Below are 72,089 nucleotides of genomic sequence, written 5' to 3' on the forward strand. Positions count from 1 at the left end.
TTATTTTTACCAGTGAAACCAATGTAACATCTCAACATTCACAAATATACATTTCTGACATTCAAAAACAAAACAAAAACAAATCAGTGACCAATATAGCCACCTTTCTTTGCAAGGACACTCAAAAGCCTGCCATCCATGGATTCTGTCAGTGTTTTGATCTGTTCACCATCAACATTGCGTGCAGCAGCAACCACAGCCTCCCAGACACTGTTCAGAGAGGTGTACTGTTTTCCCTCCTTGTAAATCTCACATTTGATGATGGACCACAGGTTCTCAATGGGGTTCAGATCAGGTGAACAAGGAGGCCATGTCATTAGATTTTCTTCTTTTATACCCTTTCTTGCCAGCCACGCTGTGGAGTACTTGGACGCGTGTGATGGAGCATTGTCCTGCATGAAAATCATGTTTTTCTTGAAGGATGCAGACTTCTTCCTGTACCACTGCTTGAAGAAGGTGTCTTCCAGAAACTGTCAGTAGGACTGGGAGTTGAGCTTGACTCCATCCTCAACCCGAAAAGGCCCCACAAGCTCATCTTTGATGATACCAGCCCAAACCAGTACTCCACCTCCACCTTGCTGGCGTCTGAGTCGGACTGGAGCTCTCTGCCCTTTACCAATCCAGCCACGGGCCCATCCATCTGGCCCATCAAGACTCACTCTCATTTCATCAGTCCATAAAACCTTAGAAAAATCAGTCTTGAGATATTTCTTGGCCCAGTCTTGACGTTTCAGCTTGTGTGTCTTGTTCAGTGGTGGTCGTCTTTCAGCCTTTCTTACCTTGGCCATGTCTCTGAGTATTGCACACCTTGTGCTTTTGGGCACTCCAGTGATGTTGCAGCTCTGAAATATGGCCAAACTGGTGGCAAGTGGCATCTTGGCAGCTGCACGCTTGACTTTTCTCAGTTCATGGGCAGTTATTTTGCGCCTTGGTTTTTCCACACGCTTCTTGCGACCCTGTTGACTATTTTGAATGAAACGCTTGATTGTTCGATGATCACGCTTCAGAAGCTTTGCAATTTTAAGAGTGCTGCATCCCTCTGCAAGATATCTCACTATTTTTGAGTTTTCTGAGCCTGTCAAGTCCTTCTTTGACCCATTTTGCCAAAGGAAATGAAGTTGCCTAATAATTATGCACACCTGATATAGGGTGTTGATGTCATTAGACCACACCCCTTCTCATTACAGAGATGCACATCACCTAATATGCTTAATTGGTAGTAGGCTTTCGAGCCTATACAGCTTGGAGTAAGACAACATGCATAAAGAGGATGATGTGGTCAAAATACTCATTTGCCTAATAATTCTGCACGCAGTGTATATGTGATGGAAAAATGAATCCAGCCAGCAAAGGAGGCAATGTGGACAATCACAATACATTAGTAGGTGCCTTGTATTAACTTTCTCTACATGACAAATACCACTTACTTAAGTAAGACAACCCCTTTAAGGGGGGCATTTATTAAGAATGGCATTTTGTGTCCCGCTCCTCCCACGTTTTGAAAAAGTGGTGAGCAGGGCACAAAACCCCAAAAAGTTGCAACTTTTTGTAAAATCATGACGTGTTGATAAATATCCTTTATGTATTTCCTTGTACTGGATCTGGCCATGTAGGTCATACAAATATATCAGAATATAAAATATTTTTGCATAAATTATATTTATGCTTATTTGAAAAAAATATACATTTTGTGAACTTACTTTAAAACTTTAATTACTATAAAGAAAGTCCAATTTACCCCCCCACACACACACCCGCACACGCGCACACGTGCGCACGCACGCGCACACCCTTTTTTCGCTCTTACAGGCTTATGAGCACAGCCTCAGCAATCGACCACCAAGTAGATGTCTATTACCAGAGCTCTTTATTGATCCAGATCCAAAACTGTCACAGAAATACAGCAATGATCTCATTTTCTGTCGTACAATATATTTTTTTTGTAAACAAAGTTTATCCAAATCTTTTGCCCCCACCCAAAAAACAAAAACACACCCCATGAAAATGTGATATCGTACAATTACAATGTCTTATTTTAGTGTTTTTTTTATATATATTCTATTACTATTCAATATATTCTAATACTATTTGCTAATGTAGGAAAAGTCTGAATATGACTTTACACAAACAGGAACCCAGGAAATTTTGAGGATCTACAAAAAAATAAATTAGAGAATCTGACTCAATTCATTCGCAAACTGTTAAAAAATAGATATTAGGGACAGATTTGCAACTATTTTTATTATTTATTTGGGAGTCAATAAAAATTCTGTATATTTCACACCAAGTGCCCTTGTCCCCCATACGGTGTCTCGTAAGTTGCAGACAATGGCAAGTCTGGTTCATCGTATACCCTGCCTACTGCTGCCTGGTATCCATCCCACGGCTGCTCTCCTCTGTCCTGCTAAGAAATAAAAATATAATTTCCAAGGAATTACCAAGAAGAGAATAACAAAAGAATAATCAAATATATAAATCATGTAACTAACCGTGGCTCCTTGCTGCCATTTTGTTTTGTGGGTGGTTGGGTATACCCCTCGAACTTCCTCATATTCATGGTGATCAGAAGACCCATACCAGTCTTCATATCCTCCTTCTGGAAAAAAGGGTTATCACTTTTAGACACATTCAGACGATGCCATAATAAGATTATTACCACTATAATACTGCTCCTATGTACAAAAATATAACTACTATAATACTGCCTCCTATGTACAAGAATATGACTACTATAATACTGCCCCTATGTACAAAAATATAATTGCTATATTACTGCCTCCAATAAATAAGAATATAACTACTATAATACTGCTCCTATGTACAAGAATATAACTACTATAATACTGCCCCCTATGTACAAGGATAAAACTACTATAATACTGCCCCTATGTACAAGAATATAACTACTATAATACTGCCTCCTATGTACAAAAATATAACTACTATAATACTGCTCCTATGTACAAGAATATAACTACTATAATACTTCTGTGTACAAGAATATAACTACTATAATACTGCCTCCTATGTACAAGAATATAACTACTATAATACTGCTCCTATGTACAAGAATATAACTACTATAATACTGCTCCTATGTACAAGAATATAACTACTATAATACTGCCTCCTATGTACAAGAATATAACTACTATAATACTGCTCCTATGTACAAGAATATAACTACTATAATACTGATCCTATGTACAAGAATATAACTGCTATAATACTGATCCTATGTACAAGAATATAACTACCATAATACTGCCTCCTATGTACAAGAATATGACTACTATAATACTGCCCCTATGTACAAAAATATAATTGCTATATTACTGATCCTATGTACAAGAATTTAACTACTATAATACTGTCCCTATGTACAACAATATAATTGCTATATTACTGCCTCCTATAAATAAGAATATAACTACTATAATACTGCTCCTATGTACAAGAATATAACTACTATAATACTACTCCTATGTACAAGAATATAAGTACTATAATACTGCTCCTATGTACAAGAATATAAGTACTATAATACTGCCTCCTATGTACAAGAATATAACTACCATAATACTGCTCCTATGTACAAGAAAATAACTACCATAATACTGCCTCCTATGTACAAGAATATAACTACCATAATACTGCCTCCTATGTACAAGAATATAACTACTATAATGCTACTCCTATGTACAAGAATATAACTACTATAATACTGCTCCTATGTACAAGAATATAACTACTATAATACTGTCCCTATGTACAACAATATAATTGCTATATTACTGCCTTCTATAAATAAGAATATAACTACTATAATACTGCTCCTATGTACAAGAATATAACTACTATAATACTACTCCTATGTACAAGAATATAACTACTATAATACTGCTCCTATGTACAAGAATATAAGTACTATAATACTGCCTCCTATGTACAAGAATATAACTACCATAATACTGCTCCTATGTACAAGAATATAACTACCATAATACTGCCTCCTATGTACAAGAATATAACTACCATAATACCGCCTCCTATGTACAAGAATATAACTACTATAATACTACTCCTATGTACAGGAATATAACTACTATAATACTGCTCCTATGTATAAGAATATGACTACTATAATACTGCCTCCTATATACAAGAATATAACTACTATAATACTGCTCCTATGTACAAGAATATAGCTACTATAATACTGCCTCCTATGTACAAGAATATAACTACTATAATACTGCTCCTATGTATAAGAATATAACTACTATAATAATGCTCCTATGTACAAGAATATAACTACTATAATACTGCTCCTATGTACAAGAATATAACTACTATAATACTGCCCCCTATGTACAGGAATATAACTACTATAATACTGCTCCTATGTACAAGAATATAACTACTATAATACTACCTCCTATGTACAAGAATATAACTACTATAATACTGCCTCCTATGTACAAGAATATAACTACTATAATACTGCTCCTATGTACAAGAATATAACTACTATAATACTGCTCCTATGTACAAGAATATAACTACTATAATACTGCTCCTATGTACAAGAATATAACTACTATAATACTGCCTCCTATGTACAAGAATATAACTACTATAATACTGCTCCTATGTACAAGAATATAACTACTATAATACTGCTCCTATGTACAAGAATATAACTACTATAATACTACCTCCTATGTACAAGAATATAACTACTATAATACTACCTCCTATGTACAAGAATATAACTACTATAATACTGCTCCTATGTACAAGAATATAACTACTATAATACTGCCTCCTATGTACAAGAATATAACTACTATAATACTGCTCCTATGTACAAGAATATAACTACTATAATACTGCCTCCTATGTACAAGAATATAACTACTATAATACTGCCTCCTATGTACAAGAATATAACTACTATAATACTGCCTCCTATGTACAAGAATATAACTACTATAATACTGCCTCCTATGTACAAGAATATAACTACTATAATACTGCTCCTATGTACAAGAATATAACTACTATAATACTGCTCCTATGTACAAGAATATAACTACTATAATACTGCCCATATGTACAAGAATATAACTACTATAATACTGCCCCCTATGTACAGGAATATAACTACTATAATACTGCTCCTATGTACAAGAATATAACTACTATAATACTACCTCCTATGTACAAGAATATAACTACTATAATACTGCCTCCTATGTACAAGAATATAACTACTATAATACTGCTCCTATGTACAAGAATATAACTACTATAATACAGGTCTCCTATGTACAAGAATATAACTACTATAATACTGCTCCTATGTACAAGAATATAACTACTATAATACTGCTCCTATGTACAAGAATATAACTACTATAATACTGCCTCCTATGTACAAGAATATAACTACTATAATACTGCCTCCTATGTACAAGAATATAACTACTATAATACTGCTCCTATGTACAAGAATATAACTACTATAATACTGCTCCTATGTACAAGAATATAACTACTATAATACTGCTCCTATGTACAAGAATATAACTTCTATAATACTGCCTACTTAATAGATTCAGTGCACACGCAAATGTAATCAATTATTTATCTTTTTCATCTTCCAAAATGTATTTATACATGATTTTCCATCGTCTCAGCAAAAAATGAAAATAAAGATACATCATAATTTCAAGAATTGTTTCTCAGATGGATGATGATGACGATGTTTCGGTCATGGTGACCTTTTTCAAGTCTCATCTGTGCATTCCGTCATAATAGAAGTCTATGGGAACATAGCGGATCCGTTATGCTGCCCATAGACTTCTATTATTACGGAATGCAAAAGGGAATGCCTCTAATGGTGTCCCTTTTGCATTCCGTCTTAAAGGGAACCTGTCACCGTAAAAATGTAGTGTAATCTGCAGGCAGCCTGTTATCGAGCAGGAGGAGCTGAGCAGATTGATATATAATTTTATGGGATGAGATTCAGTAAAACTTGTGTTTTATTCATTTATATTCCTGCTCATTCTGGGCTTTAAAGTCCAGGAGGCGGTCCTATCATTGATTGACAGCTCTCTGTATACACAGTCATAGAGGGGCAGCCTGTCAGTCACTGATAGGACCGCCCGCTGGACTTCAAAGCTCAGAATGAGCAGGAATATAAATGAATAAAACACAAGTTTTACTGAATCTCATCCCATAAAATTATATATCAATCTGCTCAGCTCCTCCTGCTCTATAACGTGCTGCCTTCCGCTCAGACACCATGTTCCATGTGACAGGTTCCCTTTAAGTATTATGTTATGTTCCGAATATAACCATGTTATAACGGAAAATAATAAAGTTAAGTTCGGCTCCCCATTGACTTAAATGGCGTTTGGGTTCAGGTTCGGGTCCCGAACTTTGACCTGAAGTTCAGTCGAACCCGAACTTCCAAGGGTTCGCTCATCACTACTTAGGAGAAGTTGCCATCTATTGCTGCAGGGGAAATGCAGCATTGCATGGTGGCTATTCATATAAATGGCAGTCCGTCATATGAGATCAGCCCTCCGGCGTTGCTCACAGCTGGGGGGCGCCTAGAGGATGACCGCCCTGTATGATATCCATATGCTCTAATAGGGCATATCAGACAAACCCTTTAATAATGAAATGGTACTTACCTTCCCAGCTCTGAAATTCCGGATCCCCCCTCTCCACACTCTCATAGTGGGGGGATAGTGACGGCTGATAATCTCGGGTTGGGTAGTAATATATTCCTGACTCTGATCCGCTGTCCTATGAAACATAATACGGTACACAGTTTAAACGTGCTGCTATACTCCTCCATCCCCCGCCATATCCCACCACCCATCCACCTGGTAGACGCTGCTGCCGGTCTCCGAGCCGCTGTCAATCAGTAACGTCTTCTTCGCTTGTGTGTTGATTAGTTCTCCATCCCCGTACTCATTGAGGGTCCCACGGGATGCACTGCAAGGGTTAAATAAGAAAAAGAGGATTTAAAGGGGCTCTATAGGCTTAGAGAAATGTTTTGTTTTTTTCCCAGAAACTGACCAACTATTGTGTGTCTATGTCTGTATTGCAAGTGTTTATTTTTAAAATCTTTATTTATTTTATTCATAAGCATTCTGTAAAAATAAATAAATAAATGGTAAAACATCGATCGCTTCCATTTTCTCTCTTACCTCTCATCCTTTTTCACTGCATCCCCTGTGGGACAGAAGAAAAATGTAAAATTCTGTAAATACAAAACCCTTTTTTTTTTCCCAGTTATGTGGAAACTGTCAACAAGCTGCTGTTGACGGATCTGTTATTTTGATTAGGCATTATTATAAAGATATCTGAGTGCATAGGGGTAGGTTACTACGGGGTTGTGGCTCATAAAGGGTTTCTGTCACCCCAATTGTCGCTATTAAACAGCCTTACGTTATAGATGTGAAAATGTCACCTGAATTTAACTCTGCATTTCTTTTATTTAAGTATGCCCCCGTTTTCGTGTAATTTTAACTTTTATTATATGCAAAGGCTTAACTTGTTAATATCTGATGCAGGTGTTGGGCATTTATATGTTAATCAGACTCATTTACATAGCCGTGCCCTGGACCTTGCTGAGCGTGTATATTTTATGAAGAGGTCCGGGAAGAAAGCGGTCAGACAAGCTAGTCTATTGTACACACAGTCATCATGTCGCTAAATCCTACTAACATCAGTCAACAATTGATCGGCCTGCTTGCTGATGGTTTCCAAGCAGCCACTGTGGATAAACAAACACACATTGATTTTTTTTTCTTCTTTACCTTCTTTTGCTTTCTTTCTGTACCTCCTCACCAGGCAGAAAACCAGTCCTGCATTAGATAAGAGGAGTAGCGCCCCTCCTGCACCGATGGCACCAAACATGTATGGGGTCCATGGAAAAAGATCTGATTGGGAAAAACCAAATATAGACAGTTTACACGGTTTTCTTCCTTTGTGCCCCCTGTGCTTGCTGTTACAGTACAGTTTCTACATTGTAGCAGCTTGTGGCTCCTTGACGGATATCTTCCCATGCACCAAACAGGTGTCAGGCTCCACCCACTTTGTGTTATTTACATTTCCTGTGACAACCAAGCTCCGCCCCCGGCATGGAGAAGAATTACAAAATGTGGCATCAAACGGTAGTGGGTGGGTTTCTTTAATACAGACCTTTAAAGGGGTGTTCTGGGATTCCTACAGACATGCTCATGTAGTCACTTACCTAATGTACATCTTCTCGAAGCTTTTTCTTTCTCCATTTGGACTTTCATGACCCGTTTTCACCATGTAGACCAATCCCTCTGGTTTGTCTCCATCCTGTATCTAGCATTTTCTGTGCACTTCTCCTTCCTCTGCCACAGCTCCAGCACCGCCTCTAATAACACCTAGCTACTTACATAGACACTCCCCTGTCACTATTTCTAATGACACCCAGTGTGTTTATAGCTCCTCCCACCCAGCTAATTACATAGGCACTCCCCTTTCAGTGCCCCTTACAATGCCCAGCTAGTTTATAGCTCCTCCCACCCAACTAGTTACATAGATACCCCCTTTCAGTGCCCCTAACAATGCCCAGCTAGTTTATAGCTCCTCCCACCCAGATAGTTACATAGACACTCCCCTTTCAGTGTCCCTAACAATGCCCAGCTAGTTTATAGCTCCTCCCACCCAGAAAGTTACATAGACACTCCCCTTTCAGTGCCCCTAACAATGCCCAGCTAGTTTATAGCTCCTCCCACCCAGTTACATAGACACACCCATATCACTACTTCTAACGACACCCAGCTAGTTTATAGCTCCTCCCACCCAGTTACATAGACACTCCCCTTTCAGTGCCCCTAACAATGCCCAGCTAGTTTATAGCTCCTCCCACCCAGATAGTTACATAGACACTCTCCTTTCAGTGCCCCTAACAATGCCCCACCAAGCTAGTTACATAGACACACCCATATCACTACTTCTAACGACACCCAGCTAGTTTATAGCTCCTCCCACCAAGCTAGTTATATATGGTTAGGAACGGTCAGCACTTTCAACCTCGCAAGACGCCCGCACGGGAAGGGAAGATCCACAATGTAGCAAAGAAATCCCAGCGGGCGCTGATTCTTCATTTCATGTATCCTTTATTTCATCTTGGTAACAATGTAACAATGGACGCGTTTCGGCCGGTCCAGCCTTCGTCAGCTCAAGTTTATACAATGGTTCACCATCTTAAATAGCAGTAGAATCAATCACCTGTGGTGACGTCAGACGCCCACAAAAGTGGTCGGCACCCAAATCAATGCTTTCCAGTTCTCTTATACAATAGAACTATAAACAAATAATTAAAACAATAGAACAGTGAGATAATGCTGATGTAGGTAAACCTGCAGCGTCTCATCTCCGATTTGCTGTCTGTTAAGAAAAGCAATTATCATTAAAGATTGGATATAGCGGCAGCATAGTTCCCATCTGCATAATCTGGTGTTCCCTATTCCATCCTCTGGGCTGTAATGTGCCCGGGGTAGGGATCCAACAGGCTTCTCTCCGTAATAGTTGTGTCCTAATGTCACCCCTGTGTCTCCTGTGTCGCTTCACTTGCTCCAGCACCTGGAATCTCCACTGGGCGATTCTATGTCGGTGCTTCTGAAAATGAAAAGGTAGAGGGAGCAACAAATTCCCTGTGCGAATATCCGATTTATGCTTGCTAATGCGATCTTTTACCGCTTGTATGTTTCCCCTATGTATACCAAACCGCAGGGAGACTTCACCAAATAAACAACATTTGCAGAATCGCAAGTAAAAAAAACTTTAATTATAAAGGTTTTTCCTGTATGAGGGGGGTGGAAGGAATCACCTTTAATTATATGGGACACTGTACACAGCGCACACAAGGGTAAGTGCCATTCTTGCCACTACCAATGGTTGTAGTTCTCATAGTGCCAATATCTGCGCCTACCAGTTGGTCTCGGTAAGTGGCACTTCGCTTGTTGCAAATCAAGGGTGCATTATTAAAGGGGTTGTCCGGGTTCAGAGCTGAACCCGGACATACCTCCATTTTCACCCCGGCAGCCCCCCTGACATGAGAATCGGAGCGGTTCATGCTAAATCGCGCAGGGCAAAGGCATTTTTTGGAGATCCGGTAACGTACTGGGGCTCTCCATGGGGCTTACATCACCGGCACTGATGTCATTTACATACAGATCTCTATAAGAAGGAGACAGACAAGAACAGGGTGTTGCATTACACAAGTGCACATCCACTTTGTTTATAGAAAGCCATTCCCAAATCGCAGGTGCAAAGGGTGAAAAGACTTGTTTCTGATCCCCACCTGCAGGGACAGAGGGTAGATGAGATGCTGCAGAGATTTAAGATGAGGGGTTACCCACCGCAGATACTGCCAGAGGCTACCACCTCAGTACGAGCAGAGAAAAATATGGGAGATCTACGTATTTACCCACAAATACCATCCATATAATGGAAAATGTTACGGTATTATACGTAAGCATTGGCCACTGTTAGGTGAGGCGTACCCACAGATTGCCGAATTTAATAATGCACCCTTCATTTGCAACAAGCGAAGTGCCACTTACCGAGACCAGCTGGTAGGCGCAGATATTGGCACTATGAGAACTACAACCGTTGGTAGTGGCAAGAATGGCACTTACCCTTGTGTGCACTGTGTACAGTGTTCCCATATAATACAGGTGATTCCTTCCACCCCCCTCATACAGGAAAAACCTTTATAATTAAAGTTTTTTTTACTTGCGATTCTGCAAATGTTTGGTGAAGTCTCCCTGCGGTTTGGTATACATAGGGGAAACATACAAGCGGTAAAAGATCGCATTAGCAAGCATAAATCGGATATTCGCACAGGGAATTTGTTGCTCCCTCTACCTTTTCTTTTTCATAAGCACCGACATAGAATCGCCCAGTGGAGATTCCAGGTGCTGGAGCAAGTGAAGCGACACAGGAGAGGGGGTGACATTAGGACACAACTATTACGGAGAGAAGCCTGATGGATCCCTACCCCGGGCACATTACAACCCAGAGGATGGAATAGGGAACACCAGATTATGCGGATGGGAACTATGCTGCCGCTATATCCAATCTTTAATGATAATTGCTTTTCTTAACAGACAGCAAATCAGAGATGAGACGCTGCAGGTTTACCTACATCAGCATTATCTCACTGTTCTATTGTTTTAATTATTTGTTTATAGTTATATTGTATAAGAGAACTGGAAAGCATTGATTTGGGTGCCGACCACTTTTGTGGGCGTCTGACGTCACCACAGGTGATTGATTCTACTGCTATTTAAGATGGTGAACCATTGTATAAACTTGAGCTGACGAAGGCTGGACCGGCCGCAATGCCTCCATTGTTACATTGTTACCAAGATGAAATAAAGGATACATGAAATGAAGAATCAGCGCCCGCTGGGATTTCTTTGCTGAGCTAGTTATATAGACCTGCCCCTATCACTGCCCCTAATAATGCCCAGCTAGTTTATGGCTCCTCCCACCCAGCTAGTTACATAGACACACCCCTATCACTGCCCCTACCAACGCCCAGCTAGTCTGTAGCTCCTCCCACCCAGCTAGTTACATAGACACTCCCCTATTACTGCCCCTAACAACACCCAGCTAGTTTATAGCTCCTCTCCCCCAGCTAGTTACATAGACACTCCCCTATTACTGCCCCTAACAACACCCAGCTAGTTTATAGCTCCTCTCCCCCAGCTAGTTACAAAGACACTCCCCTATCACTGCCCCTAATAATGCCCAGCTAGTTTATGGCTCCTCCCACCCAGCTATTTACATAGACACACCCCCATCACTGCCCCTAGCAATGCCAAGCTAGTCTGTAGCTCCTCCCACCCAGCTAGTTACATAGACACTGCCCTATCACTGCCCCTAACAACAGCCAGCTAGTTATTGGCTCCTCCCACTCTGCTAGTTACATAGACACACCCCTATCATTGCCCCTAACAACACCCAGCTATTTTATAGCTCCTCCCACCCAGCTAATTACAAAGACACTCCCCTATCACTGCCCCGCCCATAGACATAACATCACAGGAAATAAGAAGGAGCTGCTTGGACATGGTCATGTGACAACAGCCCAGAACGGGAGATCGGATAGGAACATCACAAAATTACAGCGAACTTCATAAATAATTATGTTAAAGGATTCTGATGCAAATCGGAAAACCCCTTTAAATACCTCCGACTACACTCAGCAACTCACCAGGCTTTGGAACAGGAAGACCCGGTTGAGTGGGTGCGGGGATCTTCACATCAGTGTCCTCTGGAAAATCAATACAAGTTTGTACATATGTCACTTGACATCTCAATGAAATTCAGGACCTGAGGGGGTGGGGCATGACACAGGGATGGGATCTTAGAGTCATGCTCTGCCCCTTCAGGTCCTGCAGTGAGCATCATACAGTGGCCTGGATTTACTATTGGTTTGGGACTGGGAATAGTGGAGCAAAATGTGGTGGAATTTTGCACAAAATTTAGCATCTACCGCGAATCTTAGAAAGGGTGTGTCTTATTTAAAGGGGTGGGACTTAGCAGGAAAGGCGTGGCCTAATTTATAACTTTTTTGTGGCAAAAAGTGCACAAACAATTTGCATAAAAATCTGAAAAAAAGTAGGATGAGATTTGATTGAGCCATTGGACAGGGACTACCTTGTGTGGTGACGGTGAGTACAGCTCCACCATCTGCGTAGTTGCTGTCTCCCAGATGGTTGACGGCATTCACCGAGAAGTTGTACACCGTGCTGCCTTTCAGTCCAACAATGGTGAAAACAGTGGACCGCGGTGGGAAGACGTCAACGTACATGTAACTCTCAACGCCGCTCATCCGGTATCTGCAAAAAAAGAGATGTAGTTTTATCATGTGACCACTAGGCGGAGTCTTACCAGTGACAATTATAACGCTGCAGTGTTGCATAGGTCTATCACAAATGCAATTGTCTTCTCATAGTGATGTCGTCCCCAATTTGTTAAAGGGGATGTCCCATTAAAAATATTCTACAGTTTTTAAACCAGCACCTGGATCTGAATACTTTTGTAATTGCATGTCATTAAACATTTAGCATAGCCACTGAGTTATTCAATAAAATGTATCTGTATAGCGCCACCTGCTGTTTGTTATTTTTTTTCTTATTTCTTTGTCCTGCTCACTGAGATGGCCGCACATGCTCAGTTTCATCCTGCAACTGTCTTCTAAGCTGTGATAGGCAGAGCATGGACACGCCTCCTGAGCTGTGATAGGCAGAGCATGGACACGCCTCCTGAGCTGCAGCAGAAAGGACACTCCTCTTGAGCTGTCAGCTTGATCTAGTAGAGCAATGAATGGGGAGATCTCTGGATCCATGTGAGGTACAGGGCTGGTTCTAGCTTTGTTAGAAAGAGATTATCATGTGATGTCTGATTTTCATTTTTTTACATGGGATAACCCCTTTAGCCCTGAGCCTCCCGGTTCATGAATAGAATGCTAGTATTACAGTGAGGACTGACGCTTATAGGCAGAACAGTAGGTGAGATGAGATATGGCAGGAGGAAGTGTCAATCTATATGAAATGCAGCTAAATAATTCATTCAGGGTCTGCGGAAAGCTGAGTAGTATCTTCTGTGGTCACTAAAACAGCAGCCATTAGTTGTTGTCACCCAATATCTGTAAAAGCTGTACAGTAGAAAAATGAAAGCAAGGCAGTAAAAGGGCTTATATTTTTGGATTTTTTTATATATATATAAAATGCCTATGATAAAACTTTTTGGAGAAAAAAAAAAATCACCTGACTCGAAACTGTTGTTCCACTCCTCCATCAAATCCTTCCTTCCATCCTAGGGTTACTGAATTGTGAGTGACGCTCAGGATCTTCAGATCACTTGGAGGATCAGGGCGACCTTGGGTGTAACAAAGAGAAGATTTAAGAGGCGCCACCTGCTGGTCACAATAGGAATAACAACTGTGCAAAAGTGCCCGTCCATCTGTCGTGTCTATGGACGGCTTTGGCGACACGTAAGTCATAGTAAATTGAAAATAACACATGTGGCTGTTGTAAAATTTCCGCCATGGTTGGATTTTTTGCGAACCGCTCACTTTATGGCGCCATGCCACCTTAGCGTTACACTGGGTGTTATATGTGATGGCAGCTGTATATCGCCTTACTGGTGCTGACAAGCTGGATAGAGAAGCTGTCCACTCCCAGAGCGTTGGTGGCCGTGCAGGTAAAGATGGCGTAATCGTGCACCGCGCTCACGTTGGCGATGATTAGAGTGCTTTTGTGAATCCACAACTCATGAGAGGTCTTCACAGAATACCTAAGAGAGTAATATAATGTAGACAGAGGCGAACCGTTAAGTAGCCGTGGCATAACGCCCTACCCTTCCCCCGCCAGTCTTTCATTATTGTACATTGGTTTAATCTTTTTTATATACAGCTCCCATTGAGTTCAATGGTAATCCATAGCATAGTGTTTCCCCTTAGTGACCACCAATACGCCATTTTACGGCCATCAGCTCTGCATGGGCCTCCCATGCAGGGACAAGCCTGAGCTCAGCTGATCCTGGCCATTTAACCCCTTAGATGCCATGGTCAATACAGCCTGCAGCATCTTAGTGGTTTCAGGGGGTGCGGTCTCAAATGACATTGGTGCCGATGTCGTATGGTGAAGGCCCCAGGTCTGCCCTCTGTGGGCATACACAGCCAGAGGCCGTAGCTATCTTCAATCTGCGCAGGCGCACTGAGAGGCGGCCGCTCACTCGGCCGCTCGCTCCTCAATGCGCCTGCGCCGATGACGTCACATCTACACCCGGCGCAGGCGCATTGAGGATGGAGCGGCCGAGTGAGCGGCCGCCTCTCAGTGCGCCTGCGCAGATTGAAAATAGCTACGGCTGCTGCGCAGGCGCCAGATATTGAATGAAAACAGGCAGGGCCAGCAGAGAAAGATCCCGTCCGCTGGCCCTGTCAATCAACAACGGAGGGGGCGTCATTACCATCGGAGGATGCGGCTGCTACCAGCAAGTAGCCGCCCTACTTGCTGGTAGCAAGGTAATTTACATATTATAAAAATCGATTTTTAGCAAATTCTACTGAACGAAAATCATTAATTAGCTTATGTATGATGAGATCGCAGTGTAGGGATTATTAGTAAAGAAAAAAAAAACGGTTTAATGGGGTGACAGAAGCCCTTTAAATAAAGTTATTTAAAAAATCCAACTGAAAAACACGCACACTTTTTTAAGTGAGAAAAGTTAATACATTTTATTTAATATTTATTTGGGGGTGCAGATATCATGATGCCAGTACGATTATAGTGATACCAAATATATATTTTTTAAAGTTTTACCACTGTTCCACAATAAAAAAAACTTAAAAAAAAAAAGTGTTTGCATTGCCGCATCCCAAGACCCATAACCTTTTTATTTTTATTTTATTTCTACGGAGCTGTGTGAGGGCTTGATTTTAGCGAGACAACTTGTAGTTTTCATTGTTATTATTTTAGGGTACACACAACATTTTGTTCACTTTTTATTCCATTTTTTTTGTGGTGAATAAGCAAAAAACAGCAATTCTGGTTTGTTTGTTTTTTGCAGCTTTTATCATGCAGGACAAATTACAGCATAAGGCCTCTTTCACACTACCGTTTTTTTTTTTCGTTTTGCGGTCTGTTTTTTGCGTTCCGTATACGGAACCATTCATTTCAATGGTTCCGCAAAAAAAATGGAATGTGTTCCGTATGCATTCCGTTTTCGTATTTCCGTTTTTCCGTTCCGTTGAAAGATAGAACATGTCCTATATTTGGCCGCAAATCACGTTCCGTGGCTCCATTAAAGTCAATGAGTCCGCAAAAAAAACGGAACACATATAGAAATGCATCCATATGTCTTCCGTATCCGTTCCGTTTTTTCTGACCCATCTATTGAAAATGTTATGCCCAGCCCAATTTTTTCTATGTAATTACTGTATACTGTATATGCCATACGGAAAAACGGAACGGAAAAAACGGAACCAAAACGGAAACACAACGGAAACAAAAAAACGGAAAAACGGATCAGTGAAAAACGGAACGCAAAACACTGAAATCGACATACTGTAGTGTGAAAGAGGCCTAATTGTATAGTTTGGATCATTAGGTTGTTACTTATGTGGTGTGAGGATTCGCCTTTCTTTCAGGGGGTCGCAACCACATACTACTTCAGGACACCAGGATTAAGGTCCAAACAACGCTTTTATTTGGCACCAGCACAAACATAAATGATACAAAATAAGCACCTGCCCGACTAGGCACTTGCTAATAAAAAAATAACGTATCCCTGACTCACCTAAAGAGCCCTGTTCACACGGAAATCAAATGCGGCTTTCCTCAGCCAAACAGTCCAGCAGTCTCCAGACTGTGACAACTCCAGTACCTTTTGGGGGATTATAGCCCAGTAGTCCTCCTGACTCTGGCTGTGCGACCCTCGCTCCACAGGCGTCGCTGGGTCCCCCAAACTTCGGGCTATCACGTAGCCTCGTGATCCCTCGACCACTCAGAGCCTCTGCAGGTCTCTGTTCCAAATCACTCTCTGTCCTAACTGACTCCCTGGGAGATGCTTTATGCCACTCTGACTATCACAGACCTCACCTGCGATCCTCTCTGGAGCAAGGGAACACCCATCCTGGAAGTGTGTGGATTGGCAGACCCCACTTCCAGTCCTATTTGCCAATCCAACTAAAATCCAGCCCAGAATATACAAAAACAACCTTGTCTCAGCGACCTACATGCTGCTGAGACTATTGCATCCCTGATTTTAGTTATCCCACCCAGCTGAGGTATCTGAGTGGGATATACACACTTTCCCGCACTGTCCACCTTATCACAGTGGTGATACCAAATATGTGATGGGGATAAAAAAGAAAAATAAAAAAGTTATGGGTCTTGGGATGCGACAATGCAAAAACTTTTTTTTAAAAAGTGTTTTAATGTGCAAAAGTAGTAAAAATTTGATATTTGGCATCACTATAATCTTACTGACCCAGTGAGTAAAGTTATCATGATATCTACGCCTCCAGGTGAATATTGCAAAATTTTCTAACGTAAAAAGACAATGGCGTTATTCCTGTTTTTTCCGACCCCCCAAAAAAGAGTTCATAAAAGTTAAGCAATATGTCTTGTGTATCCCAAAATGGTACCAGTAAAAATTACTTCTCTCACAAAAAAAACAAGCCCTCATATGGCGTTAAAAAAACTAAAAACGTATAGCTCTTGGAATCAGAAAATATAAAGCTTGGTCACTAAGGCCCAAAACAGGCCGGTCACTCAGGGGTTATACAAAAAAGTTTTTTCATGCATGGATGTTCAATGCAAATCTGTGGCAGAAATCTGATGGTCAGCCTCAGATTTCGGCCCTCGATGTGTGCACTTATTCTTAGATATCTGAATACCTGGGGTTTTTGAAGTCCAGGGTGATGCCATTCTTCGCCCAGCTGAAGGCCACGTTTGGGATCCCCTCAGCTTTACATTCGAGACCCGTGGAGGACTTGCCATCTCCAGGAACGGCCACTTTGCTTAGGTGAACCCCTTTCTCTATTTCCGGCTTAACTGAATTGAAAAAGAATCAGGAAAAAATGAACATTGTGGGGTCGAGAGGGTAATGTAGGCCTGCCCTTGGGGACCTCAGCTTTCATGGTTGGTCATGGTTGGCCTAGGGCACTCCTTTTGACCAGGAAATCCTACTTACAACGTACAACCAGACGGGCGTCAGCCTTGACAGGTGGGGGAATTCCATTATCCACTGTGCACTCATAGCGCCCGGCATCCGTCCTCATGGCGTCTTTGATAATGAGTCGTCCGGTGAGACCATCAACTTGTCGTTCCAAGGCGGACAAGTCTCTCTCCTCATCTCCCTGTTGGTAGAAAGGACATCCTCAGATTTGATCACTTGTAGTTACAAGGCCCTAAACCTGAGGCTGCACTACTGAGAGATTCTGTGGACATGGAGACCTTGTGTGGTGCCAGATCATCATCTGCATCAATGTTCACACATTAAGGCACAGAGGATGTAGATGTTGATGAGGATGATGATTTGGATCCATGTGTCTCCATGACAGCACCAAACTGTTCAGGAATCCTCTACTACTCGTGAAGAAGTTGCTCCATACATGAGATACATTCCTGAGAAACAAGGCCGTAGAGGAGCTCCTTACCAGCCAGCGCCACTGAAACATCTCAACGCTGACAGGATTTGCATCTGCAATGCACACTAGCTCTGCTCTCCCTCCCAAATCCACTTCTGTGGGGTCAACAAGGCTGCGAATGGACGGAGAATCTTTGTGGGTGAAAAAAAAAAGTGCGGTTGATGCATCTTTTTTTAAGATGGTGTTCATTTCATGCAGCATAGCATAAAAAGTGCATAGAAACCGTTAACAGGCTGCTGTTGACAGATCTTTAGTCTAATTAACTTTGAAGAAACAACTACCTGAAGTAAGGAGATGGGCTGCATAGACTGATAAGGTATTACTGAGACATTCAGACCCACAGCATGACACCACAGTTCACTGTACAATATAAGAGAATACCAGATCTGTCAACAGCAGCTTGCTGGTGGTTTCCAAACAGAGCCAGGACTTTTTTTTTTTCTTTCTACACAGCAATGACTAAGAAACTAACTTAAAAAATATGTGAAAACAGCATAAACAGTAACAGCTATATATTGAATTAGCCGATGATGAACTTAAATTGATTAAGGCGGAGTGTCACTTTAAAGTTCCGTAAAGGACTCTAAATAGATAAGAGTCATTAAGGGTTTTGGCAAATGGGCCGGTAAGAAGACCTTGGCTACCTGCTGAGCCGTCATACAATGTCACAGCCCATAAGGTGAGTCACAAGGAGACCAAAAAGCAGTTGCTACAAGACACTGACAGATGCTGGCTGATGGCAGAAAGCAATTGTGTTTGACACCACAAGCATTATTGCAATGTGAAACCCTAACATATTTGCATCTGGGGTCTTACAGTGGACATCCAGTTGCACCGCAGTGATGTTCTTCCCCTCTTTGTTCTCACAGGTTACGCTATATACCCCAGAGTCAGCTCGACTAACGTTCCAAATCTCCAGAGATCCAGCCCCTTTAAGGTGGTGCCGGTAAGCTCCTTCTGCAAAAAAAAAAAAAGGATACAAAACCAGGTCAGAGTCATCAGACAGAGTTATCTGTTTATTGCATATTAGAGCAATGCATTACAGTGTAATTATGTGTTTTTGTGCAGTCAGGTGTAATACTGCTATCTGGCCTCTAGATGCCACTGTTGTACCTTCCATTGCAAAGCGCAGCCCCTGTATGGATAATTGGCTTTCTCTGTAAGGTGCAGGCAGTGCACTAACACCTCCAGGCTCTGAAGTGTGAGAGTATGTTTTATTAAAAGGGTTTGAGGATTTTTTTGAATTATGCATCACACAGCTGTAGTAACCTAATGCCGCAGCATATGGACATTCATGGAAAGCTGACATAGCCTTTACAACACCGATAAACATGATTGCGTATTGTGTCCCGACTTTCATTGTTTGCAGTAACTTTATAGATGGGGTTTCATAGCGCTGTAGCCTCAGTCACTGATGAAAGGTGAGGATCTAAGTACCTCGTGCCTCTGACTGTAATGGATTTATGCCTTATAAATAGTAGCCAAGGGCTCCCTGGACAAAACATATGGAGAGATAGGATTTTTGTGTCCACAGCCTCCTCCAGTGACCACAGATAGTGCCTCCCTTGCACCTCTTTCAAACAGTCCTGAAAATATTGCATCAAAGGACTCCCAGGCTATATGAACCTATGTGGTCATGAAGGAGTTAAATAGTTCTTCACAATAACCAATGGTGTTTGGCTTAAAATTCTGAGTTACTAGTGAAGATCCTTGCTTTTCAGGCCAGCGTGGAGAGTGGCTTCTCACTGGAGGACCCAACACATCACAAAGACAGGCCATTGATTTTAATAAGAGGTGTGTAATGCTTCATTTCCCCTGTGGGGGTGCTGTATGCTGACACTTGTTGCTGAATTCCCTCATAAATTACAGTTGATTGCTGAAGGTCCACGTAAGACATGATCTCCACCCTTCATAACTGCTCACCTCTGTTCAGTACTTGCCCCCGTAGACTCCATGTATAGTTGACCTCAGCAGGGTTGGCCCGGATGTATAATGGGATGAGGGCTGCCCCATGCTCCACAGCCTGGACAATCTTTGGCTGCTCATCTGTAAATTCTGGTGGGACTGAAAGACAAGTCAATGTTCAGAATGTTCTTGCTGTGTATTTAGCCCATGTCCGGTCATGGCCATTTAAAAAAACTCATGCTTATAGTTAGCCAACAGGGTTGTTTTTCCAACAACATGTCGACATGTAGCACCATAATCATGGGAATGACTTGTTTCTTGACCTCCATTGTCATATACATGTGTGTAGTTATCGAAAAACCTAGAATATTAAGTCTTAACTTTACAGGCCATACTCAAGAAGATATTGCACCATTATCTACAGTTTTGTAAGATCTCTCCTTCTTCTCAGATCTTCCCATATTTGGTTCTGTTCTTGGGCCGGTTAGACAGGACCATACAAATTGTTTCATGCATGGCCAGTTTCAGCAAGACCCAATGCCATGGGTCCTGTTAGAATTGAGATGATTAATCCTTATATAAATTAATCCATCTCATGAGAAATGTAGACATGAACGGTGGTACTCACATAGAACATTGAGTTTGTAGAAGGTGTTGACAGTCTCACTCAAGGCACTGCTGTATGCCTCACAGGAGACACGTTTTCCATTGTCTGCTGAGGAGACTGTTAATGCAACGCTGCCAGTGGTCGACTTTCCACCATATTCTACATTCTTTGTCCCCAGATCTCTTCCTTGCAAGCTGATGAAGAGAGAGGCCATGTTAAGAAGTGATCAGTTGGGCAGTCAGTTGGCTGGTTGATCAGGTGGGTGGCTGGATAGTTGGTTGGTTAGTAGAATGAATGGGTGGTTGCTTGGGTGGTCAGTCAAGTGCCTAGTTGGTCAGGTGTGGGTTTGCTTGGGGCATTGGTTTGTAGGTTTGTTAGGTGATCAGTCAAGTGTTTGCTTGGTTGCTTGCTTGGGTTGTCAGTTGTTTAGTGGTATATTGGTTGGTTAGGTGGTTGGTTGGTTGGTTTGTTGGGTGGTCAGTCAAGTGTTTGGTTGGTTGGGTGGCAGGTGGGTTGTATTCTTGGTTGCTTGGGTTGTTAGTTGTTTGGTGGCTTGGGTGGTCGAATGGTTGCTTAGGTAGATTACTTGGGTGGTTGGTAGGTTGGGTGATTGGTTAGTTGGGTAGTTGGTTGGTCAGTTGACTCAGACATATGTAATACCAAGCAATACTACTCACATGACTCCATCCTTGATCCAGGATATTGTTGCTTCTGGATTACTGCTGCCCGTCCTGCACTCTAGAGTAACGGTGCTTCCACGTTTATAGTCTTTGGGTGGGTTGATAATTTTAACATCAATAGGAGGAACTAAAAAATAAATGAAAGACACTAAGACCAATCCAACCAACTATTCAGGAATCCATTGTTGTTGCCATTCCTATCTCATGGCATTCTGCTCTCCCATGTTATCTAGTTTTAATTACCATCATATGTGGTTCCCATCCCTTATGGTTTCCCTGGCATGACCCATTCCTAGTAACAGAAATGACTGCTAGATTGTCCCCATATAGAGAACTAGGAGACTCACACTGGACATGAAACTTTGTGGTGGCCGTCAATGTGTTCTTCCCTCCATCATTGGTGGCATTGCAGCGGTAAGTTGCCTGATTGTCACTCGGCGCGGTTTCAATTATGACCTCCCTGGAGACTATCTTCCCTGCAGTTATCGTCTTTCCATCGGACACAGTTCTCTTATCCTGAATTTTCCAAAAATATAATTGTTTTTGAAAACTTTCTGTCAAAAAAGCTTACGTTTGCCTCTCACTAAATCAGATGTTTCAAAGACTACTCTCACATGGCCTGAACAGATCATTCTTAAAAAAAAAACTTCCCCATGACTGAGGCAGAATATCTTTAGCTTTATTTTGCTTTTATCAGAATTTTTTCTAAATGTACTTACCTTAATCCAGATGAGTCGAGGTGCTGGGTGACCACCACTCGAGAGACAGGTTATCTTGACACGCGTTCCAGCCCGAAAACGAGAGTCTGAGGGAGGAGCCTCAATCCAGATCTTTTGGGGAGGATCTGAAAAAACAAGCTGTGATGAACTGGGCCAATAATTACCTCTTCATAACAAAAAAAAAGAGAAATAGCTTTGTGTAACAAACGCCTACCCCAACACCAACTCCACCACTCCTGCTCTCAGATGAAGGTCTTAGTCATTAGTCTGGTGGCTATGGAAATGCTGCCTGATAGTCATATAAGGTTGTCAGGTAGCATATTCTTAGCAACCAGAGTCGGATTTCTCAGCTGAGGCCCAAACTGGCAGAGAGGGGGTGATGAAACGTGGCTGAGCTTACAGTATAACTTTTCATTTGTTTTCGGCCATTTTATTAAGACTTTTGTGATTATCTATTAAGATGGAAAACGTCCTTTAAATCGGCTATGGCCGGAGGTGACAGACTTTACCACACTTCTGATTTCATGACATCATACAGAGAATATATGACTTACAGTTTACACTGAGCTGGACGCTGTTCGCCTTGGTGTAGAGAAGAGCCTCATTAAAAGCCTCACAAGTCAGCGGCATGCCGTTATGTTCCCTCTGAACCACTGTGGTGATATTTGACATTGTGATCTTCCCCCCATGATCTGACTGCAGAGAAAATAGTAGGGGGATAGATAGTTTTGATAGATAGATAGATAGATAGATAGATAGATAGATAGATAGATAGATAGATAGATAGATAGATAGATAATATTACATTGGTTACAATTATTACTCACGTCAGTTACAGTGACTACAGTGTTCTCCAGCTCCACGGCCCCCAGCCACCAGCGGATGTGCACGGGGGGATTACTTGATGCAGTAAAGCAGGAGAACGATAGAGACGTGTTCTCAGGACCACTGGATGAGCCAAGAATTGTGACTTTGATGGGAAGAACTAAGCAAACAACAGATGAGATAAAGACAAAAAGTGCAGAATAATCCACTGATTTATCGTGTTTCACATGTCATAGTCTGGGGCTAGATAATGGATCTCGCTGGAGCTCGTGCTTCCACTTCCCTCCAGATCGCTGTTGCTTTAGTTGCTTTGGGACAGCTGTGTTTTATTTTAATAATCAAACAAGTTCTTAGTATACTGTATTACTGTAGATTATATGACTTTATAATATTATTTCACATCATATTACACTGTATCGTAGTATTATGGTAGATATCTGTAACAGGGAGCCGGCGGTGCGCTCCCTCCTTGCAGCGCCGCCGGCGTCCCGCTGATAGAGAGGGAGGAGGAGCCGGCATCCTCATCTCCCTGGTAACAAGGGCGTGGGCAGGATCCGGCGGCGCACGCTTCCTCAGCGCGGCTGGCGTCCTCCAGCCCCTAGGCAACGAGCAGGGGCAGGGACAAGCGCTGACGGATATGAGTCAGCGCTCAGAGTTTTGTCTGGGGCTTATGTCATAGATTTTATTATATCAACTTTATTTTATATCATGTTAAATCATAGTGAGTCATATTATATTACTTTATATGATATCATATTACATAATAGTGGATTATATTATTTTATATCACACTATACTTCTTATATATTATATCATGTATTATATCAATGCAGATTATATAACTTTATATGATATTACATAATAGTATTGTATTACCAGTATATCACGTTATAGTATAAGTCATATTAATATATAATATATATATGACATTATTATATAATATATCACATTTTATATTCAAAAAGGTTACAAAATAGTAAATGATGTTATATTACTTGATATTATATTACGGTATATCATAGTAGATCATATTATGTTACTTTATATTATATCATAGTAGATGACATCACATTACATTATATATTGGATTTTGTATACAGGGCAGAAGGTTATACATAATCCAATTAATCATTATTTAGTAGATTTTATACTATATTACGTACTACATATATAAGAACGTTGCGCCACAGAAGACACTCACAGAGAACATTGAGAGTGATGCTGGCTCGGAGGACCATCGGTGTGACGTGATTGACGGCCTCGCAGCTTATAACGGCCTGATTATGTTCTGGCTTGACATTTATAGTCAGAAAACTTCTAGACAGTCTTTTGTTATTGTCGGTCTCCCAGCGGTTGTACACCACCTCGTCATTCTGGACAGAAAAAAAACACAAGAGGAGAAGTGAGGAGGGATCGCAATTTTTCATAAATTACATCATAAAACTGGAGCCAGGTCCTTATGTGGGTGGGACGTCTTCATACCCTCTACGGTAAACAAAGGGGAGTTAATTAACTTGAAGGGGTTGTCTAGGAAACCCATCATCTATATATATCTATAGGGATTGCAGTGGTCACAGTCATGACTGGGACCTGAAGCCAGGAGGGCCCACATCGTATGATTTACCATATGTATTTGTCATAAGGTGGTGGGGACAGGTCGGTGGCTGAGCTGAACTTTGACACCAGAGCCCATGAGCCTTTACTTATGCCTCTGCACATTAGGGAATACTGAATTAAAGAGGTGGCTGCAAGGGTTAAAAAAAAAAAGACATACCAGTGACCATCACTCAGGTTCCAGCACTAGGCCTTTTGGTCCTTGCTGGACTGGAAGTGTGATATGATGTCTACACATACGTCACCACTGCCGGCAATCAGTGGCCTCAGCAGTGGCAGAGGTTGCGTACCGTGTCTGCACACATCACTGCTGAGGCCACCGATTCTCTGGCAGCACATCATACTTCTGGTTCAGCGGGGACCAGAAGTGGAGGAGAAGGAAGCACAGTGTTAGAACTGGAGCACCAGTGACAGATGAGTCTTTTTTAAGCTTTGAATTCAGCTTACACATATCAAAAGGGGTTTCTAGTCTCGGAGAACCTCTTTAAAATTGAGGGGAGGAGGACGCAATTCAGGATCCTTATCTACCAGCCAGAGCAGAGAGCAGCTCCTGTATATAGAATGTCTCTGGAGGACCCAGCAAATCATGTACTACATAGGCAACCTATTGAATTCAGTGGACACCATGTAATACAGCATTTCTCCTGTGGTGGCATTGCAGAAGATTTGAACACTTGCTGCTAGGTTCACCCACAGACTGTATTTGTTCAGTGAAGATCACAGCAACAGGACCTCAGCTTATCGTAATGAAAACCTTCTAGGAAAAAAGGGGTTGTCCAATGCAGAGGACTTTAATGACTAATATGGCCACTGTAACCCACCTTTAACCACTGCAAGGTTGCCAAAGGATTCCCACTATGGGACGTACAGCTCATCTTCAGGGTTTCCTCAGATTTGACAGATGGTCCTTCGTAACCATGAATGATTGGGACGTTAGGGGGGACTATTGAAAGGAATGAGAAAAACAGAGGGTAAAGATCTCAAAGTATGAACACCATTGAAGCAGCCATCTTGTCAATACCTCCAACTAAATTGGTATTCTTGTATGACTTGATTATTCTAACCCAGTTTTTATTGGTTGAGTCCAGCCAAATATACAGCTGAAGTTTATTGCGCTATGAATATGAAGACTACCCCCCTTCTTGAGGACCTGAGCTGCCTATAGACATTACAGTTTTGTAGGTTGATCTCATCAACACATATGTGGGTCTAACACATATGGGAACTAGCAGAATCTACCTTGAGGTTTACATTTGGACTTACTTGGATGGGACAGATTGGATTTTACCAGTCCAATCTAAAAGTATCCTCCAAGACAAGTGGTGACAGAGGTGCATGGGTAAAGCTCATCACTCCCAACCTCTGTAGTCCTAGCAGGCACAGTTGGCTTGCCATCTTGTTTGCCTCCAATGGCCAGCTTACAGCCTAGCTAGCTGTAAATGTGATCTTATGGATACGACATTGTGGTAAATGAGATGAGTATGGTGGGTACGGTATAGCATTGTCTCACACAGCACATTCATGGTGAAGCTCACGGTCAGTGGTGTCTGAAGAGCCGGGTTCAGCGCAGAGCACACAAGTAGGTTTCCATTATCTGTACTTTGTGGGATGACCCTGTGATTGGGGAAAATCATAGATGTTTTTTAGACATGGACTTGGTCATGCAACACAATGGTCAGTTCTTGGCCTAATCTTTGTTCTTCTATATCAGGTATGCCAAACAGACCGATCTGCATAGCTTCATCACAATGAAAATATACCAAAATTTGTCTTACAATGTGTGATACAGAAATTTTGGTAGATATCCGTGGGGTTACTAACATGCCCATTGCTGTCCCCTATTTTCTGTCCATGTAGGCTACAGGCAGCCCTTGCAGGTGTTATAGGGGCCCTTTCTCCTATTCATATAGGTGAGGTAAACCAGTGCAGGGTTCCCCTCTAAACAGGCACCACAACAACAACAGCACAATAACAACCAAGACCCAAGTATCAAACCTCCCTTCTTATTTGCATTGGAAATGAAGGAGAGCGAACAAGCTGTGGTGTCTGTGACCAGCTGCAGAAGGAGACACATTGTGACTTTAGTACAAAGAGGTTAACTGTCTCACAAAGAACTGTAACCCCTTTATTCTGAGTACTGATGAGGTTCCAACTCGTGGAACCTGACAAATGTTTATTTAACACAGAATGATTTTTGTTCTAAATCCCCATTAAGAGTGTAGGTGTGGTTGACACTCACATCGCTGTTGTCTCGGTATCCTCCAACTTGTTGATGGATCCAGGTTGACTACTGGATGAGCCTGAAACTTCCACTCCACCTACATGTAACCAGAACATCACATTTGTTATTGGTCTGTATTGTCCAAGTCCACCCATCTCTATGATCTTTTACGTACTTTTAGTGATGGTCAGTGTTGCTGATGGTTTGGCATTGACAACACTACAAGTGACTGGATACTCTACTCCATAGACCCATGTTACTGAACTTCCAGCGACATGTTCCTTAAACACAGGAGGTTCTGGGGGAACTGTGGGAGATATGTCAAGTGGTCATGAAAACAGATATAAATGAAAATAACTGAATGCAAGAGATTAGAGATACAATGTAACTGGTAGAGGTAGATATGTGATATGGAACATACAATGTAACCTAGAAGGTTGGATATATGACATGTTGCATTTAATGTAACTGAGTAGGGCAGATATATAACGTGGAATATACAATGTAGCCAGGAGAGGTGGATATATGATATGAAACATACAATGGAACCAGGAGGGGCAGATATATGATGCGGAATATACATCGTAACCAGGAAAGGTGGATATATGTAAAAAAAATACAGTGTAACCAGGAGAGGTAGATACATTACAAGATACAATGCAACCAGGAGGAACAGATATACCATGCATTAAGAAAGTCTTCAGACCCTGTAACTTTTGTTTACATTTCACATTTTCCTAAAAAGAAATTTAGTTTGCCCCCATCATTCTGCCATCAATACCCCATAATGAGAAAATGAGAACAGAATGTTAGAAATCTTTGCTAATTTCTTGAAGAGGAAAAAATAAAATCTTACATTGACATCAGTATTCAGACCCTTTATCCAAGACTTAGTTGGATAAATAGTTGTAATCACTGCCCTACAGCCTCCAGTCTTCTTGGGGATGATGCCACAAGATTTGGACACCTGGATTTGGGGATTTTGTGCCATTCTTCTCTGCAGATCATCTCACGCTGTCAGGTTGGATTGGGAGCGTCGGTGGACAGCCATTTCTAAATCTCTCCAGAGAAGTTCAATTGGGTTCATGTCAGGGCTCTGGCCGGGCCACTCAAGGACATTAACAGAGTTGTCACTAAGCCTCTCCTGTGTTGTCTTGGCTGTGTGCTTAGAGTCATTGTCTCGTTGGAAGGTGAACCTTCAGCCCAGTCTGAGGTCCAGAGCTCTGGATCATATTTTCATTATGAATATCTCTGTACTTTGATTTATTTAGCTTTTCCTCAACACTGATCAGTCTCCCTGTTCCCCCAGAGCATGATGCGGCCACCACCATGCTTCACTGAAGGGATGGTATTGGGCAGGTGATAAGCAGGACTTGGTTTCCTCCAGACATGAAACTTAGAATTGAGGCCAAAAGGCCAAAAGGTTTAATCTTGGTTTCATCAGACCAGAGAATCTTGTTTCTCACAGTCTGAGAGTCCTTTAGATGCTTCTCTGCATACTCCAGATGGCTTTTATGTATCTTTTACTGAGAAGAGGCTTCTTTCTGGCCACTCTGCCATTAAGCCTAGATTGGTGGGTGCTGCAGTGATGGTTGACCTTCTGGAACTTTCTCCCATCTGCACACATCTTTGAAGCTCAGTCAGAGTGATTATTGGGTTCTTGGTCACCTCTCTTACCAATACCCTTCTTCCCCGATTACTTAGTTTGGTGGGGTGGACAGCTCTAGGAATACTCCTGGTTGTTCCAAACATTTTACCATGTAAGAATTATGGAGACCACTGTACTCTTGAGAACTTTCAATGCAACAGATTTTCTATTTGTCTTTGCTTACTTGTGTCTTTCCAAATCATGTCCAATCCACTGAATTTACCACAGGTGGACTCCAGTCAAGCTGTAGAAACATCTCAAAGATGATCAAGGGACATGGGAGGCCCCAGAGCTAAATGTCAAGTGTCACAGCAAAGGGTCTGAAGACTTATGTTGATTAGTGTTGGGCGAGCATGCTCGGCTGAACACTTTTTTACTCGAGCATTGCGATGCTCGGCACATCGCGGCGTTCGGCCAAACACTGCGTGTGCTTAAGCACGATGCTCGAGTCTCCTCCCCGCACGTTTGTTGGCTGCTACGCAGCCAATAAAAGTGCACAGAGGTATTGGCACTCACTGTAATGCCATAGCCACGTTGGCTACTGGCATTACAGTGAATGGCTGGCCGGAACGCATCATCGGGTGCTATACAGCACCCGATGACACGTGGTTCGGCTCAGTCTTAGTCAGGGAGAGCTGCAGCAGAAGGGACAGACAGTGTAGGGACAGGCATTGGTTTGTTTGTTTGACAGGTTTTACTGGTAAAAGGTGTTAGAGATCCAAGAGTCCTTTTAAGGACTATTGTTTTATTTGGCTGCAATATATATTATTAGCGCAACCTGCATAAAAATTGCGTGCAATTGTTTGGCTGCTGCTGACAGTGACACAACCTCTGCTACATCTGTTGTGTTACATTTGCGCTGTGAAATTCAGAGCAATTGTTTTGCCGCTGGTGGCAGCGACATTACCTGTGCTACATCTCCTGTAAAACGTTTGTGCATCCTAAATATCAGTGACATTCAGTCTAATTTTTTTGCTGCTCGTGACAGCGACATTACCTGTGCTACATCTCCTGTATAACGTTTGCCCATCCTAAATATCAGTGACATTCACTCTAATTTATTTGCGCATACACTTACAAAACCTGCACTACTGTACGTGTGACATACTTGCAAGCATATATACTATTTAATATGCTGAAGGCGAGCAGTAAGGGACGGGGAAGTGGCCATGCTGCTGATGGTGCACGCAGAAGCTGTGGCCCTGTGTGCGGTAAAACTGTGCCTGCTGCCAGAGCACAAGAAACACACTCATCCACGATACCTAGCTTCATGTCCCAGTTTGCAGGGCGGCACAGGACACCACTCTCGACATCCCACCAGTGCGACCAGTTGGATTGCAGCACATAATGCTTCCAGTCGGTTAAGCACCACCCTGTCTTCCACAAAGTCTAGTCTCAGTAGCCAAGAGTCTGGTCAACAGAATCCTCACCCTGATCCTCCTTCCTCCCACCATGGAGAGCCTAGGCAAAAAAGTGATCCCACACTCGGATATTCCGAGGAGCTCTTTTCATCTCCATTCCTTGATTTGGCCCTCTCGCAAAGCCTGCTTGAAGAGGGACATGAGGAGATCTTGTGCACTGATTCCCAAACTCTTGAGCATCCACAGTCAGAAAAAGATGACAGTGGGGAATGGCAATTAGTGTTTCACGAGGTGGATGATGATGATGAGACACAGTTGCCTATAGGTCAACCGCAATTAGTGTCTCAAGAGGTTCATGATGAGGATGAGACACAGTTGTCAATAAGTGAGGTTGTTGTTAGGTCAACAAGTCAAGAGAATGATCAGAGTGAGGAAGTGGAAGAGGAGGTGGTGGACAATGAAATCACTGACCCAACCTGGGAAGGTTGCAAGCCGAGCGAGGACAGCAGTACAGAGGGGGAGGGATCCGCAGCACCGCAACAGGCTGGAAGAGGCAGTGGGGTGGCAAAAGGGAGAAGGCGGACCACACCAAACAGGCCCGCAACTGTTCCCCGGAGCACCCCCTTGCGGCAATCTCCCTTGCAAAGGGTTAGGTGTTCCGCAGTCTGGCACTTTTTTGAGGAAAGTGTGGACAATAAAAGAATTGTCATTTGCAACCTGTGCCGTACCAAAATGAGCAGGGGTGTGAACACTAGCAACCTCACCACCACCAGCATGATCTGCCACATGGCATCAAAGCACCCTAATAGGTGGGCCGAACGCCTGGGTCCACAATCAGTGTCTGCGGGTCACACCACTGCCTCCTCTTCCCCTGTGTTACGTGCTGGCCAATCCCCTGTCCAAGACGCAGGCCCGGATGCCTCCTGCACCTTGACCTTCGCAAGCACCATCATCTGCCACATCCACTTCTGTGTCCCAGCGCAGCATACAGATGTCCATACCCCAGGCCTTTGACCGAAAGCGCAAATACCCAGCCACCCACCCACAGGCCATAGCACTAAATGCGCACCTTTCCAAATTGCTGGCCCTGGAAATGTTGCCATTTAGGCTTGTGGACACCGAGGCTTTCTGTAGCCTGATGGCGGCGGCCATCCCTCGTTACTCAGTCCCTAGCCGTCACTATTTTTCCAGGTGTGCCGTCCCCGCCTTACACCAGCATTTGTCCGTAACATCACCCATGCCCTGACCAACGCAGTTATTGGGAAGGTCCTCTTAACGACTGACACATGGACAAGTACATGTCACCAGGGATGCTACATTTCCCTGACGGCACACTGGGTGAATGTTGTGGAGGCCGGGAGCGAGTCGTACCCTGGGATGGCACAGGTGCTACCGATGCCACGGATTGCGGGCCCTACTTCCATCAGGATATCAGCCACCACCTACATTAGTGGCTGCAACCCTCCCTTCTCTTCCTCCACCTCCTCCTCCACTTCCACCTGAATTCTCATCTTGCAGCACTAGTCAGCCATCAGTCAGTAGCTGGAAGTAGTGTAGCACTGCAGTGGGGAAGCGGCAACAGGCCGTGGCGGCCATCTTCAGTACAAATCAAAACATATGCGATTTTCCCAGTTTCAACAATGCGAGTCGATAGCAGGGGTCTTGTACAGTATCCCCGTGCAACTTTCAAGTGATTTGAGCAATTCTGCAGCTTAATAAAGATGTTTGTATTCAAGCACATATAAAGTCTCTCAACTAAGCAAGTGGGGAATGTAGTGTCCCACATATGTGTGTATGGTCCACTCCAAATTGTTGTGTATTATGTTATTTTGCACTATTTCTTTGTCTATGCTGCTGAATCCATATTACAGGCTGGTAACATGCACTACATACTTCCACCACTAGAGGTCTCTATCAGACCACTTATATAGTGCAGGCAAAGGAAGCGAGATAGAGATGAAGAGTTGAGTTGAGTGGAGGAGTTAGGAGGAAGGAGAAACTAATGTGCCTCAACCATTGAGTCCAAGATTGGGACTGTATGATCCTACACTGTAGATTACCCTTCCGGGGTATCAAGTGGATTATTACTGTGAAGACCACAACCTGTTCAAATAATGAAGCAGAGTGTTTGCCTGCCTTGAGGGAGATGGCCCTGGGGTTGTTGGATCATTGAACTAAAGAATATAGGCGAAGGAAGATAATTGCAGTTTTTAAGGTTTTAGTCACTTTTGCATCAGGTGGAGAGATTCTTAGCTTCAAGCTGCCCCACCATAACCAAGGACAGAAAGGCCATCTGTCAGAATACTTATTTACAGAGGATCTGAACTATTACTGAAAGGTTGAGAGATAAAAGCAAGATCAGGAACCAAGTACAAGTAAGAACATTACCTTTACTAAAGTGAGCTGGAGTTAACCTCTACAATTCACCATAAGGCGCCTGCTAATTTGGATTTGCAGATTTGCACTTTATGCCATCTGTATGACAAAGTGATGATATTGGATGCCTTACTACATCTGACAAGCAAAGATCCTATTTGGTTTAAAGGGATCCTGTCAGCGGCAAAAAACACCCCAAACCGCCAGTCAGATGCGGTAAAAGCAGGAAAAAATGATCTCTTATCCCCTGAGTGCGCTATTTTTGAGTCACTCTTGAAGTCAAGCGGGCAGCGGCCTCCTTGCTTCAAGTCAAGGTAACTGCGCCCCCTTCCCTGCCCCTTCTCCTGTGACTGACAGCCGACTGTTTGGCAAAGCCAGCCAGCTGTCGGGTATAAGCGCTGTCAGTCACAGGAGAAGGGGCAGGGAAGAGGGCGTGGTTACCTTGACTTGAAGCAAGGAGGCCGCTGCCCGCTTGACTTCAAAAGTGACTTGAAAATAGCGCACTCAGGGGATAAAAGATCATTTTTTTTCCTGCTTTTACCGCATCTGACTGCAGAAAGAAAATCTTCATTAGAAACACACTGCCGGCTACTTGAAGGTACTGCTGGAGGTTTAGGGTGGTTTTTGCCGCTGACAGGTTCCCTTTAACTACTGCCTCATTCCTCATTCTTCTGCTCTATTTCTTGATTGCACCTTACGGTGCTGGCGTCACGAACACAGGGACCCAGCCACCAAAGCACCTTAAACTTCCATTACCATCAAGGGCACCTCAACCACCATCTGGCTGGTGTTCCCTGCAATAGAGAGTGCCCTGGAGGATTTTGTGCTGTCTTCCCATCCAATGCACGCCGGCCCCAGGGGACAACTAAACTGTGAGTACTACTACTATCCTCGGCACCTCATTACTAGTACACTCACTCAACCGCTACACCCCTGTGGCTCGGTCGCTGCAATAATTGGCGTCACAAACAGGATACCAAATCCTTTGTGCCTTATACGAACAGGATACAAAATCCCTTGCGCCTTATGCGAACAGGATACAAAATCCCTTACGCCCTATGCGAACAGGATGCAAAATTGTAATTGACTGTGTGCAATATTGCTATAAAGAACAGGATTCAAAATCCTCTGCACCTTATGAGAATAAGTCCCACTTGTTTAATTGAGAGACTTTCGCATGCTGCACGTTTTATTGAACTAGAGAATTGTTTGAATCGTTTGAAAACTACATAGGCATACTCCCAAGTTACTTGCTACAGAATCGCAGTGTCAAAAGTGGAAAAATCGAATGTTGCTATGTCACTACCACGGTTTCTGTCAGTGAATAGACTGTCAATCTGAAACCTAAAATGGCCGCCAGAGGCCTTCTTGATTAATTTGCTGCGCCATTACTTTAAGCTACGTCCTGCTAGCGGTGGGAAAATTGAGGTACACTCCCTTCAGAGCGTGAAAATCTAGTTTGCCACCCCCTTTATGCAAAGTGATTGATTGATTGATGTGCTTACCTCCAATGTTGTATTGCCCAAGAGCTAGCGCCTCCCCTATGCAAAGTGAACCCAGTGTGAGGGTCGCGCACCAGAAGAGCCTGAGGTTTTTGAGGAGGAAAATAAGAAGAATTTTTTTTTTAACCAAAAGGTGTGCTTTCGGTGGGTTTGAACTTATGGTGGTCTGTGCATGACACTATTATGGGGGATCTGTGGATGATGCACTGTTATGGGGTGGGGGATTTGTGGATGGTACTGTTATGTGGGGGATCTGTGGATGGCACTGTTATGGGAGGAGCTGTGGATGGCATTATGATGGGGGGGTCTGTGGATGGCATTATGATGCTGGGGGGGATGTGTGGATGGCATTATGATGGTGGGGGGGGATCTGTGGATGGCATTATGATGTGGGGGATCTGTGGATGGCACTGTTATGGGGTGGTGGATCTGTGGATGACACTGCTATATGTGTCATCCACAGAGCCCCCCCATAACAGTCCCATCCACAGATCCCCCCATCATAATGCCATCCACAGACCTCCCTCATCATTATCCCATTCACAGATTCCTAGGGAGGGACTGTAGTAGGCGGGGAGAGCGGCGGGGCCGTGCAGGCACTGTACTCTGGCCCCGCAGCTCAGTATGTACTGTATTATACGTAGTGTTAATCACAGTGATGTAAATTGCCAGCATTCGCCCCATAAGACGCAGGGAGACTTCTCCCCCACTTTTGGGGGGGGGGAGTGCGTCTTATGGGGCGAAAAATACGGTATATAGACAAATTTTCCCCATTCTAAGCTCTGGGCCAGTTTATCAGCCGAAATCAAGTCTGCACGTCTTTCTTAGACCCACGAGTCTAAGAAGTATAACGAGGGGATTGCAAGGAAACTATTGAAGGCCCCCGTGGAAGACTTCCTGGTCCCAATTAGAAAATTGGGCCGAGTTCTTTAATTTTGTAAATTCAGAGGCTTTGGATTTCTCAGAGATCTGGAACATGGCCGTGATTATTATGTGAACCGCAGGTCAGTCAAGCGAAAAGACCTTCCCAGTCATTTGCAGTTTGTATGTGGATGAGGTAGTCGAATTCACTCTGGCAGAGGGCACTCGAGGCCCCTATGCTACCTGTGTCACAGGGCCCAAGCCAGAAGCTGAATCAAGCTGGGAGACTGCAGAAGGCTCAAAATCAGAAGAGGATGAGGAGCCAGTGCACCCTGTTGCCCCCAAGCGGCTGGACGCAAAATATGTGCAATCAGTTCTTCCTAGTCAGAACCAGTACGCCACTGGCTTTGCAGGGACTAACATTCTGTGGCAGCCCGCCATTGCTACGCGAGACCCAGATGACCACCCCAAGGCAAAACAGAGATCACTCCAGGTTAGGCCAAAGCCCGCACCTACTCCCGATTCAGTACAGGAATGTGCACAGCTCTTACAGCAGTTTGCTATTCGTCAAAGCCAGGCCATCCCGGTTCAACCTCAAGAGGTAAGACCGTCTGTGCATCTTCCTACAGAGGTCGCCCTTGGTGCTACTTCGAAACCTACAGCTGCGGTTGAACCAGCTCCAGTTAAAAAAAAAAAATGAACTTGGGCTGGAGCCCAGTATCCTTCAGCAGGAGAAAGAAAGATCTTCTGTATCTGAAGAGGTTAGAAGACATCTAAAGCTTCCACTTATTCCTACCAAGCACTTGACCGAAGTAATACCTGAAAGTTCTTCCCCAGATGAATGGGAATCGGGAAGCCCTATACCAACCGATGTACCCAGCTCTCCAGATCCCTATGACTAAGTAGGCCGGTTGGCCATTACTAAAAATGGAGCAGGAGCACTGTTAAGGGAGGAGTTCTATGTTTTGTTTTTGGTTTGAGCTCCCCCTCCTTTATTAAAAGGACTCCCATAAAAGGACTCCACCATCCAGACAACATCCAAGTTGCGCCCTTGTTTTTGCGCATTTTATCTCTCTTTTTTTTACCCCCTTCTCTGGTTGTCTGGGACTCTAAACTAAAAAGTTTTCTGCAACGTTCAAGGAACTGTACCCAGAAAGACGTTTTTCTGTGCCTTATCCTATGCAACGCACATGATCTTATGAATCAGAAACTTTTTGCACTTTACCCAACGGATTACAAATTATTTATACCCCAAATCAGGGATGGACTTTGTCTCAAGACTATGTCATGGACTGCATTGCCCCAAATGTGAGATCACCGCCCATTTTATCCCCGTCAAGAACCGAAGATTACAACGCCCCTTTGTCCTTATGCACTAAGAAAAGAAAAAGTGATGTATATACAGTACAGACCAAAAGTTTGGACACACCTTCTCATTCAAAGAGTTTTCTTTATTTTCATGACTATGAAAATTGTAGATTCACACTGAAGGCATCAAAACTATGAATTAACACATGTGGAATTATATACATAACAAACAAGTGTGAAACAACTGAAAATATGTCATATTCTAGGTTCTTCAAAGTAGCCACCTTTTGCTTTGATTACTGCTTTGCACACTCTTGGCATTCTCTTGATGAGCTTCAAGAGGTAGTCCCCTGAAATGGTTTTCACTTCACAGGTGTGCCCTGTCAGGTTTAATAAGTGGGATTTCTTGCCTTATAAATGGGGTTGGGACCATCAGTGGCGTTGAGCAGAAGTCAGGTGGATACACAGCTGATAGTCCTACTGAATAGACTTAGAATTTGTATTATGGCAAGAAAAAAGCAGCTAAGTAAAGAAAAACGAGTGGCCATCATTACTTTAAGAAATGAAGGTCAGTCAGTCAGCCGAAGAATTGGGAAAACTTTGAAAGTAAGGGCTATTTGACCATGAAGGAGAGTGATGGGGTGCTGCGCCAGATGACCTGGCCTCCACAGTCACCGGACCTGAACCCAATCGAGATGGTTTGGGGTGAGCTGGACCGCAGAGTGAAGGCAAAAGGGCCAACAAGTGCTAAGCATCTCTGGGAACTCCTTCAAGACTGTTGGAAGACCATTTCAGGGGACTACCTCTTGAAGCTCATCAAGAGAATGCTAAGAGTGTGCAAAGCAGTAATCAAAGCAAAAGGTGGCTACTTTGAAGAACCTAGAATATGACATATTTTCAGTTGTTTCACACTTGTTTGTTATGTATATAATTCCACATGTGTTAATTCATAGTTTTGATGCCTTCATAGTCATGAAAATAAAGAAAACTCTTTGAATGAGAAGGTGTGTCCAAACTTTTGGTCTGTACTGTATATGTGATAAATTGCTTATTCTGTATTGTTGTGCATAACCCTTTATTACAGGAGGTTATCGAAGTGTCATGATAGTACATTGCAATGAACATATGTATATTTGTGTATGGAGCGTATTCTGTGTATTTCAGGTGACGGCGTAGAGATCCACAGCTTCAGTCACTGCAAACGTCGAGGACGACTTATCTTTTAGCAGTGGTGTATGCAGCGTCCCACATATGTGTGCAAATGGGACACTTTAAACATCTGCCTATTTATGTATTTATTTGCATTGTATGGTATTTCCTATTATTAGGCTGGCAATGTCATTTCACCCTTTCGCCCCTAGGTGGTGCTGGCACCACATAATATATATAGCTGGAGTGTGTCTAGAAGAGAGAAGAACAGGAAGTGAGGTTATGTTAGAGTCAGAGTGAGAGAGTAGAAGCAAGTTCATGGAGGAGAGAAACAGGCCAAAATCAATGTTTTCCTTTCCTCTGGGCCCTGATCAAGATTGGAGAAGACAAACACAGCAACCTAGCACCAGACAGTGAGTCTATGTCTAAATATGAAGTAAGCCTAGTGAGGGTTACAACTGAATCTAGCTTATGGACCTCATCAGCACAAGTGCCTGAGAGCAACTTTCAAAGTGTCGGGACACGAATGGATAATTAGTGCGCAGAATTGTCCATATTCACTAGAAGCCTTCCGGGATATAGTGGAAACCTAAAGACCTGATTACTTCAGGAGAGCATCCTGCAAATAATGTAGCAGAAGACTGATGCCTGCCACGAGGGAGAACGCCCTTATTGGTTAGGTAAGTAGAAGACAGAATATTTACCATAGTCAGAGTGCTATTGTCTAATGCTGTTACTTGACAGGCAAAGACTGAGTATATTTACTTTAAAGGGTTTCTGTCACCCTGCAAAACTCTTTTTTTTTTTTTGGATAGTTAGATTGCTCATAGTGCGATATAGCAGAATATAATGGTATTACTTACTTTCATGCGGCCGATTCTTTATAAAACGAACTTTTATAATATGTTAATGAGGGCTCTACCAGCAAGTAGGGCGTCTACTTGCTGGTAGCTGCTGCAGAAATCCGCCCCCTCGCCGTGTTGATTGACAGGGCCAGCCGTGATCTCCTCCTCCGGCCGGCCCTGTCAGTAATTCAAAAATCGCGCGCCTCGCGTCATTCGGCGCAGGCGCTCTGAGATGAGGAGGCTCGTATCCTCAGCACTCCCTCAGTGCGCCTGCGCCGATGACGTCTTCTCTTTCGGTGATGTCATCGGCGCAGGCGCACTGAGGGAGTGCTGAGGATACGAGCCTCCTCATCTCAGAGCGCCTGCGCCGAATGACGCGAGGCGCGTGATTTTTGAATTACTGACAGGGCCGGCCGGAGGAGGAGATCACGGCTGGCCCTGTCAATCAACACGGCGAGGGGGCGGATTTCTGCAGCAGCTACCAGCAAGTAGACGCCCTACTTGCTGGTAGAGCCCTCATTAACATATTATAAAAGTTCGTTTTATAAAGAATCGGCCGCATGAAAGTAAGTAAGACGATTATATTCTCCTATATCGCACTATGAGGAATCTAACTATCCAAAAAAAAAAAAGAGTTTTGCGGGGTGACAGAAACCCTTTAAAGTAAATATACTCAGTCTTTGCCTGTCAAGTAACAGCATTAGACAATCCCTCCATTGACAATTGCCTAAACCTGATATAAGGGTTTTAATTACCTTAACATCTGAATCATTACTGGTGCCATATGAATGCACTTCATTGATGGACTGTAACATCTGCCTTGAGACTATTGATTCAAGTAAATGTTCAACTGTTTTACAACAACTGACTCTTCATTACTACTACTACACTCAACATTTGCATCTTACGGTGCTGGCATCACGAACACAGGGGCCCAGCCGCCAAAGCACCTTAAACACCTTAACCATCAAGGGCCCCTCAACTTCCATCTGGCTGGTGTTTCCTGCAATCGAGAGTGCCCTGGAGGATTCAGTGCTGTCTTCCCATCCACTGCACCGCCGGCCCAGGGAGGCTCTGCTAACCGTGAGTACATGAACTACTATCCCCATCAGTGAAGGAGTACGTAGCAGACCGTGTCAGCGTCCTCAATGATCCCTCTGTGCCTTACAACTATTGGGTGTCCAAGCTGGACACACGTGGCACGAACTGGCGCTCTACGCCTTGGAGGTGCTGGCCCGCCCTGCCGCCAGCGTTTTGTCAGAGCGGATATTTAGTGCTGCTGGGGGCATAATAACAGATAAGCGTATCCGCCTGTCAACTGAAAATGCTGACAGGTTGACTCTTATCAAAATGAACAAGGCCTGGATTGCCCCTGACTTCTATGTGTAATAAAGGGTGTATTGGAGCGCCGGTTCCTTGTAATTTTTGGCAGCCCTTTCCCTTAGTGCATAGGCTTTATGAGTGAAGGAGTCCCACTACCTGAACTATTGTACCACAATGAGAATGAGGCCCTCCTTTATGTGATATACAGGTTGTATCGGATGCCTCTTCCTTGTAATTTGTGGCAGCACTTGCACTTTATATACAAGTAAATCTACAGGAAAGAATGTTTCCTAACAATTTTTCCTCTAAAATCGATTTTACCTTCGGTTTTGTGTGTATTATTGTCAGTCTGTAAAAGTGGCGTACTACTCGGACAGCATCGTTCCCAGCAGCGACCTGAGAGTCCAAGATGCATCCAGACATCCTCCCCATGGTGTTCCCGAACCATTTCAGTGGTGTTTCCATCAATTTCTGACCTTTTCCTGTGAACCAGACGCCCTCCCCTCTTCAGAGCAGGGGGCGCCTGGATTAATTCTCGGGTTCTCCTATTGACTTCCATTGTGCATTGAGCATCCCGAGGTGTTCTACTCGAGCACCCGAGCACTTTGGTGCTCAATCAACACTAATGTTGATGCAAAATTTTCGTTTTTTCCTTTCAAAAATTGGATGAGTGGAGACTGATGGGAGGAAACTTGATTTTTATATATTTTTTAAGTTTATCATAAGGAACAACATAACAAAATGTGAAAAAAATGAAAGGGTCTGAAGATGTTCGTTATGCAGTGTCTGACATAATACATACGATGTAACCAGGAGGGAGATCTATATCATGTGGAACATAGAGACAGATATGATATGGAACACACAATGTAACCAGGAGAGTCAGACATGATACAAAACATACATATATGATATGGAATATATACACCTACTTAGTACGGTCAGTATTGCTGCATATGACATGATCGCCATGCTGACCTCCGACCTCCCCACTTGGCAGTGGTAATGTGCGTCATCTGACAGCTCACATCGCTCGATGCGTAGATTGTACTCCCCTGGGAGGTTAATGAACATAGGATCCAATTAAAGAAAAATAATAATTATGTGCGGCACAGCACAGCGAGTCTCCTGGATACACACACACAGGATGGCGGTATTAATTATTAGCATGTCATAACAGCACTTGTCATATGACCTGTTTCCTATGGCTGCGTACTAATTATAAGACTGATAATGGATACTAAACTGCACATTATATTACCGCAGGCACTGAGGTGCTTCTTGTATATTAGACCCTTTTAAATTTAAAGGGGTATTGCACCTTTATTGCACCCTCCGTGCCATGGTCATCAACTCCACAGACATGGATGAAGAATAGGCACAAAATGTGAAGTCACCCCTGCCTTTTCTGTTTTCTCCATGATAAACATGGTAAGTCAGTTTGCTTCCCCCTAATGGAGGCTTTTGGTGGACAAGGCCATTGCCAACAGTGTTCCCTCGAGCTTGTGGATTTAATAACAGCGGCCTCCATGTTGGCATTGTCTGTTTCCCAACTCACAACAGAAAAGTGGAGCAGGCACAATGGGGGTTAATGCAGAATAGCCCTTTAATTCCCATGAGCTCCTCACTGATCATCCTATATTGTAGAAAATGTTTCCTTTGACATCACCACTATGCTTCTGTGTTACCATTTACAGGTGTGACATCACCACTATGTTTATGTTATTATTTATAGGTATGACATCACCACTATGTTTATGTGTTATTATTTATAGGTACAGTCAGGTCCATAAATATTGGGACATGGACACAATTCTAACATTTTTGGCTCTATACACCACCACAATGGATTTGAAATGAAACAAACAAGATGTGCTTTACCTGCAGACTGTCCGCTTTAATTTGAGGGTATTTACATCCAAATCAGGTGAACGGTGCAGGAATTACAACAGTTTGCATATGTGCCTCCCACTTGTTAAGGAACCAAAAGTAATGGGACAGAATAATAATCATAAATCAAACTTTCCCTTTTTAATACTTGGTTGCAAATCCTTTGCAGTCAATCACAGCCTGAAGTCTGGGACGCATAGACATCACCAGACGCTGGGTTTCATCCCTGGTGATGCTCTGCCAGGCCTCTACTGCAACTGTCTTCAGTTCCTGCTTGTTCTTGGGGCATTTTCCCTTCAGTTTTCTCTTCAGCAAGTGAAATGCATGCTCAATCGGATTCAGGTCCGGTGATTGACTTGGCCATTGCATAACATTCCACTTCTTTCCCTTAAAAACTCTTTGGTTGCTTTTGCAGTATGCTTTGGGTTATTGTCCATCTGCACTGTGCAGCGCCGTCCAATGAGTTCTGAAGCATTTGGCTGAATGTGAGCAGATAATATTGCCCGAAACACTTCAGAATTCATCCTGCTGCTTTTGTCAGCAGTCACATCATCAATAAATACAAAAGAACCAGTTCCATTGGCAGCCATACATGCCCACGCCATGACACTACCACCACCATGCTTCACTGATGAGGTGGTATGCTTAGGATCATGAGCAGTTCCTTTCCTTCTCCATACTCTTCTCTTCCCATCACAGTTGATCTTGGTCTCATCTGTCCATAGGATGTTGTTCCAGAACTGTGAAGGCTTTTTTAGATGTCGTTTAGCATTTCTAATCTGGCCTTCCTGTTTTTGAGGCTCACCAATGGTTTACATCTTGTGGTGAACCCAGGACGGGGACAAGGTCCACCACCAACAGAGGCTGAGCTGCCCAAGTGCTTCCCCCCCCCCCCCCCCCCCCCAACTTGTGGAGACTTTACTAAATAATTACTGTTGTAATCACACATAAATATGCACAGTTTAATGTACCAATTAACTATAGCTGTAAACAAATGCACAACCTCTTTAGATCCATATAAAGATAGAAATAAAGTGCAAAAACAAGTCATATAAGACAATAACCACATAATCTTAATATAAATAAACATAATCCTGTCAACGACAGAATAAAAACTAGCAAGTTTTGCATCAAAAACTGTATAGTTTTGTGGTCATTTATTTGGAGTGAGAGAAAAATTCCAAGTGCAAAACAGATACGGGTGTAAATTACAGTGCAATTTTTCTTGCCTTCATTCAATGGGGGGTCTGTGAATGAGACACTGTTATGGGGGATCTGTGGATGACACTGTTATGGGGGATCTGTGGATGACACTGTTATGGGGGATCTGTGGATGACACTGTTATGGGGGATCTGTGGGTGACACTGTTATGGGGGATCTGTGGGTGACACTGTTATGGGGGATCTGTGGGTGACACTGTTATGGGGGATCTGTGGAGAACACTGTTATGGGGGATCTGTGGATGACACACTTATGGGGGACCTGTGGATGACACACTGTTATGAGGGAATCTGTGGATGACACACTGTTATGGGGGGATCTGTGGATGACAATGTTATGGGGTATCTGTGGATGACACTGTTATGGGGGGATCTGTGGATGACACACACTGTTATGGGGGATCTGTGGATGACACACTTATGGGGGATCTGTGGATGACACACTTATGGGGGACCTGTGGATGACACACTGTTATGAGGGAATCTGTGGATGACACACTGTTATGGGGGATCTGTGGATGACACTGTTATGGGGGATCTGTGGATGACACTGTTATGGGGGATCTGTGGATGACACTGTTATGGGGGATCTGTGGGTGACACTGTTATGGGGGATCTGTGGGTGACACTGTTATGGGGGATCTGTGGGTGACACTGTTATGGGGGATCTGTGGAGAACACTGTTATGGAGGATCTGTGGATGACACACTTATGGGGGACCTGTGGATGACACACTGTTATGAGGGAATCTGTGGATGACACACTGTTATGGGGGGATCTGTGGATGACAATGTTATGGGGTATCTGTGGATGACACTGTTATGGGGGGATCTGTGGATGACACACACTGTTATGGGGGATCTGTGGATGACACACTTATGGGGGATCTGTGGATGACACACTTATGGGGGACCTGTGGATGACACACTGTTATGAGGGAATCTGTGGATGACACACTGTTATGGGGGCATCTGTGGATAACACTGTTATGGGGGAATCTGTGGATGACACTCTTATGGGGGGATCTGTGGAGGACACTGTTATGGGGGATCTGTGGATGACAGTGTTATGGGGGATCTGAGGCGGACACTGTTATGGGGGATTTGAGGCAGACACTGTTATGGGGGATCTGTGGAGGACACTGTTATGGGGATCTGTGGATGACACTATTATGGGGGATCTGTGGGTGACACTATTATGGGGGATCTGTGGATGACACACACTGTTATGGGGGATCTGTGGATGACACATTTATGGGGGACCTGTAGATGACACACTGTTATGGGGGGATCTGTGGATAACACTGTTATGGGGGATCTGTGGATAACACTGTTATGGGGGGGATCTGTGGATGACACTGTTATGGGGGATCTGTGGATGACACTGTTATGGGGGGGATCTGTGGATGACACTGTTATGGGGGATCTGTGGATGACACTGTTATGGGGGATCTGTGGATGACACTGTTATGGGGGATCTGTGGATGACACTGTTATGGTAGATCTGTGGATGACACTGTTATGGGGGATCTGTGGATGACACACACTATTATGGGGGATCTGTGGATGACACACACTGTTATGGGGGATCTGTGGATGACACACTTATGGGGGACCTGTGGATGACACACTGTTATGGGGGGATCTGTGGATAACACTGTTATGGGGGAATCTGTGGATGGCACTCTTATGGGGGATCTGTGGATGACACTGTTATGGGGGATCTGTGGAGGACACTGTTATGGGGGGATCTGCGGATGACAGTGTTATGGGGGGATCTGTGGATGACAGTGTTATGGGGGGATCTGTGGATGACACTGTTATGGGGGGATCTGTGGATGACACTGTTATGGATTGTGATTCACAATGGATATTGGAGGCCAGCAATTTACAAGGAAGGCAGTGGTGGGGGGTGGGGGATGATGATTGATAACATACATATCTAAATGGCTGGGGGGGGTTGAGGGCTTGACTTGAGTCATCTACTGATCAGAGCATTAGAGCTGCAGGAATAAATAACATCTAAATGTCTGGTTGGGTAGATGGGGGAGGGTCGAGGGCTGATGGGGGAAGGGGGGCTAGGTTAGATCATCTAACCCTCCCTCCCCCCACCAGCCCTCGACCCCCCCTCCCCCCATCTACCCCACCAGACATTTAGATGTTATTTATTCTTGCAGCTCTAATGCTCTGATGATCACTGATCAGCTCAAGTCAAGCCCCCCCATACGCCATTTAGATATGTATGTTTGTTATTAATCAGACATCCACCCCAACACCCAGCCCCCCCGGGGCGTTCCTTGTAATTTTACCCCATCCAGAACCCCATCAGACCTCAGATCAGACGGAAAAGAATATTATCTTTATTTAAGAACTATCTTACTTCACTTCAGGGCAGACTCTCACGCTCTATCCCTGCTGGGGCCTGGGCTGGGTCATGACACAGCGCTGTGCTGCTGCCTGCTACTGCCCGCGCTGCTCCTGGTCTCCAGAGGGCGCACATGTGACCAGACTGCGTACAACGCCTCAGGTCAAAGTGCGCGCTGTACGCAGCCAGTTAGGCAAGTGACTGAGCAGAGACCAGAGCAGCGGAGCGGCCGAGCCAGGAGGCGGAGCGGGGAGGGAGCACGTAAGTCAGTGCCAAGTGCTCACTACTCCCTCCGTCCTCCAGCGCGGCCGGCAGCCCGGCAGGCGCGGCAGCAGCAGCGACGTGGTCAGTGGCCTGCCTGCCGCCCAGAGGCTGGGGAGCTGGCCTGCGCCCTGTGGCTGGAGCCTCCCCAGCCTCTGTGTCGGCCCGGCCCTGGGTGAACCCTCTGTATTCACTCTGGTGAAGTCTTCTCTTGATTGTTGACTTTGACACACATACACCTACCTCCTGGACAGTGTTCTTGATCTGGCCAACTGTTGTGAAGGGTGTTTTCTTCACCAGGGAAAGAATTCTTCGGTCATCCACCACAGTTGTTTTCCGTGGTCTTCCGGGTCTTTTGGTGTTGCTGAGCTCACCGGTGCGTTCCTTCTTTTTAAGAATGTTCCAAACAGTTGTTTTGGCCACGCCTAATGTTTTTGCTATCTCTCTGATGGGTATGTTTTGTTTTTTCAGCCTAATGATGGCTTGCTTCACTGATAGTGACAGCTCTTTGGATCTCATCTTGAGAGTTGACAGCAACAGATTCCAAATGCAAACAGCAGACTGGAAATGAACTCTGGTCTTTTTATCTGCTCATTGTAATTGGGATAATGAGGGAATAACACACACCCGGCCATGGAACAGCTGAGAAGCCAATTGTCCCATTACTTTTGGTTCCTTAACAAGTGGGAGGCACATATGCAACCTGTTGTAATTCCTGCACCGTTCACCTGATTTGGATGTAAATACCCTCAAATTAAAGCTGACAGTCTGCAGGTAAAGCACATCTTGTTTGTTTCATTTCAAATCCATTGTGGTGGTGGATAGAGCCAAAAATGTTAGAATTGTGTCGATGTCCCAATATTTATGGACCTGACTGTATAACATCACCACTATGTTTCTCTGTTAATATTTATAGGTATGACATCACCACTATGTTTATGTGTTATTATTTATAGGTGTGACATCATCACTATGTTTCTCCGTTATTATTTATAGGTATGACATCATCACTATGTTTCTCTGTTATAATTTACAGGTATGACATCACCACTATATTTCTATGTTATCATTTACAGATATGGAGGACAAGTTTGCTCAAAGAGCAAGAAGAAAATAAAGTGTGCTGTACAAGATATTCTACTAAGAGATATTTATTAACATTAAAAAACAATAAAATAAGGACAAAGCTATGCGTTTCGGTGACGGTAGTATTTTATTATTTTTTAGGGGTAAAGGTGACGGGCTATCGACGAAACATGAAGCTTTGTCCTTATTTTATTGTTTTTTTAATGTTAATAAATATCTCTTAGTAGAATATCTTAGTACAGCACACTTTATTTTCTTCTTGCTCTTTGAGCAAACTTGTCCTCCACATGGTTATTCCGGCGTCCTGATAGGCCGTCCGGCAGAGAAGCGCAGTCGCCTGGGATCCCTCCCACGTGGGAATGATTTTGCCTTCATCTAGTGTTTCTGGTAATTATCTGGTAAGGTACTATTACCCTTATCTTACACCAGGGAGCTCCCCCTATATACTTTTCTTTTATCATTTACAGGTACAGTATGACATCACCACTATCTTTCTATGTTATTATTAATAGGTGTGACATCACCATTATGCGTCTATGTTATAATTTACAGGTATGACATCACTACTATGTTTTTATGTTATCATTTAAAAGTATGACATCACCACTATGCTTCTATGTCATCATTTACAGGTGTGACATCACCACTATGTTTCTGTTATCATTTACAGATATGACATCACCACTATCTTTCTATGTTATTATTAATAGGTATGACATCACAACTATCTTTCTATGTTATAATTTACAGGTATGACATCACCACTATGCGTCTATGTCATCATTTACAGGTGTGACATCACCGCTATGTTTCTATGTTATCATTTACAGGTATGACATCACCACTATGTATATGTGTTATTATTTATAGGTATGACATCACCACTATGCTTCTATGTTATCATTTACAGGTATGACATCACCACTATGTTTCTGTGTTATTTACAGGTATGACATCACCACTATGCTTCTATGCTATCATTTACAGGTATGACATCACCACTATGTTTCTATTATCATTTACAGGTATGACATCACCACTATGCTTCTATGCTATCATTTACAGGTATGACATCACCACTATGTTTCTATTATCATTTACAGGTATGAGATCACCACTATCTTTCTATGTTATTATTAATAGGTATGACATCACCACTATGTTTCTGTTATAATTTACAGGTATGACATCACCACTATGCTTCTATGTTATCATTTACAGGTATGACATCAGCACTCTCTGAATACTATCTTGTATTTTGGATACTTTCTTGCAGGAGGGTGCTCTCATCCTACTGGCAGTCTTACCTTTCTGGGGGTCTCCACTCATGCTGTAACGAGGGAATCCTGGTATTCTCCTATCAGGCCCCAGCAGGAGCCCATCCTTGACCCATTGCACTGCGCCCGACGCATGCTCGACCTCACAGACCAGCACCTGTACCGACCCCTGCACCGTGGTGACATTATCCGGCTGGACACGGAACACCTGCTGCATTCCAGCCGCGCCTAGGGGGAGAAGCTGGATATTCAGTACATTGTATTGTAGTTACATTAAGCACACAGCAGCAGCTCTCACCTTCCCCTTCACCAGTCGAGCACGGATGACGCACCCGGATGCGTAATGGTAAATTCGAAAATATAGGAAAATCCAGCTCAAGAAATGGCGGAAAAAATTTGTAGCTTTATTGCGGCATAAAATCTTCGAAAGAAACAGGAATGTTCGGTTACGCGTTTCAGACCACTAACAAATATCGGTCCTTCCTCATGACTTATGGAACTGATAATGGGATCGCACCATATGAGCAGCTCACACAGCTGGCCATGCAATCAATCCATCACATGATCGCGAGGAGCTGCACACGCGGTGCCATCACGTATGTCCAATCAGTAAACATACATAGAGAAAATAAAAATCACATGTGCTGACCAAAACATCTACATAAATGTGTAGTTGGTGCATATATAAAAGAACAATGGCAAAGCAAACAATATAATAATAATGAAACATCTGAACACAAAAGGGAGAAAAAGAAAACTCCCCGAATAGTGTAGAATTAAATCATGTCTTTTATTAAGACCTCGAGGCCGTCTTGAACCCAGCTGAAAAATCCTGTATGCCTCTCGATTTAAAAGTTTCCTCCTATGGTCGCCCCCTCTGGTGGGAAGGAAAACTCTCTCGATTCCTTGAACCACCAGATTGGAGGTGTCACCTGCATGCAGAATCGTGTGCGGAGTGGATCGATTCCCTGCTGCAACCGCTTATTTCGCATATCCCAGGTTTCCTTAGGGATACTAGGTCTGTGTTGCAGGCATTCTCGGAGTTTAAATGGAGGTCTGAGTTTACCTGGATCACAGCAGATGTCACTGCTTTATACACCAGCATCCCACACAACTTAGCTTTGGTTTCTCTTCGCTGGTTCCTTAATAATGATAGTGATTATTCGGATGGGCTCCAAGAATATATGGGGATAGTGGTGGAGTTCCTTCTCTAGCACAATTTTTTCATGTTCAATTCTATCTTCTATCTTCAAGTTTCGGGGGTGTCGATGGGGGCCAAATTCTCTCCCTCCATAGCCAATATTTTTATGGCATGGTGGGAGGGGTGTTTTCTCCTCATCAACACCCACCCATTTAGTGGTCTGGTGCAGAGGTATGTTCGCTACATCGATGACCTGCTTCTTGTATGGTCCGGTGATGTGGCGGCCATACCACTGTTCCTCGACTATATCAACTCATATGTGGAGTCTATTTCTTTTAGTCTCCAACATCATAGTGTAGTGTCCCACTAGGTAAATGTAGGCACTACACAAGGGTCAATTGGGCCACTTTATTCTCCACCTCCTGTGGAACAGTGGCATTGTATTTTACCTCACATTTTAATGTGTATTGCTATGCTTTTATGTGCATATTTTCCCTGTTTATCTGTGTATCAGGCCTGTTAGGGTTTAGTACTTCCTCCTAGACAGTAGAGGGAGCTAGGGAACCCCTAATATAAATAGTTAGGTCCAGACCAGGGAGAGGGCTGTATGTAGAGTGAGAAGCAAGAAGACACTTTAGCCAGAGAGGAGCTGAGGTGCAGGCTCTGACATGCAGCTAGATAGCCCAGGCTTCTAGTTGTCCCCAGGGGAAGAGTTACCTCCTGAGAAACCTGCAGTTCCCACAAAGTACAGTACAGAGCAGAAGTGTTTCCAGCCAAACAAGAGAGCTGAAGGGCAGAAGAGTCTATTCAATGCAAGGAGATATATACCCGAGGAAGTTTCTTTACCAAGGATAAAGCCACCAATAGGGCATACGGGCCTTGGGATTAAGACAGACAGGATTCTGAGGAATAGTGCACAGGATTTCTGAGGAAAAGGTGCAGCCTGATCTGTGAGTGTATTTAACCCTCTGAGTATCTTGCAAGAACATTGTGCCTGCCATCATTGTATAAGCCTGCTTAAGACTGCTTCTGTCATAAGGAACTGAACCTAAAAGAACTGTAAATAGTTAACCGTTCCAGTAAAGAAAGTTTTGGTTCACTACAAACTGTGTTCCTCAATTATTCCTTTTACAAATCGGTGTGCCACCGTTACCGGCACTGGCGTCACAAACTTAAAGGGATCTTGCCACCAGCACATTAAACCTGCAACACCCAGGGCACCTCAACTACCACCGGCCTGGTCCCTATACATTGAGAGTGCCCCAGAGGACTTCTGTGCCAGCCTCTCCATCACTGCTGTACGCCTGCCCAGGGTCTCCCTATAAACTGTGAGTAACCCAGAGCAACCCTCGTTTGCCTAATAACCGTGACCTCACTATCGCAATACCCTGCAGGGCTGCCTACTGCAATAGCAGATGCTTTCTGGATTTGTGCTTGGAGGGGGACTGCACCACATGCGAGGTTATCACCACTACATACAGAGAGGAACTAGCAGGTAACACGATACTGCATGCCAATTCGTGTCATCCACCCCACACAATTCGGAGTATTCCTAAAGGTGAACTTATTCGAGCTCGACGCAACTGTTCGAATATCCATTTATTCTCACAAGAAGCTGGGTGTCACAGCCAGACAGCTGAGAAGCGCTCACAGGAGCTTCTCAGATCCTCCTCCTTGAATTTCTTTGTTTTGGTTTAGTTTCTCATCTCGTTAGTCTATCTCAGCTGTCATGCAGTTGGACTGATTGCTACCCTTTAAGTTCCTCCCCATAATGCAGTAGTGTGCGGCTGATACAACTTCCTGGAGTGTGTGTGCATGCTGTTCCCAGTTCCCGGTTCCCGGTCCTCAGTCCTCAGTCGTCTGCAAGATAAGTGCTGTTTATGTATTTATGATTTTGTCTTTTCTGGATCCAGGTGACCCTGACTCCCTCCGTGTCAGTGTAGGGAGCCGGTGGTCGTGTCCCTTCACTATTGTAGGGTCTTCAGGTAATAGATAGCCGAGGAACGTGGATATGCGGCCATCCACCTTTGGGGTGTTCGCATAGGCTGAGCAGTGAGGGAGAGCGACAGGTCTATTGCAGGGGTCTCCCTTTGTTCCTTAGTTGTGGATCCAGAAAGACATTGTTTATATGGTATTGTCTTGTTTCCTGTACACCATCCGTGACACTGGGAACATCACAGATAGGCTAACTGGTAGAGCCTATTCTCAAAAACCTGTTTCAGCCATGGACAGAGCTCCCCTTGTGTTTCCGAAAGTAAAATCATTGCCTCAGGCAAATACCATACAAAAATGCAAAGGCGATTTCACTCCTTTTGTGACACAAGATTTTGCAGAGACCAACCTGGCTCAGCAACAAGGGCAGCTATAAATGCGGTCATGCCAAATGCATTTGTTGCAATCATACCAGAGCCACAAAAAAGTTGAAATCTACTGCTAACAATAAGGAATTTACCGTACAGTCCTATCTTAACTGCAACACAAAGTTTGCGGTTTATCTGATAACGTGCGAACTTTGTCAGTTGCAATATGTGGGGTGTCCTACGAATGAAATAGAAACTCGCATACGCAAGCATATCTCAGATATCCCACACTACGAAAACCGCAACGTTTCTACTAATTCTACACTATTCGGGGAGTTTTCTTTTTCTCCCTTTTGTGTTCAGATGTTTCATTATTATTATTATATTGTTTGCTTTGTCATTGTTCTTTTATATATGCACCAACTACACATTTATGTAGATGTTTTGGTCAGCACATGTGATTTTCATTTTCTCTATGTATGTTTACTGATTGGACATACGTGATGGCACCGCGTGTGCAGCTCCTCGCGATCATGTGATGGATTGATTGCATGGCCAGCTGTGTGAGCTGCTCATATGGTGCGATCCCATTATCAGTTCCATAAGTCATGAGGAAGGACCGATATTTGTTAGTGGTCTGAAACGCGTAACCGAACATTCCTGTTTCTGTCGAAGATTTTATGCCGCAATAAAGCTACGAATTTTTTCCGCCATTTCTTGAGCTGCATTTTCCTATATTTTCGAATTATATTGTAGTTATGACATTAATCTGTACATGAATACAATCCAAGTCTACATCACCATGAACTGTGAGGCCACGTGGTGAGGTTAGAAACGTCTGTTACATAAAACTTCCTGTCTACGTATGGACCAGGGAATACAGGTAATACTAAACCACTGGGCACCAGGGACACAAAACCACTAGACACAGGGACACTAAACCACTGGGCACAAGGGACACAAAACCACTAGACACAGGGACACTAAACCACTGTACACCAGGGACAATAAACCACTGAACATAGGAAAACTAAACCACTGAACACCAGGGAAAATAAGTCAGTGAACACCAGAGAAACTAAATTAATGGAACAGGGACACTAAACCACAGGACACCAGGTAAAATAAACCACAAGACACAGGAATACTATACCACTGTACACCAGGGACAATACACCACTGAACACCAGAGAAGATAAGCCAGTAAACACCAGGGACACCAAGCCACTGGATTCCAAGTACACTAAACCACTGGATACCAGGGAAAATAAGGTAGTGAACATCAGGAAAATGAAACCATCGCACACCAGGGACACTAATCCACTAGACACCAGGGACACTAATCCACTAGACACCAGGGATACTAATCCACTAGACACCAGGGACACTAATCCACTAGACACCAGGGACACTAATCCACTAGACACCAGGGACACTAATCCACTAGACACCAGGGACACTAATCCACTAGACACCAGGGACACTAATCCACTAGACACCAGGGACACTAATCCACTAGACACCAGGGACACTAAGCCGCTAGATAAAGAGAATACTAAATAGTTGAACACTAGGGGCTCTAAACCACTGTACACTAGGGAAACTAAACCTCTGGACACCAGGGACAATAAACCACTGGACACCAGGGACAATAAACCACTAGACATAGAGATACTAGACCACTGTACACAAGAGAAAATAAGCCAGTGAACACCAGGGAAACTAAACCGCTAAACACCAGGGACACTAAAACACTGGACACCAAGTACACTAAACTATTGGACACCAGAGAAATTAAACCACTGGACAACATGGACATTAAATCAGCCAATATTTATGATACCAAACCACTAGACATCAGGTACACTAAACAACTGGACACCCGTAACATTAAACCATTGGACCACCAGTGGCAGTAAACCACTGGACAACATGGACACTAAAACACCGGATAACAGTGATACCAAACCACTGGACACCAGGAATATAAATCATGAGCCATAGGGACAGGGACAATAAGCCAATGGACACCAGAAACTGAGATGAAAGACCACTGGACACCAAGGACTGGGACACTAAACTACTGGGCATCAGGAACTAGAGCACCAAACCACAGGACACTAGGGCATTAAACCAGTGGACACCAGGGACTAGGTCACTAAACTGTTGGGCAATAAACCTTTTGACACCAAGAATCAGATGGAAATGGGAAAGTGAGTCGTTAAACTACTAGACAATAGGGACTAAGGGCTGTATTACATTTAATGATGTGGCTGATGATTGTCGGGAGGGAAGTGTTCCTTCCCGGCAATCACCTGCTCGTCAGTGGAGGAGACCGCTGCTACTACATGCAGCTATCTCCTCCATGGTATGGGAAGATGCAATTGGTAATGCCATTGCTCGTCCCCATACAGAATCACTATTTGCCGGCAGCAGATCATGGTCAGAAAGCACAATCTTCCGCCGGCAGATCCGGCAGACTGTCCATCAGTATAAAAAGTCTTTAGTCACTCAACCAGTGGAAAGTGGTAATTACTACGCAGGGACCAGAAACTAAGGCCTTCTCCACATTTCCGTTTTTGTACTGACGCGCGCTGTCCGCATTTTCCACAGACAGCACACGTACCCATTGATTTAAATGTGTCTGCTCACATTCCAGTATTTTTTTTACTGACCGTGGGCAGTAAACAGAATCACGGAGACAAGCACTACTTTGATCCGTGATGCGGACCAAGTACGCCCATAGAAGTCTATGGATATGTGAAAATCACGGACACACCACGGATGCCATCCGTGGTGCATCTTTGGAAATTAATTTTCAGCTGAGCAAAGTCAGTGAATTACGGATGACACACGGATGGTAAAAACGGACACACGGACCAACCGCGGATCCTTTATGGACATCTTCACGGATGAAACACGTACTTTTTTTTTCACGGACGTGTCACTGATACGAAAATGTGGACAAGGCCTAAACCACTAGACACCACTGACTGGACTGTAAGCGACAAGACACTAGCAGACGGACACTAGGCCAACATACATGCCAAAGACTGGACAATAAATACCTCCACAAATACAGAGACAGCAGCTCAGGAGGAATATGACGGGATCCATGTCCTCCTCTAATGAAGATACCTGTTAAAAACATAAAACAGCTCAGAAATGCCATGTCCTCAGTTCTGACATCCAAAAAGTACTGCCCTGCCGTCAGCTGTGGTTGATGGGGCATCGCAGTGCTCAAGGATTCGCATTCTTAGAAATGACTTCTTTACAACGGGCACTGTACAGGCATCTGATGTCAGAAAATGAACAGCCCCCCACAGTTAGTGGAGTGTATCTATAAGCTGACTGTTTCCAATAACAACCAGCAGAATAGTGAGTGCAGCTCTGGAGTATAATACAGGATGTAACTCAGGATCAGTACAGGATAAGTAATGTAATGTATGTACACAGTGACTGCACCAGCAGAATAGTGAGTGCAGCTCTGGAGTATAATACAGGATGTAACTCAGGATCAGTACAGGATAAGTAATGTAAGTACACAGTGACTGCACCAGCAGAATAGTGAGTGCAGCTCTGGAGTATAATACAGGATGTAACTCAGGATCAGTACAGGATAAGTAATTTAATGTATGTACACAGTGACTGCACCAGCAGAATAGTGAGTGCAGCTCTGGAGTATAATACAGGATGTAACTCAGGATCAGTACAGGATAAGTAATGTAATGTATGTACACAGTGACTCCACCAGCAGAATAGTGAGTGCAGCTCTGGAGTATAATACAGGATGTAACTCAGGATCAGTACAGGATAAGTAATGTAATGTATGTACACAGTGACTGTACCAGCAGAATAGTGAGTGCAGCTCTGGAGTATAATACAGGATGTAACTCAGGATCAGTACAGGATAAGTAATGTAATGTATGTACACAGTGACTCCACCAGCAGAATAGTGAGTGCAGCTCTGGAGTATAATACAGGATGTAACTCAGGATCAGTACAGGATAAGTAATGTATGTACACAGTGACTGCACCAGCAGAACAGTGAGTGCAGCTCTGGAGTATAATACAGGATGTAACTCAGGATCAGTACAGGATAAGTAATGTAATATATGTACACAGTGACTGCACCAGCAGAATAGTGAGTGCAGCTCTGGAGTATAATACAGGATGTAACTCAGGATCAGTACAGGATAAGTAATGTAATGTGTGTACACAGTGACTCCACCAGCAGAATAGTGAGTGCAGCTCTGGAGTATAATACAGGATGTAACTCAGGATCAGTACAGGATAAGTAATGTATGTACACAGTGACTGCACCAGCAGAATAGTGAGTGCAGCTCTGGAGTATAATACAGGATGTAACTCAGGATCAGTACAGGATAAGTAATGTAATGTATGTACACAGTGACTGCACCAGCAGAATAGTGAGTGCAGCTCTGGAGTATAATACAGGATGTAACTCGGGATCAGTACAGGATAAGTAATGTAATGTATGTACACAGTGACTCCACCAGCAGAATAGTGAGTGCAGCTGTGGAGTATAATACAGGATGTAACTCAGGATCAGTACAGGATAAGTAATGTAAGTACACAGTGACTGCACCAGCAGAATAGTGAGTGCAGCTCTGGAGTATAATACAGGATGTAACTCAGGATCAGTACAGGATAAGTAATGTAAGTACACAGTGACTGCACCAGCAGAATAGTGAGTGCAGCTCTGGAGTATAATACAGGATGTAACTCAGGATCAGTACAGGATAAGTAATGTAATGTATGTACACAGTGACTGCACCAGCAGAATAGTGAGTGCAGCTCTGGAGTATAATACAGGATGTAACTCAGGATCAGTACAGGATAAGTAATGTAAGTACACAGTGACTGCACCAGCAGAATAGTGAGTGCAGCTCTGGAGTATAATACAGGATGTAACTCAGGATCAGTACAGGATAAGTAATGTAATGTATGTACACAGTGACTGTACCAGCAGAATAGTGAGTGCAGCTCTGGAGTATAATACAGGATGTAACTCAGGATCAGTACAGGATAAGTAATGTAATGTATGTACACAGTGACTCCACCAGCAGAATAGTGAGTGCAGCTCTGGAGTATAATACAGGATGTAACTCAGGATCAGTACAGGATAAGTAATGTATGTACACAGTGACTCCACCAGCAGAATAGTGAGTGCAGCTCTGGAGTATAATACAGGATGTAACTCAGAATCAGTACAGGATAAGTAATGTATGTACACAGTGACTGCACCAGCAGAATAGTGAGTGCAGCTCTAGAGTATAATACAGGATGTAACTCAGGATTAGTACAGGATAAGTAATGTAATGTATGTACACAGTGACTGCACCAGCAGAATAGTGAGTGCAGCTCTGGAGTATAATACAGGATGTAACTCAGGACCAGTACAGGATAAGTAATGTAATGTATGTACACAGTGACTCCACCAGCAGAATAGTGAGTGCAGCTCTGGAGTATAATACAGGATGTAACTCAGGATCAGTACAGGATAAGTAATGTATGTACACAGTGACTGCACCAGCAGAACAGTGAGTGCAGCTCTGGAGTATAATACAGGATGTAACTCAGGATCAGTACAGGATAAGTAATGTAATATATGTACACAGTGACTGCACCAGCAGAATAGTGAGTGCAGCTCTGGAGTATAATACAGGATGTAACTCAGGATCAGTACAGGATAAGTAATGTAATGTGTGTACACAGTGACTCCACCAGCAGAATAGTGAGTGCAGCTCTGGAGTATAATACAGGATGTAACTCAGGATCAGTACAGGATAAGTAATGTATGTACACAGTGACTGCACCAGCAGAATAGTGAGTGCAGCTCTGGAGTATAATACAGGATGTAACTCAGGATCAGTACAGGATAAGTAATGTAATGTATGTACACAGTGACTCCACCAGCAGAATAGTGAGTGCAGCTCTGGAGTATAATACAGGATGTAACTCAGGATCAGTACAGGATAAGTAATGTATGTACACAGTGACTCCACCAGCAGAATAGTGAGTGCAGCTCTGGAGTATAATACAGGATGTAACTCAGAATCAGTACAGGATAAGTAATGTATGTACACAGTGACTGCACCAGCAGAATAGTGAGTGCAGCTCTAGAGTATAATACAGGATGTAACTCAGGATTAGTACAGGATAAGTAATGTAATGTATGTACACAGTGACTGCACCAGCAGAATAGTGAGTGCAGCTCTGGAGTATAATACAGGATGTAACTCAGGACCAGTACAGGATAAGTAATGTAATGTATGTACACAGTGACTCCACCAGCAGAATAGTGAGTGCAGCTCTGGAGTATAATACAGGATGTAACTCAGGATCAGTACAGGATAAGTAATGTATGTACACAGTGACTGCACCAGCAGAACAGTGAGTGCAGCTCTGGAGTATAATACAGGATGTAACTCAGGATCAGTACAGGATAAGTAATGTAATATATGTACACAGTGACTGCACCAGCAGAATAGTGAGTGCAGCTCTGGAGTATAATACAGGATGTAACTCAGGATCAGTACAGGATAAGTAATGTAATGTGTGTACACAGTGACTCCACCAGCAGAATAGTGAGTGCAGCTCTGGAGTATAATACAGGATGTAACTCAGGATCAGTACAGGATAAGTAATGTATGTACACAGTGACTGCACCAGCAGAATAGTGAGTGCAGCTCTGGAGTATAATACAGGATGTAACTCAGGATCAGTACAGGATAAGTAATGTAATGTATGTACACAGTGACTGCACCATCAGAATAGTGAGTGCAGCTCTGGAGTATAATACAAGTTTAACTTGAAAACACATCTTCTGGGCTGTTTTACCCCATTAGAAGTGGTGGAGCTGGGGGGGGGGGGGGGATAGTTTCAGACTTCAAAGACATGGATTTTCAAGCCTACAATCCTGCTAGCTTATAATGCACACAATACACCTAATCGCTTGTGCATATAGAGCCATACTGTGCCCAAAAGAGACACTAATGAAAAGAATAATTAAATAATGGAGTAATGACCCCCAGAGACGCCTCAGTCACGTCACTGCGGAGACATCTCACTGCAGATATGACTTCAAGGTTATACCATATTATGCTCTGATGATTGCTCTCCGTCTTTCATGCTGATATAATGTAACATAATTATCTTACAACCAAGGCCATAACTATAATACATAGGGCTCTATATCAAAATAAGACGGGGCCCCCACCGCCTAGTGTAAGAGGATTAAAACAGCAGCATAAGTAGCAACAATTATAGGTATGTATAATACCGCCACATATCAGAAAGCCCACATTATAGCAAAATAAGACAGTATATGGTTATTCCCCACAAAATGGTACAATGTACGATGTACCTGACCGGGCCCCCAGCCTCTGGGCCCCATAGCAAGTACTATGGCTGCTATGGCTATAGTTACGCCCCTGCTTACTACATTGTGTAAGGTTCTAAAGAAGCTGATAAAAAGTGATAATAGATGTAAAGAGCTGGAAATATCATCCTTGAGTCGTCCTCTTGGATAATAGACAGCCATTAATGGTCGCTGTGCCCTGAGGGGTTAGGGGGATTGTTATATTGAGTTATATTTCTATATAGTAATTTCATGTCAGTCTTCACTGCAGTTTTGGCATTCTGTTCATGGACTAGGAAGCCCAGTATGAACAGTGCTGTAAGATTGGGTGGGTGATGTAGGGAGCTAGGGCAGTCGGATCCATCATTGAGCAGACTCACCAGCCGGTATCAGGGACGTCGTAGTCTTGGCTTCGGCAGGACAGAGTTGCACTTTACAGAATGAGCTGCTCCATCCGGCAGTCTCTCTCACCTTCTCGCACAGCTGTCTCTTCCCTCTCTCCTCCTTCCTCCTCAGAAGCGGTGGGAGTCCGTGCACTCAGCAGTTGTAAGACTGACACATCATATCCATCCCAATATCATCACCCCCCACACACTCCATACATTCCAGAGGAGGGGATCCCAAAGCTCGGTGATCGCTGTGCCTGAGCTTTACGTTTGGCGTCACAGCGTATACGTCAGACCCATCCGTAGGGATCTCGGCCTTAAGTTTGGCGTCACAGAGAATACATCAGACCTCTCTGTAGGGATCTGAGCCTTACGTTTGGCGTCACAGCATATACGTCAGAAATATCCATAGAGATCTCGGCTTTACGTTTGATGTCACAGAGAATACATCAGACCTATCCGTAGGGATCTGAGCCTCACGTTTGGCATCACAGCGTATATCTCAGAGCTATCCGTAGGGATCTCCGCCTGACAGCGTATATCTCAGAGCTATCCGTAGGGATCTCCGCCTGACAGCGTATATCTCAGAGCTATCCGTAGGGATCTCCGCCTGACAGCGTATATCTCAGAGCTATCCGTAGGGATCTCCGCCTCACAGCGTATATCTCAGAGCTATCCGTAGGGATCTCCGCCTGACAGCGTATATCTCAGAGCTATCCGTAGGGATCTCGGCCTTACGTTTGGCGTCACAGCGTATACGTCAGACCCATCCGTAGGGATCTCGGCCTTACGTTTGGCGTCACGGAGAATACATCAGACCTATCCGTAGGGATCTCGGCTTTATGTTTGATGTCACAGCGCATACGTCAAACCTATCCAAAGGGATCTCAGCCTTAAGTTTGGCGTCACAGAGAATACATCAGACCTATCCGTAGGGATCTGAGCCTTACGTTTGGTATCACAGTGTATACGTCAGACCTATCCGTTCGGATCTGAGCCTCACGTTTGGCGTCACAGCATATACGTCAGAAATATCCATAGGGATCTGAGCCTTACGTTTAATGTCACAGCGTATACGTCAGACCCATCCGTAGGGATCTCGGCCTTACGTTTGGCGTCACAGAGAATACATCAGACCTATCCGTAGGGATCTCGGCCTTACGTTTGGCGTCACAGAGAATACATCAGACCTATCCGTAGGGATCTGAGCCTTATGTTTGGCGTCACAGTGTATACGTCAGACCTATCCGTAGGGATCTGAGCCTTACGTTTGGCGTCACAGCATATACGTCAGAAATATCCATAGGGATCTGAGCCTTACGTTTAATGTCACAGCGTATACGTCAGACCTATCTGTAGGGATCTTTACCTCATGTTTGGCATCACAGCGTATATCTCAGAGCTATCCGTAGGGATCTCCGCCTCACAGCGTATATCTCAGACCTCTCTGTAGGGACCTGAGATTTACGTTGGCAGAAAGCTTTCCAGCAAGGAAAGGCTCTGACGTAGGCTGCTGTTTGCATAAGCGGCCTATGTCGCCCATAGGATCCACGTATACCGCGTGCTCCACGTTTTTTTTGTGGTGGTCCTCTGTATAGCAAAGTGTTGTCTGCTGTACTCTCTATACCAGGGATGGCCAACCTGAGGCTCTCCAGCTGTTGCAAAACTACAACTCCCATCTTGCCCAGACAGTCTACTGATATCAGCCTACAGCAGGGCATGGTGGGAGTTGTAGTTTTACAACAGCTGGAGGGCCGCAGGTTGGCCATGCCTGCTCTATTCAGTTTAAAAAAAGGTATGCTGACATATACTACCCACAAAGCGCTAAAATGATATCTACCCCCATAGATGGTCAGCCAGTCCCTTCCAAAATGGAGGTTTGGCCGACATACATCAATATTATTCGTCACTTTTTATCCCGGGGATCATATTTCATCAAAACCCCTCATTGTTCTGGAATCCCAAGTATCAATGTCTATTCCGGCACCTCCACTGATCACCAGCAGGTGGCAGCGTTTCTACAACTTCCAATACAGAAGTTCTGCCAGTGACTCATTCCTTTGGTCCTGTCCAGCCTTGTCCTGAGGTTCTGCTCTTCTCTGTCTCAACCTGAGTGACAACCATTTAGGGCCACACTGTTATGTGAAGCTCTTCCCCCCTCTACATCTCTCCTACTGCCCTTCCTGAGTGTCAGTCTTCACTGTTCTGGCATTCTATTCATTGCAGGGATGCCCAAGCTGCGGCCCTCCTACAACTCCCAGCATGCCCTGATAGTTGTAGGCTGCATTAGAGTGATATATTAATCTAGTGCCGTCATGTTGTACAACATGGCACAAACAGAGATGAAGATATAAAAAATGCAGGGTCCAGTTTACAGCAGCGAGACACAGGAGGAGAGAGTTTCGTGAAGCGGAGAGCTCAGGATGAGCAGAGCTATAACTATCAGTCGCAGATTCTGCAATTATAGGGCGTGTTCCCTATGATGAGGCAGTTGCTATTCATGCAGTTGCATGAGATATTAGAACAGGCCTATGGAATAATGCTCATGCATGGATCGTTTCGCCTTATGAGCTGACAATCTAATTTCTCACGCTCTGCCGCTGACACTTGTCACATCAGGGAGTTGGTGACTCGACCTTCTCCCACACATCTCTGCATAATTATAAAAAAACACTCTCTCTGCTCCGGCTTCATTAACTCTGGGCCACCGGGGGAAGCGAGCTCACGATTAACCCTCACTCTGCCGACATTCCCTAGAATCGCACTTTTTTTTTTTGGAGGGGGGGGGGGCGGGGTGCATTCGATGAAACATTGGGGCACATTTACTATGGGTGCGGCACCAGAATCCTGGTTTACGCTGTCCCGTCCTTTAAGCGCAAATCATTTAAGATGATTGTATTATTGATTTGCGCCAAAAAGAAGAGATGTTCGCGCCCTGCCGGACAGTCAAAAGTATCCGGAAAAGGGGGTGTTTGCTTGTGGGGAGCGCCAGGACTAAGCTAAGCCAAGCATGAGCTGTAAACCATCTACCTTCTTGCAGTACGCGCCAAAGCGCGAGCCGCTGTGATCCATTTTGCGCATCTTCAGACAGACTGGCGCTGCCCAAATTTTAGATAGCATCAGTAAATGTAGGCCGACGCTTCTCCGTCATTGTGAGGACGGCCCGCGGTATACAGGGGCAGATCCGACACTGAAGGAGCCGTCATTTTTATTTTCACTTTAAATATTTTTGGAATTTATTTTTGAATTTTTTATTAATTTTTTGTATATTTGTTTGTTTGGATTTTTTTGTATCTTTTCTTCACATTGAAACTATAAGAATTCTTCACACGGATGAAAAGATTCACGTTCCGGTCGTTGACTGCTTGGTGACCCGGGGGGGTAATTGGACAAGCGATTACACTGTGTAAGCCAATAGATTAGTGATGTCATCAAATCTTCGTTTATTTATTTAACTCCCCCCCCCCCCCCCCGATTCCCCAACCTCCTTTGCTGCCCCCGCCCTCTCACAGCCCACTAGAAGGCAGCGCCAAAAAAAATGCATCGCTCGACGTCCATCCATACACCATTTTTTGTCAAGTCCTTGTCTTATCCAGTTCTTGCCTAGGTTTACGAGATATCTGGTAGCAAATTGGCGCAAATTATACCGCCATCGGCCTGGTATGAACAGAGGTGTCTGTCTAAGGCCTTATGCACAGAGCCGTTGCCCGTATTGCGGCCCCAAACAGCGGCTCTGCAATACATGGGGCACCGCATAACGTGTGCACACCGCATAACGGATGCGGACCTATTCACTTGAATGGGTCCGCAATCCGGAAGGTGCGGTGCAGAACGGAGGCACGCAAGCACTACGGAGCGCTTCTGTGGGGTTTCTCTCCGTGCCTCCGCACCGCAAAAAAAATAGAACTTGGTCTACTGTTTCGCGGTGCGGACGGATCACAGACTCATTCAAGTTGAAAGGGCCTGGATCCATCCCGGCGGCAGCCGCACAGATGTTGCCGCTGCATTGGGGACCGCAAATTGCACGGAACGGCCGGGCGACGACAGTGTGCTTGAGGCCTTATTCTGAAGTCGCCAGATGTTTGTGCACATTTGCAAATGTGTCGCAAAATACTGTGCAGACTTGTGTTGCTAGCCTGACAGGGCATCAAAATCAGATTGGCGGGGGTCCGACATCCAGAACCCCCACCAATCGGCTGTTTTAACTCTTTTAAGAAGCCCTGGTGCTCCGGTGAGCGCCAAAGACTTTTTCTGAGCCAGTGACATCAGGTTTATCAGTGGCGTACGTGCAGCTCAGTCCCCATTCATAGGAGTTTGCCTGGACTGCAATACCCAGCACAGCCACTATGCCATAGGTGGCACTGTGCTTGGTGAACTGGGAGGAGGCGTAGTTTAATATTACGTATGTGAAGTCCAGTGCCGTGGAATTAATGACACTATTCAATAAATAATAATATTTTGGGCAGTAAAAACACCGGCACAAGATGTTAGTTGAAGTTCTGTGGAAAATATATAGGTCCTTCTATCTTCATTCAGCAGGACCTGCGCTGACGTCCCCACATGATGCGCGCGATGATGTCAGCGAAGGTCCTTTTGCAGGTCCTTCAAGAAGAACAAAGAAGAGGATCCCGGCTGCGCGATCAAGTGGATGAGGGGAGTAGTGTTTTTATTATTTTTTTTTACCCTCAGTTGACATTTGACTTTGCATTGTGTATTTCCTTTATAACCGTGTTATTATAATGTAAAATAATAAAGTAAATGGGGTCCCGGGTCGCTCATCCCTCGTCTCCTAGCAACCGTGCGTGAATATCGCGATTTTCACGCAGCCCCATTCACTTCTATGGGGCCTGCGTTGCGTGAAAAACGCAGAATATAGAACATGCTGCGATTTTCACGCAAAGCACAAGTATTGCGTGAAAATCACCGCTCATGTGCACAGCCCCATAGAAGCGAATGAGTCCGGATTCAGTGCGGGTGCAATGCGTTCAGCTCACGCATTGCACCCGCGCGGAAAACTCACCCGTGTGAAAGGGGCCTAAGACTGGATTCACACAGTTTTGTTTTTTTTTTTACTTTTTTTCCTGACTTTTGCGTTTTCTTGACACATTATTTTGACTTTGCGATTTTTGGTGCATTTTTATTTTTCTGCAGAAAAATTGTCAACTTCAGATTTTAGCTGAAAGTCTATCAGAATTTGGAAACGCAGGACTTTTTTGGTACTTTTTTTTATTTAGGTTTCAGTTTTTTTTATTTTTGTTTTTTTGTTTATTTTTTTTTAATGCTGCATTTTGAAGCAATGGTGTTTTTCCTCCCCCTGAAAAAAAAAAAACACCTGAAGAAAAGATACTGTAACTTACACATATTAACATAAAATTAACACAAAAAACTCTGGGGAAAAAAAACATACTGTAAGGCCTCATGCACACGACCGTTTTTTTTGCGGTCCGCAAAACGGATTTCCGTTGTTCCGAGATCCGTGACCGTTTTTTCTTCCGTGGGTCTTCCTTGATTTTTGGAGGATCCACGGACATGAAAAGTGAAAAAAAAAACGAAGTCAAGTTTGCATTGAAAATGATAGGAAAAACGGACACGGATCACGGACGCGGATGACTATCTTGTGTGCATCCGTGATTTTTCACGGACCCATTGACTTGAATGGGTCCGTGAACCGTTGTCTGTGAAAAAAATAGGACAGGTCTTATTTTTTTCACGGACTGTAAAAACGGATCACGGACGCGGAAGCCAAACGGTGCATTTTCCGATTTTTCCACGGACCCATTGAAAGTCTATGGGTCCACCAAAAAAAACGGAACAACGGCCGCGGATGCACACAACGGTCGTGTGCATGAGGCCTAAGGCCTCTTGCACACGAATGTATTTTCTTTCAGTGTCCGTTCTGGGTTTTTTGGGGCTCGTTCACACGAACGTTTGATGCCCGTTGCCGTATTGCGGACCGCAAAAAATACATGCGGATTTTATGTTTTTTGGGGTTTTTTGCAGTAATAAAAGCCAAATCAATTTTTTTTGTGAAGGGGAACATTTTTGGGAATGAATGGGGCGCCTGGAAAGGGATCTATCATGGCAGAAGGGCAGCTATGACCTTTTGGGTTCGGTCTCAGTTTTCAGCCTCATTTTGGAAACTCGAATTCCGTTCACTACCATAAACGTTCGGGTGTCTCAAACTGACCGCGTCGCCAAAAATGCGACATGTAAACACGCCCTTATCATTTAGGATCTCTGCATAAAAACATCCTAAATTTGCCCAGCGACAGTTGCGGGCGGGACAGTCAGTCGCGGCTGCTGCCTGGTGTCAGGGTGTTAATATATGCGAGATATGCTATGTTTATCTTATCACCAGCTGAAAATAAGACGTCTCCTCCGCGCAGCGCACACCTCTATTTATAACACGACACCTTGTGCCGATCAGTGAAGACTGGGAGGAGGACAGAGGCAGGAGGAGAGAGTAAGGGTTTTTTCACACAAACGTTTTTTTTCCCGTTTCCGTTCTTTGCGTTCCGTATACGGAACCATTCATTTCAATGGATCCGCAAAAAAAACTGAATGTACTCCATATGTCTTCTGTTTCTGTTTCTACACGACGACATTTGTCGCGCGACACATAGGGCACAACTACACTGCAACATTTGTTGCGCGACACTTTGTCGCACCAATGTGCGCGACAATTTTTATAATGATAGTCTATGGTGTCGCACTGCGACATGCGACATGCTGCGACTGCGACGCGACAGTCGCAGAAAAATCCATTTCGAATGGATTACTATCATTATAAAAATTGCCGCGCGACATTGGTGCAACAAAATGTTGCGCGACAAATGTCGTCGTGTAGACCTAGCCTTAGGCTCCATTCACACGTCCGCAATTCTGTTCCGCATTTTGCGGAACGGAATTGCAGACCCATTCATTTCTATGGGGCCACACGATGTGCTGTCCGGATCCGCACTTCCGGGTCCGCAATTCCGTTCCCTAAAAAATAGAACATGTCCTATTCTTGTCCGCAATTGCGGACAAGATTAGGCATTTTCTATTAAGTGCCGGCGATGTGCGGTCCGCAAAATGCGGAACGCACATTGCCGGTGTCCGTGTTTTGCGGATCCGCGGATTCGTGGTTCCGCAAAACACATACGGATGTGTGAATGCACCCTAAGGCCTCTTTCACACGACTGTATGGCTTTGGCCTCTTGCACACGACCGTATGGCTTTTTCAGTATTTTGTGGTCTGCAAAAAACGGATCCGCAAAAAATACGGATGACGTCCGTGTGCATTCAGTTTTTTTCGGAACGGAACAGCTGGCCCCTGATAGAACAGTACTATCCTTGTCCGTTATGCGGACAATAATAGGAGATGTTCTATCTTTGAACGGAACGGAAAAACGGAAATACGGAAATGGAATGCATACGGAGTACTTTCCCTTTTTTTTGCGGATCCATTGAAATGAATGGTTCCGTATGCAGTCCGTATATGGAACGCAAAAAACGGAATGTAAACGGGTAAAAAAAGTTTGTGTGCAAGAGACCTTTTTCAGTGTTTTGCGGTCCGTTTTTCATGGATCCGTTGTTCCGTTTCTTGTTTCCGTTGTGTTTCTGTTTCTGTTCCGTTTTTAGAAAAAATTGAGCTGGGCATAAAATTTTCAATAGATGGGTCCGCAAAAACAGAACGGATATGGAAGACATACGGATGCATTTCCGTTTGTGTTCCATATTTTTACTTGAATGGAGCCACGGAATGTGATTTGCGGGCAATAATAGGACATGTTCTATCTTTCAACGGATGAAAAAACGGAAATACGGAAACGGAATGCATACGGAGTACATTCAGTTTTTTTTGCGGAACCATTTAAATGAATGGTTCCGTATACGGAACGCAAAAAACGGCCTGTAAACGGGAATAAAAAACGATTGTGTGAAAGAGGCCTAAAGCCGAATGAATCCGTCGGCCATTTTCACTGAGACCGGCTGACTATGCGTATGGAGGGTAAAACAAAGATACTGGCAGCAGCTTACTCCTTTCTCCTCATTGACAAGACATGCATGCTTGGCCGAGCCAAGAGTGCATGTGTACGAAACAGTCAGAAAGTATGGCCTACAGCTAGTAACGTTGTAGGGGCACATTCACACATGCCATGACTGATAACGAAGACCGTAGGCACAGAGATTGCAACAGAAAGTGTGGGAGGAGCTACAGGTTTCCATCAGATAATTGCTTAATGAGCATCTGTCAGCAGTTTTGTACCTAAGGCTGACCTGTTACATGTGCGCTTGTCCGCATTGCTGAGAAAAATGATTTTTTAATATATGCAAATGAGCCTCTAGAGAGCAATGGGGGCGTTACCGTTACACCTAGAGGCTCTGCTCTCTCTGCAGCTGCCACGCCCTCTGCACTTTGGTTGACAGGACCAGGTATGATGACGTTTACGCTGCCTGGTCCTGTCAATCAAAGTGCAGAGGGCGCGGCGATTGTAGAGAAAGCAGAGCCTCTAGGTGTAATGACAACACCGGTGACGTTCCGGGCTTCACATCACTATGCTAGGTGGAGACTTCTGCCCAGCAGAGAGCCCGGTGACGTCACCGGCACAGATAGGCGTTCTATAGCACTGCCAGAGGCTGTTTTGGAGGTGGGTACTATGCAAAGTAGCATAGTACCCGTCTCCAAAACAGCCTAGGGCAGCGCTACAGAACGTCTATCTGTGCCGGTGACGTCACCGGGCTCTCTGCTGGGCAGAAGTCTCCACCTAGCATAGTGATGTGAACCGGCGGTAAACAAACAGACCTTGAGCTGTGCGATGCAAGGGGGCGCTCATATAGAGTAAAAGGATAAGAACAGCTGACATCCAGGTTCAGCTCTGAACCCGGACAATCCCTTTAATGTCGCCTGTGTGGTAAATTTCCCCATAGAGGTACGGTGGGGGGGTGTATCTCACCCGGTTTTTCCGTTTAGCTGGGTGAGAACTGGAATCCAGCAATGGTATGGCTTCAGCAAGGCCTAGTGCTGGAGCTGTTTTTTATTTAAAGTTGCATGGGCTGGATTTTTTTGGACTGGGAGACAGGTTGGCAGTGGGAGTCTTCCAGTCCATTCCAGGTTCCCTGGCCCCAGGTGAGGCCAGCTGGGTGAATCAACCCTCTGTGTATGAGTCTGGGGGGAGAGGCAGGGACCCTACAGAGAGGGAGGTGTGTGTGGTCACAGCCGGACGGCTTAGTGAGGCCCTGGACTTGTGTTTGGCGAGCTGACCTGCTAAGGGTTGGAGCCTGGCTGGGAGTAAACTGTGCTTTAGGCCTCATGCACACAACCGTTGTTTTGGTCCGCATGGGGCCGCAGTTTTGACGGCTCGGATGCAGACCCATTCACTTCAATGGGGCCGCAAAAGATGCGGACAAGATGTCCGTTTTGGGGACAAGAATAGGCAGTTATATCAATGGCTGTCCGTGCCGTTGCGCAAATCGCGGAAAGCACACGGACGCTATTCCATGTTTGGCGATCTGCAATTTGCCGACCGCAAATCACACAACGGTGGTGTGCATGAGGCCTTAGAGGTGAGTCAGGGAGAAGACCCCTTTATTAGCTAGGGCAGGGGTTTGTGCTGAAGAGCCACAATAAAGCACCACTTGGACTTGAACCCCATTGTCAGAGGAGAAGTCTGTGATTGCGACCCCCTGCGAGAGAGCGATCCCTTCGGCCTCTTTCACACGAGCGTGACGGATTAGGTCCGGATGCGTTCAGTGAAACTCGCACCATTTTGCAAGCAGGTTCAGTCAGATTTGTCTACGATTGCCTACAGTTGTTCAGTTTTTTCCGCGTTTTGATGCGTTTTTCACACCCCTGATAAAAAACGGAAGGTTTACAAACATCATCTCTTAGCAACCATTAGTGAAAAACGCATCGCCTCCGCACATGCTTGCGGATACAATGCGTTTTTCACTGAAGTCCCATTCACTTCTATGGAGCCAGGGCTGCGTTAAAAAACACAGAATATAGAACGTGCTGCGTTTTTCACGCAACGCAGAACTGATGAGTGAAAAAAAAACCACTCATATACAGACAGATTGAAATGAATGGGTCCGGATTCAGTGAGGGTGCTATGCGTTCACGTCACGCAATGCACCGGCACGGGAAAACTCGCTTGTGTGAAAGGGGCCTTACACCTGTCACCTGTTTTTTTTCCTTTCATGTGCTGCCCCATTGACGGATTTGAAGTAACTGGCCCCTGAGGATCTTCTCTAGAAGGAAGAGCGGCCCCTGCGGAGTCACCACTGCCTCTGACAGTTCCCAGGGTTTCCACATGGAGGCGATGGAGACCACTTTGCTCATATAACTTTAACTATACAGTCCTCCGACATCATAACCAACTCTAGCATCGTCCTTTTTTTAATATAAAAAAATGTCATTTTTGCAAATTTTCAGTTAGGCAGTAGATGGCTGACAACAACACTCGCCTGACCCGCACCCTGCATCTCCATAGCATGAAGTGCACTGCATCTGCCTGTGCTAGAAGCAGTCCATCCCCATGACATGGCTTGTCCGACCACCAGTCCTTCACCGCAGCAGCAGAATACATTCCCCTGTCCCCCAGGCAGCTCTTCCCCAGAGAGATATGGCTGATAACAGAGAACAATAGATGAGGTTCAGATGCCTTGCACATGAAGGGAACATAAAATCAAGAAGCCAGGGCATGGAAGTAATGAGTTTTTCACTATGCAATATGTCCACCAGAGGGCGCTGCACCATTGTATTCTATTCCTGGGCAGGCCCAGTCCAATCCTACCTTTAGGAATCTAGCGTAGATATATACCAGCCTTCCCAGCCCGTGGCATACATCTAGATCTTATATATGCGCAGGTCATGTGACCCTCCTCGCTCCCATCGCATCCATGTATCATAGCTTTATAATTATGTCTGCTCTTGGACAGAAGCCAAATGTCATAAAGTGAGAGAAACAAGAATGAAGCCTGGATCATTACAAATGTACGTACCGCAATATACACACAGCACATAATCAATTATACAGCAAGATGCTGAACCATAAAACATACTGATAAACTGTGATTCTGGAGGTAGTATTATAGTAGTTATATTCTTGTATATAGGGGCAGTATTATAGTAGTTATATTCTTGTACATAGAAGCAGTATTATAGTAGTTATATTCTTGTACATAGGAGCAGTATTATAGTAGTTATATTCTTGTACATAGGAGCAGTATTATAGTAGTTATATTCTTGTACATAGGGGGCAGTATTATAGTAGTTATATTCTTGTACATAGGAGCAGTATTATAGTAGTTCTATTCTTGTACATAGGAGGCAGTATTATAGTAGTTATATTCTTGTACATAGAAGCAGTATTATAGTAGTTATATTCTTGTACATAGGAGCAGTATTATAGTAGTTATATTCTTGTACATAGGAGGTAGTATTATAGTAGTTATATTATTGTACATAGGAGCAGTATTATACTAGTTATATTATTGTACATAGGGGGCAGTATTATAGTAGTTATATTCTTGTACATAGGAGCAGTATTATAGTAGTTCTATTCTTGTACATAGGAGGCAGTATTATAGTAGTTATATTCTTGTACATAGGAGCAGTATTATAGCAGTTATATTCTTGTACATAGGAGCAGTATTATAGTAGTTATATTCTTGTACATAGGAGCAGTATTATAGTAGTTATATTCCTGTACATAGGAGCAGTATTATAGTAGTTATATTCTTGTACATAGGAGCAGTGTTATAGTAGTTATATTCTTGTACATAAGAGGCAGTATTATAGTAGTTATATTCTTGTACATAGAAGCAGTATTATAGTAGTTATATTCTTGTACATAGGAGCAGTATTATAGTAGTTATATTCTTGCACATAGGAGCAGTATTATAGTAGTTATATTCTTGTACATAGGAGCGGTATTATAGTAGTTATATTCTTGTACATAGGAGCAGTATTATAGTAGTTATATTCTTGTACATAGGAGCAGTATTATAGTAGTTATATTCTTGTACATAGGAGGCAGTATTATAGTAGTTATATTCTTGTACATAGGAGCAGTATTATAGTAGTTATATTCTTGTACATAGGAGCAGTATTATAGTAGTTATATTCTTGTACATAGGAGCAGTAATATAGTAGTTATATTCTTGTACATAGGAGCAGTATTATAGTAGTTATATTCTTGTACATAGGAGCAGTATTATAGTAGTTATATTCTTGTACATAGGAGGCAGTATTATAGTAGTTATATTCTTGTACATAGGAGACAGTATTATAGTAGTTATATTCTTGTACATAGGAGCAGTAGTATAGTAGTTATATTCTTGTACATAGGAGCAGTATTATAGTAGTTATATTCTTGTACATAGGAACAGTATTATAGTAGTTATATTCTTGTACAGAGGAGGCAGTATTATAGTAGTTATATTCTTGTACATAGGAGGCAGTATTATAGTAGTTATATTCTTGTACAGAGGAGGCAGTATTATAGTAGTTATAGTCTTGTACATAGCAGCAGTATTATAGTAGTTATATTCTTGTACATAGGAGGCAGTATTATAGTAGTTATATTCCTGTACATAGGAGCAGTATTATAGTAGTTATATTCTTGTACATAGGAGCAGTATTATAGTAGTTATATTCTTGTACATAGGAGCAGTATTATAGTAGTTATATTCCTGTACATAGGAGCAGTATTATAGTAGTTCTATTCTTGTACATAGGAGCAGTATTATAGTAGTTATATTCTTGTATATAGGGGCAGTATTATAGTAGTTATATTCTTGTACATAGGAGCAGTATTATAGTAGTTACATACTTGTATATAGGAGCAGTATTATAGTAGTTACGTATAGTCTTGTATATAGGGGCAGTATTATAGTAGTTATATTCTTGTACATAGGGGCAGTATTATAGTAGTTATATTCTTGTACATAGGAGCAGTATTATAGTAGTTATATTCTTGTACATAGGATGTAGTATTATAGTAGTTATATTCTTGTACATAGGAGCAGTATTATAGTAGTTATATTCTTGTACATAGGAGGCAGTATTATAGTAGTTATATTCTTGTACATAGGAGCAGTATTATAGTAGTTATATTCTTGTACATAGGAGCAGTATTATAGTAGTTATATTCTTGTACATAGGAGCAGTATTATAGTAGTTATATTCTTGTACATAGGAGCAGTATTATAGTAGTTATATTCTTGTACATAGGAGCAGTATTATAGTAGTTATATTCTTGTACATAGGAGCAGTATTATACTAGTTATATTCTTGTACATAGGATGTAGTATTATAGTAGTTATATTCTTTTACATAGGAGCAGTATTATAGTAGTTATATTCTTGTACATAGGAGCAGTATTATAGTAGTTCTATTCTTGTACATAGGAGCAGTATTATAGTAGTTCTATTCTTGTACATAGGAGCAGTATTATAGTAGTTCTATTCTTGTACATAGTAGGCAGTATTATTGTAGTTCTATTCTTGTACATAGGAGCAGTATTATAGTAGTTCTATTCTTGTACATAGTAGGCAGTATTATTGTAGTTCTATTCTTGTACATAGGAGCAGTATTATAGTAGTTACATACTTGTATATA

General features: G+C 43.6%; 1 protein-coding gene across 2 annotated transcripts; it reads right to left on the reverse strand.

Moving 5' to 3' along the window:
• Window positions 1-2,012: 2,012 nt before the first annotated feature.
• On the reverse strand, window positions 2,013-58,576 carry NPHS1 (NPHS1 adhesion molecule, nephrin). 2 transcript variants are annotated; one of them, XM_040422198.1, is made up of 30 exons: window positions 58,478-58,576; window positions 53,782-53,851; window positions 47,303-47,500; window positions 40,106-40,228; window positions 26,976-27,107; window positions 26,819-26,897; window positions 26,090-26,193; window positions 25,401-25,522; window positions 24,167-24,338; window positions 22,968-23,125; window positions 22,695-22,836; window positions 22,141-22,265; window positions 21,769-21,937; window positions 21,419-21,548; window positions 20,763-20,935; window positions 20,153-20,293; window positions 19,046-19,186; window positions 18,239-18,360; window positions 17,773-17,938; window positions 17,477-17,633; window positions 14,219-14,370; window positions 13,842-13,953; window positions 12,730-12,911; window positions 12,284-12,343; window positions 7,839-7,961; window positions 7,227-7,251; window positions 6,900-7,011; window positions 6,705-6,819; window positions 2,490-2,596; window positions 2,013-2,401 (listed from the first exon to the last, which is right to left on the reverse strand). In XM_040422198.1, exons 2-30 carry the CDS (start codon window positions 53,828-53,830, stop codon window positions 2,279-2,281), a joined length of 3,714 nt encoding a protein of 1,237 aa, XP_040278132.1. In that variant the 5' UTR covers window positions 53,831-53,851; window positions 58,478-58,576; the 3' UTR covers window positions 2,013-2,278. The 2 variants fall into 2 exon arrangements, with proteins under 2 accessions (XP_040278132.1, XP_040278130.1); XM_040422196.1 differs by having other exon boundaries at window positions 2,013-2,404.
• Between the last annotated feature and the right edge of the window lie 13,513 nt (window positions 58,577-72,089).

This window comes from Bufo bufo, chromosome 1, assembly GCF_905171765.1.
Source record: "Bufo bufo chromosome 1, aBufBuf1.1, whole genome shotgun sequence".
NCBI classification, from domain to species: Eukaryota; Metazoa; Chordata; class Amphibia; order Anura; family Bufonidae; genus Bufo; species Bufo bufo.

Bases quoted from the DNA above. Each gene is read 5' to 3' on its own strand.
- NPHS1 (XM_040422196.1), bottom strand. From the start codon at position 53,830: ATGGATCCCGTCATATTCCTCCTGAGCTGCTGTCTCTGTATTTGTGGA. The intron at 40,229-47,302 runs GTAAGACTGCCA...TTAACCTCCCAG, and splicing joins GAGTGGAGACCCCCAGAAAG to GGGAGTACAATCTACGCATC. The intron at 20,936-21,418 runs GTGAGTAGTATT...TCTCTTCATCAG, and splicing joins TGGATCAAGGATGGAGTCAT to CTTGCAAGGAAGAGATCTGG.